Consider the following 72,089-nt stretch of genomic DNA (forward strand, 5'->3'; position numbering starts at 1 on the left):
GTCCCTTTCTGCCTTCTGTGTCCATCGTTCCTCATCCGCCTGTGTGTGTGGATCCTTCACATTGGGTGTGAAATATATTTGGTCAGTAGCTGATTTACTCATAAAAACAGGAAGAAAATGTCACGAGCCAGGAAACAAGCAGCAGCTGTAATAGACTGTGACAAGGCTGTGAACTGCAGGTGAAGACTGGCTTCAAAGCAGCTCGATAAAGAAACAGGTATTCATGACAGTAAAATCAATGTTTTATTCCCGTTTTCTATTTTTACACCAGGACGTGGCTTTCTGAGCACGTGCTGTTGTCAGAGATTTATGAAACACTTTAGAGCGAGAGGCTGTAATTGATATGACTGTCATTAAAATGCATCTGTGCTTGATATTTGTATAATAAACTATAATCCATACCTCTCACTTGGCTGTGTGTGAAATGATGTGGAGGAGGATTAGCGTGTCCCTGGAGAAATCTCCCACTGAGCTTACTTTACTTTCATGTATTTGCTTTTGTCTGCATGCTGGTGCCATCTATGGTGAGGGTGCTAATTAAGTTTTTATTTATTAATTTTTTAGCTAACTGATTTTGATAGCATGTCTCGTGCGTCATGTTGATGAAACTATGCTCTGAAGATCGTGAGCACCTATCTGTTCTCTGATTAATGTACTGACTGATGACAGCTCCTGTCTTTGAAATTGGCTCAGCTCTCGTTTCGGATGCTCTTTGGGTTTATTGCTGCTGCATTCTGTTATCTTAACAGCCATTAGTAACTGTCCCCACTGCATAATGAAGCATCCCTGCACCAGACTGCAAAGCAAGGCTGCAGACAGCTTTCAGTGCAAGGTGTGTGCTCAGGAGTGTTGCTGTACTCCACTAGAGGGCAACATGTGTACTAGAATACAACACACCCACACCAACGCACTTCTTTAGATGCAAAACGCATCTTTTCTTTACTCTTTTCTTCAACACTCCCGTCCATCTGTGGAAATATCATTTATTCTTACTGGGAAACCTTTCTGCTCTCACTGGAACGAGACATTAGGAGCCAGTAAAGAAGTGCTGGCTGAAGTGTAGGATCACAATGAGGCTGTGAATAAAGCACACGTTACATCTTCCACCTATAGGGGTCTCTCAAGCTCTTTGCAGGCCTCGCCGTCTAGCCAGTACGCATAAATGGCACCTCGTTAATCAAATCTGCATGAGTGCACGCAGGTTGCCATGGCAATAATTATCAGAGCTGCCTAATTAACTTTCTCAATTGCTTAATGATATACGACCCTCTGAACTCCCTCCTTTTTTCCCTCTCTAATCCAAGTTGTTGTATTTTTGTTCCTCTATTTTCAGTCCCCAGACTTCACCAGTGACTGCCAAAATAATCGAAATGATGGAGAAATTAAACTGAGCAGCACATCACTTCCTGTCAGCCCACGCCTGTTCCCAGTTCCAGAGCTGCTGTCGAACTTCACATGCGGCGTGAGCGCGCACTGCTGAATGCCGACGCATGTAGCCCGCATGCGTCTGACCTGTGCAGTGTGTGACTCGCATGCTCTGTCTTCTTCCGTGACCTCTTGTGACAGCTGACTGAAGGGTAGGAGCAGCATTCCTGTCGTCCCTGATCAGCCAGGCGAAACTCTTGAGATGCACCGAGACAGGGGGAATCGTACCTGGTGACACCCACCCTCCCATCCCTGTCACAGCCGGCCTCCCGCACTGTCTACCCCTCTCCTTTACAGCCTTGTTGTCAGCCTCCGACCTCCTCGTTGACTGCAGTCAGCGGCACTACAAAGTTACTCTCTCTTTATTTTTTGGGTCTTTATTTGTTTAAAGTCATATTCCTTAAATCTGTGTAATGCAGAGGTAGATATGCTTAATAATATTCTTTGAAAAGATAATTAAATATAAACGTTCAAGTGGAAGTTCATCGATTAAGAATTTGGGTCAAGTTCCACTAATGCTGGACCCTGCGCACAGCAACCGGAGACAGTCTTTCATTAGTTCGATAGCAGTACCACAGCCAGCACGCTGTTAGAAACGAAACCTTTAGAGCTTTTGTCAAGATAACCCAGATGACTTTGCTACTATCAGCCCAAACTGTCCAGTAATGGAAATTATGCAGTGTGTGTTTTCGGCCTCTCATCTGCCAGTTTGCAATAAGCTTCAACATCAGCCTCGGCTGCTTTAGTTGGAGGACCTGCTGGTTTTGTTACTGCAGCTCACGAACCCTCAGTCAGGACAGTCGTGCTGAATGAGCTCCGTCCAGACTCGTGCCTCCGCTCTGGGATCAGCGCTGGGTCAACAAGACCGCAACACCTGGAAGAGTTTGTATGATTAACTTTCCGCAGCCAGCATCAGGAAGCTTTGGTGCAAATTAAGCTTTGGTTTAAAAACCAAGGAAACGGTGTCTGCCACATGTCTGGCTGCCTCGCAGTATGATAACATTCCCCTTTGATTTGCTGCATAGCCTAATTTCACAAGGAGCCCCCACCCCCCGTTTCTCACCCAGAAGACCTGCCCATGGTTTAATTGTATCTGCTCTGTTCCTTTAAAGCCAGTGGAGAAAAGTGGCAGGGGAAAGATTATCTTTGTAACACCTCTGCACTGCATCGCTGTGTATTTTTTACCTCTTGTGAGTGGATTTCATGGTTGAGAGTGCAATTTGAAATAGGATTAACAGTAGGTGTCAGGTAGTGTTAGCTAAACCTCTTTATGTCAGGTATGGCAGAGAGAAGTCTGTCATTGCATCTGCATGAACCCTTTTACCACCGAACACTGCTGGAGGGGATTCTTTAAATATTACTGAAACTGTGTTTGTGTTCATCAAAGGATTGTGAGCCAGACGCACCACAACGCCGCGGTTTCTATCGTTAAAGAGAAGAAGAAAGACTCAACGCGTGCAGTATTAGACGACCTCGGCGTGTACTCCCAACACGTTGTTGTCCTACGATAAATAAAAACGCACTCAAAGTTCCTCTTTTTTCCTCTTTGTGTTTCAGTGACACTGGGAGGCCACATGGCTGGCTGTGGTCCAGACCCACTGTGGGGCTGCATTCCTGGGGTGGCCGTTGGCAGTAAGATGCCCCGCCCCCTGCACCCACAGTTTCCACACACAACAACAGATTCAGTAGGTTTATGTAACTGAGGTTTAGTTGTAGAGAAACAGGAGGGCTGGAGGGAAGGATTATGAACCAACATTGAGCAAAAAAAAGGAAAACAAAAAGAAGAGGTTGTTTAAAGTTGAGCTCAGAAACACAAATTTTACAGCCTCACCCAGAGATTCAAAACTAGTGCCACGGACGCTGCACAGTATCCTTCCTCCCTGTGGGTGAATAGTCCCTCATACTTGTTTTAACATTTGAGCTGCTATGAACTTTAAAATAAAAAGTAACGTGTTTAGTGTATTTCCTTTATTAGGTCTCAGTGTCACATGCAGCTAAAACTCTGTCTTCAGATGCAAAGTACATGATAGTGGGAATGATGATATCCTACAGCCCAGGTGCTTTGGCTCAGTTTGAGATTTGGGGGTTTTACAGTTGCACTGTGACTGTATTCAAGCCAGTTTTCGGGGAGCTGTTTTTACTAAAGAGAGCAACAGATAACAAATTTAAGAGAAAACTAATTTCACACATGAACTTTGAGCGGTGTTGGGAAAATCAAATTGGCATCTCTAGTTGCTATTTCAAGCAGGAAGCTCCACATCCACAATCGTGCTCCAGACTCCAGATCGATCCAACATTTAGTTTCCACAGGAGGACTCGGGTTAGCTTTAGTCGACTCCTTTGAACGTCTCTTCGTTTGCTTATTGAAGTTAGTTCTTTAGTAAGAGCTTTACATTGTTTTACTAATGTTCCACTTCTGGTGAGATATACCACGAGTTTAGGATCAAAACACTGCATAAATCCTAAAAGTAAAATAAGTAAATGTGTTGGCACAAATAAAAAATGTAGGCATTTTAAGAATCTGGAACATTCATTTTTTATTTTGTTGTTTTGTTGCAAATGTTTTTAATGTCCGATTTACCGAGTTGGATATTAGTGTTCTCACAACAACAACAACAACAACAACAACAACAAGTCTGGTAACACAGAAATGTTCCAGGCTACGATGGCTGCTGATGTGTTCGGCCGCCACACACTGTTGCTTGAACAACTTTCCCTCCAAGTGTTCTTATTATAAAATGTCCTGTTGAGGATAGAAAGGATGCAATGAGCGAGCCTCACCTGACTCCACCAACTGTCGTTCCTGTCTTTGTGATTCTGTTTAAACCAACCTGATGACTGATGTAGGTCAATGACAGTGAAGAGTAGGGGTGGGTATCGTTTAGGTTTTATCCGATACCGGTGCCAAATCGGTACTTTTGAAACAGTGCCGGTGCTTAAACCGGTGCTTAAAGAATGGAGAACACAAAATTGGTCCAAAAACCTCTCATGTTCAGCTGGTTTTTTTTGTAAAAAGATAACAATGTTAGCCTTTTCTGCAGCTATGGGGCATATATGGTATCACTGTTGGCTGGAAGCAGTGCTTAAACAATGGAAAAAACACAAACTTTGTCCAAAAACCTCTCATGTTTAACTGTTTTCCACTTTTTCTTTGGTCATTTTAGCCTTTTTGGCCATTGTGAAGGGAGTATCTGCCATCAAACAAGAAGACAGCAGCATGTAGCTATGATGATGTTTGCTAGTTCACCTTACATGCATTAATGTAATAACGTGGTTAGCCTACTCAACGTAAATTACACACGAACAACATTAAGCTACTCACGCAGAGAAGAACGGCTGCTGCATCATCATCCTCATCATTTCTGCTACACTGGCAGGGCTAGGGGCCAGGACTCTCCTCTTCGTGTTTTTGGGGGATGTTGCATAACAGGCAACCGACCCGCAGTAGATGTGCTTGGTGTGAGGTCTCGCAGCAAGCTATCAAATACAGCACATTTTTCGGCTTTTAAAAAAAACGCTATGCGTCGCCAGGTGTTTCATCGGATTCGAGGTGTTACCTCCTTTGACAGTATCACAGTATCAGCTTAAAGCACTTGTTGCTGCTGAGTTTGCATCTTTTGCTGTGAAGTACAGCCAGACTTTGACCGCTTCACCTTGGGCATTTTTAATCTGTAGCTCTGCTCTAAAAGAACGTACGTACCTGGCCCCGCCTACTATCCTCGGAAACGTAAAATGATTGGCTAGAATTCAAAGTGTGTGACGTCTCAGGAAAAAAAGCACCGAAATAAAGCACCGAAATGTGCGCTGCTTTTCGGTCTGGTTACTACCGTTTATACCGGTACCCATCCCTAGTGTGGAAGAGTTATCCTTCTGGAAGGGTTAAAAGAAGAAAGAAATGAGAAGAAGAGGGGGGGTGGCTGGAGCCTATCCGAGCTGTCTCAGGGTGAGAGGCGAGGGACACTGTGGACAGGTTGCCAGTCTGTCGCAGGGCTAACACGCTGAGACAGACGGATAGCTAACAGATGATAATGATTCAATATAATGCACTGACTTCATGCTGCCAGTGTAACATAACCAGTATCGGGCTTTTTCTTTTGTTTCCCAAAGCTTAGTTAGCTTAGCGAGCAGAGCAGCGCGGTGTGTCCGTCTGTGCGACCACGATGGCACACGGTCCATTTGTAAGCATAAGCTAGCAGGGGGACTGTTGTAACTTCATGCAGCGTTGTACCAACTGCTGGTTTAACGTGGGTTGCGGTCAAAGTCAACTTTAGATCAAGCACACAGGACTGAGACGAGGCTATGGTGGAGGTCGGGTCTTTTTACTCAGCTCCCTTTCAATCACATACAATACCACAGTACCACCTACTGGTGGGAGGTAGTAATAGCTGCTGCTTATTGCAATATACCACATCCCTCTTTTCCGAGATAAAGATACTACCACAGAACCAAGTCCGCCAGAGCTTATATCATATTTTTACAGGCTGTGGAGCCATTTTTGGGAGCATTTCAAGTTGCTATACATCAATACAACAATTATAGCCCAGATTTTAATAATATGTATTCATTAAGTGCATAGTAATTACATAAATAGCAAAAAAGTGCAATAAACTACAAAAAAATTTAAAATCATTTTTGCTTTTTTAACACATATTTCTAGTTAGAGAAATTTGAGAGGCTTATCCCTCAAAACTGTAAATACAAAAAAGTTGCACAAAATAGTTTCCTACCACAGGAAATTTATTTTGAGTGTCTTCATAGTTTTATTTTTGAAATACACCAATTTTTATATACTGCAGGAAAAACGGAAATAAATATTATACTGCAAATTTGCAAAAAAGCAGCAGGTGCATCAAAATAAACTATTTCCAGCAGAGCAATATGAGTCCTAAGCATCCCAGAAAAGACACAGAAAGTCATAAAGTCAAAGATAACTTTTAAAAACACCAGTATAGGCCCTGAGGCCCTGATGATAAAAAAAAACTACATTTCCGCGAAAATTACATCACCTCCCGTTATGGGCAGGTAATGGCGGACATGCAAAAGTTCGCGCTGACGTCTATTCCAACGTAGGAAGTGTTATGAACAGCTGATCGGATCGGCAAAGCGTGTTTCTGGAATATTATGTTTTTGTTGCTGCAAGTGCTTTTTATGCTGTTTTTGCAAAGCTATATGTGGAAGGAAACTGTGACCTAGGACAAGCTGATGGCATAAGATGTAAGTACAACTCCTCCGGTTTCATATGCAAAAAAAATTATTGCGCTAGCTTACGTGGCTGCAGAGCTACCGGGATTTAAAAATAGTTACGCAAAACAGAGCATGCCCGCTCCGACCGGCTCTAAAGGGTTAACGCCAATATTTTGTAACATAAATGCACCTTTTAAATCGTAGGAACATTAACAATATTATATTCTTGAGACATTAAGTAAAGCACACCTTAGATTGCCTATCACTTGAACAATGCAAATATATATCAGTGCAGTGTTTTGAAACAGATGAACACATGACAAATTGGATGAGACATGTCAAAATGAACATATGAAACATGACATATTTTCTCTCTTTTCCAACAAGACAGTTATCTAACTTGTACAGAACAACTCAGGTACAGGGTAGAGTGACTTTAAGTTTCCCAATCACTTAGTCTCTATACCTGGCAGGGCGTATTATTGCTCGGCCACTGCGTGTGTAGCATGTGGGTGTATTGTCCATACTTGCAGGAGGTGAGTGTTGTGGGGTGTCACTTGCTGGTGGCACAACTGGCTCTTGGGCGTGAACAGACATCTGGGTCCATGGATGTGTCCTTAAACAGGCTTGGCTGTATTTTCCTCAGATGTCTCCTGTTTCTCCTGAGCACCTCACCCTCTGGTGTTTGCACAGTGTAGGAGCGTGGTTCCTGCATGCGTGAATCACAGGTGTTGCGTTTGGGTCAGTGTGTATGTGGTGAACTCCAGGGAACTCACCTAAGCCTGTGAACACATCAGCATACATCTCCACAAGCTCTTCCTTGGTAGAAGGTGGTTTGGCTAGTTTCGTTTTAGTGGATGTTATGGCAAGGGTCTCAACTCGTTTCACCAGATGCAGCTCTTCACAAGCTTGTCCACCCAGGATCGGTTTATCTGCATGGCCTGATACAAGAAAGTCAAACACAGCCTTGTGCTTCCGTGCTTCACACTCAAGAGACACCACACCATCTGCACGTATGCGGGCTCCACCAAAAGCTATGAGTACAGTCTTTGTGGGCTGTAACCGAGGCATCCCTGGTAACTTGTTGTAAACTGATCTGGGGAGCACATTTGCGTCTGCACCTGTGTCTAGCTTGAAGGTGACTGATACGTCTCCGATTGTCACACTTTCATGCCAACTTTCAGTTTTGTGCTTGTCACTGCACACCACGCCAATGTACAGTGAATCCCCATCAGTCTCAATGTTATTAATAGTTTTTGTTTTCTTGTAGTTTCTACTTTTCTCTGCGCCTGCTCTGCACACTTTTGAGAAGTGGTTATTTTTCCCACACTTGTGGCATGTTGCCCCATAGGCTGGACACTGTCGGAGCGCGTGTTTGTTGCCGCATTTGTAACAAACCATTTGCTTGTCGTTGCTCGTTTTGTTTTTACTGTGTCCTGATTTAACATGTCCCGTTATTTTTCTTAATGCGTCCACTGATGTATCTTGGGCTGCAGTTGTTGACTGCATGGCCTGAATCTGTGACTTGGCCACTTCTGCTGATCTGCATATTTCTATCGTTTTGCGCAGTGTGAGGTCGTTGTCACGAAGTAATCTCTCTTTTAGTCTTGTGTCATTTATGCTGAACACCAATTTGTCCCTGATCATGTCGTCCTCATTGACCCCAAACTCACAACTTTTACTTTTGTGACGGAGTTCTGTGATATATCTGTCCACTGTTACACCTGTTGACATTGGGTTTGACCAGAACTTATGGCGCTCAAAAACAACGTTCTTTTGTGGACTACAGTAGTCCTTAAACGCTTTCAGAATGTCCTCCATTGCTAGCGCGTCTCCGGCTGGGGTTACAGTGAGTGTGTTGTACACTTCAAGCGCCTCCTCGCCAATAGTGTGGAGAAGAATGGCTGTTTTAACCTTTTCATCTTTCTCCAGCGCACCCGTAGCAGTCATATACAGTCTGAATCTTTGTTCCCACCTGCGCCAGGTCTCAGATAAATTGCCGGTGAGCAGTAGCGGCGATGGTGGCCTGAATTGCCCCATGCCGTTAGCAACGTCTACCGTTAGCTAATCTACGGCTAGCTTACTCACGTCGTGGTCCCCGTTCACACGGTCTCGCCAACTTCTCACACCATGTTGTAACTTCATGCAGCGTTGTACCAACTGCTGGTTTAACGTGGGTTGCGGTCAAAGTCAACTTTAGATCAAGCACACAGGACTGAGACGAGGCTATGGTGGATAGTGATGGGTCGTTCGCGAACGAAATGGCTCTTAGAGCCGACTCTTTGACGTGAACGACGCGAGCCGGCTCCTTATCGCGAGCCGTCACGTGGGTTTTGTTTTTTTTTTCTTTCTCTCAGCCTCTCTCTCGCACTTTTTTTCCGCTTCACTCCGCACGCGAGCCTTGTGCTTTACGCTGGGCAGAGGGGGGAGGGGCGGTAGTTACACTCAGTAGCACAGGAACAGAGCCAGAGAGAGAGAAAGAGAGGCAGGGACAACAACATTAGAAAGGTATAGTAATCATCCACAACTATTTTCGGTTGCAGATGATAAAGGATTCAGAAAGTTTATTCATGCAGGTCCATATGACAGAGAATATGCATGTTCTTTTAGTTTTCATATTATAATTTATATTTAATTGTGTTGTGGTTTGCAGTGTTTTGTGTTCTTTTCACTTTAAATTTGTGAAAGGAAAAAGCTGAAAATTTAAATAGTTAAAACTTGAAATGTGAATAGTTGATTTTTGTATTATATGATTTATTTATTACATTTTATGTGGAGTGAATAAATAAAAGTATATTTACGGTGGCCCCTAGAGACAAAGCACATACAAACTTCAAATCACGTACGAACTCTGAAGCATGTACAAACTCCAAAACACGTAAAAACACGTACAAACTCCAAAACACGTAAAAACTCCAAAACACGTAAAAACACGTACAAACTCCGAAGCACGTAAAAACTCAGAAGCATATAAAAACTCAGAAGCACATAAAAACTCAAAACACGTAAAAACACGTACAAACTCCGAAGCACGTAAAAACTCAGAAGCATATAAAAACTCAAAACACGTACAAAAGACAACAGAAGTGCTCCAGGATGCTGGGCACAGTGTTGAGCTTTTGTTATCTTGTGGCTACACAAGCCAGCAAGTACCAACGACCGGATTTGGTGTGTGGTAATAACAGGTAAATGAACTTTTTTTTAATTATTTGAATATATATATGAGTGCCTGTGTATAAATACACAAACAATACACACATGCTTTCAATTGTGTAATTTAAGTGATCTAGGTAGCTCTGTTTTGGAAGTTCAGTTCATGCTAGAAATGTGTTTTGGAGTTTGTACGTGTTTTGTCTCTAGGGGCCACCGCATATATTTATATATAAACATATATAAATAAAACCACTTGTTTTTACGTTAGTAATTCCTTTTGTGCATAATTTTATATTATTGTTAATAATAAATTAATTAAAGCAACAAAACAACCTGAAGAGCCGGTTCGGAGCCGAAAGAGCCGGCTCTTTTTAGTGAGTCGAACCTAAAGAGCCGGATCTCTAAAAAGAGCCGGAAATCCCATCACTAATGGTGGAGGTCGGGTCTTTTTACTCAGCTCCCTTTCAATCACATACAATACCACAGTACCACCTACTGGTGGGAGGTAGTAATAGCTGCTGCTTATTGCAATATACCACAGGGACAGTCAGTCAGAGTGTTAGCACCTTAGAAAGAGTTTGATGTTTTTGATGTTGGCATTGTTAGTGAAAAAAACACAGTCTGTGTCGTTTCTGTTGAACTGATTATTTTGTTAATAATTTGGAGAGTGATATTACTTTTCTGTACTTGACCTATTTATGAGTTATGAAACTTAACAGCAAAGACATTCCGATGTGTATTCTATATTTGTCTCTCGCCCTTGTTCTCTGTGTGTTTTGGTTTTTGCCTCGTGGCCTTGGGCGAACTCGTCCCATGTCCCACGCTTGTTTGTGCTCACCTCGAGAGGTCCCATCTGTAGCCGATCACCTGGCTGATGACGCTGCTATTTTAGGCCGTGGTGGAGATTCTGTCTTTGCTGGATCGCTGAACGTCTAAACGTCAGTGATACCCCGCCCATTGTTTCTTCGTGCTTGCGGGTTTTTTTGTTTTGTTTTTTTGTGTGCCGTTTGGATCTTTACCATCAGAATTGTTGTCTGAAGGCCAAGAAAGATGCCAAGCGGATTTATTTTACCAAGTGGATCATCATGGCCTTGCCATATTGGTCCATTTGATTGACCTTTATTATAATTATGAATTTATTTTATTTTTGTTTTTTAAGACGGGACAGACATGACTGGGGGATAGGACAGGGAGAAAGAATGAAAGAAAGAGAGGGAGAGAAAGAAAACCAAAGGGGAGAAGAGACGGTGAGAAGGGGGGGAAGAAAAAACAAACAAAACACCTGGGTCACCTGTATGGAGAGAAAAAAAAGACAGAAGAGAAAACAAACAAAAAAGGAGCAACATAATAAAAAAAACAGCACCATCACAATAAACTAGCTAGCAGTAGATATCAGTAGATACTAAATAATAAACGCTATTGTGCAGCAAGCAAGATAGACAGCGCACAATGTGCTTTGAGGCAGCAGCCAAGAAAGCTGTAGTCCACGTCTGTGAATACCCGTGTGTACACCTGTGTGCATACCTGTGTGGATCAGCATGCTTGCATTCCAAAGGTTTCTCCATGTAACGATCTGCTAGGGAGTGTGGGGAGCCACAGCCCCGTCCACCAGGGCATGAAGCAGGCATGTGCTTGCGTTTTGAGATCTCGCTGGTCGTTGTGGATTGCCTGACCTCCCTGTCTCCCTGTGCTCAGGCTCTGGACCCTGGTGAGCCTGACCCCGACCCTTCGCACCACCAATCCCTGCACGTTCCCACACTGCTGTACGTTATTGTGTCACTGTAAATAAATCAGCTGTCTTTCTGAGTCTGCGCCTGAGTGCTGCACATTAACACTGCTAAACACTGTGCAGTGAACACTTTGTGCTAGTGGAATACTCAGAAGGATTTAGACTCATGTAAAGGCTTCTGAATTTAATGTTATTACCATGTTACTGTTGTAATGCTGCTTTATTATCTTTTCTCAGAATCATCACTGGGTTTCTGGCACCAGCAGCACTGAAGGAGGAGGACAGGTGCTCCCTGTAAATGCTGCTAATGCTAACTATAAAGTCAGAATTCAATTGTGAGTCAGCTTCAGGGTCTCGGCATGTTTATCTTCTCTGTGAGGTTGGCATGAAGCCCAGGCTCAGGCTCTGCTTTATGTTCAAGTAAAACAGGTGAATCCAGAAAGGAAGCACAAACTCAGGTAGCAACCACTTCTTTCCTCGTGTTTGTCCTTATCATGAGCACAGAGGGAAACATCCCAGCTTTCCTGATTGGAGCATCAGCAGCAGCCGCCGGTGTTACTCAACAGTTGAAAGCCTCGGGGTTTCCCAAGGCAGGGAGTGGCATCCCCTCTCCACTGGTGAACACATCAATAATCCCTCAGGCTGACTGACTGGCATGAAAATAAAGCAGGAAGACCTGTGGAGAAGAGGCAATTAGTGTTCACTCTAAGGTGGATGGGTTTAAAAGGTGGGTGAATCATGAGGCCCGGTTGGCTGAAGGTTCGTGTTGCTCTCCAACGCATCCATGGGGGTATGAGCGAGTGTGAGTCTGACACAGATGAAGTGCTCTGAGTGCTGAGTTGAAACTCTCTATAAGAATCAGTTCATTTACTGTTTATCTTTATGAACTAATTTGTCATTTTAATGCACTGGTTTCCAGTACACGCATGGAACAATGCCAGCTGTCTTAAAGATAAGTATAAATGTAATTCGTGTAATTCGGCTCAGAGAGCATTTAGGCTGATGTATGAACAAACACTACAACCAGGGGGAACCTGCTGATGTTTCAAATATGCCCTGCAGCAACTCCAAAGCTTTCCTCGTCATGCCGTGTAGGAAAACAATATAAAAACAAGACGTTGTGGTTTCTGTCTTTCACAACAGGTCTAAATACCTAAATGACGATGCAGGTCATGTCAGTGGTTGTGAAAATAACCTGATATGTATCCACAGACAAAGCCCAGGTGCTCTGAGGCACCGAGGCTGTTGGCCTCCTGGTACATGTCCTTTTTTTCAAGGCAGTTTTTTTATTTGATCATTTTATGTTGTTATTTTAATTTTGGCCCATGGCATGAATTCCCCCTTAGAAGCATTTAATGCCCAACAGTTCAAAGTCACAGGAGTCGGCCCGGCACCTCACTGACTTTCTTTGCCTCCCTCAGGAGCAGCACCTGATCAGATTTCATTAGCACACGGCTGGTTTCATATGTGCTACTGTTATCAAAATAAAACATGCCAGCCGAACATAAGCAGCCATCAGTTTGTAAAAAGAGAAGCTAGTTTGGTTTAAAATGTTCAAGAGAACAAAAAGAATTACTTATTTATACGGCGCCAAATCACAACAACAGTCGCCTCAGGGCGCTTTGTAGTGTAAGGTCGACCCTACATATATATACATATAGAGTGAGTATGGTTTTACTGTCAGCTAGTGAAGGTAAAAGTGCCAGTGCACGTTTTAGGTTTGCTTAACTTTAAAACATTAAAGTCATAAGAAAATGAGCAACAAGCTTTTTACAAACTGAGCTGATTAAATGTCACGATGAAAAATCCTGAATTCTGATCTTTGTTCACTCAACCTTTCCAACTCCAAAGAGCATTTTATAAAAAGTCCCACCTGTTCATAGTCTGTCGTTACTTTGGCAACAAAAAGATGTTTCTTTTAAAACATCTGAAGAAACAAGTTTGGACATTTTTCTGCTGAAAAACACAAAACTGGTGTGTTTGAACTGGGATTTGGATACATGCTGGTGTCTGTGGTAGGTAAAGCATAAAGCTCCGTTCTGACTGGGCTCAGCGCCCACGTGGAGCACAACGTTTTAATGCACCAGATAATCTTCAGCGTCATTTTAAAGAAGCCAACATGAACTTTTATCCAAATGATGCTCGTTTCCTGAGTGTCATGCATCACTCTTTCAGTACAGCCATCCAACAAGTGAAAATCAACAGGATCTCCTGGACTTAAACACCAGCACGGCCTTCTCACGCACATGTTCACTGAGACAGCACAGCAGCACCTGACACCCTGGGAGAGAGCACACCTCATCGCTGACTGTGTTGGAGCGTTGCTTTAAATGAGAGCGATGTAGGTCGTTTGCCTTTCATTAGTTTGGGGATCAGTGGACTTTGAGATCAATAAGAATGGGCAGAGTGAGGGAAGTGACACACACAGTCAATATGCATATCATGAATATTAGATGGTGAGAAAACAGAAGGATAATGGATAAAAATGAATCCACCGTGTACAATCGGTTAATCTGACAAATAACAGCTGAAACGAAACAATGACATAAAATGTGTTTGTTGGACGAGCTGAGTGTTTATCCTCTACTTATAGTCTCTTCATGTTTCCCACAAGCTGCCACAGCGTCTTCAACAAATCCACTCCCCTGTCTGCCTTCACGCTGCGTCCGGCCGTGTGACTCATGTTTCTCGTGTTTACGCTGCGGCAGTACATCACCTAGTCGTGATGACGAGGACTTTGCCATAAGCCACAGCAGACCACACTATATCCACCCTGCTGGCACCGCTTCAGTGTTTTCATTCCATATGATAGGAGTCACACCGCATTCCTGTTACAACTTCTCTGTGGCACATAAAAATCTCCTCGGAAAACCGCAGAGCCATGTGTTTTGAATTTTCTCTTTGTTCCCATTTACAGCATCTCGCTCGCTCTCATTTTTCCTTTACTCTCTCACACACAAACGCTGATCGCTGGCTCTCTTTCTGTTGATAGGTCCATTTAGTTCTTGTGAAAGCATTCCATTTATGTGCATTTGAGGTTTATGGTTGTCACTGACAACCGGCTGACAGAGAGTGGCAGCCTCTATCAGCGTTGGGGGTTTCCAAAGGAGCTTACGAGACACAGAGCGGCCATTGATGGGGCGAGCTTTATGGACTCAGAGCCACCCAGAGACAGCAGTGTGTGAGAAACACACCGAGGAGACTTGGAAGCGTCCTCCTTTGGCCCTCACAAGCCTAAATTACAACACTGTGATCATCTGGACTTTGTCAACAAGAAGAATTTGCTCCTCTGTCCACTCTCTCATTGGATTTTCCGTCTACTTTTAGACAGATATATGAGGAGGAGGGTGGCTGTGATGAAACCGGTCCTTAGTTCTTCTTCTGCTCAGTCACTCACATGCACAGCGCTCTCCTGTGTTAAAATCCAGTGTTTCACCCACCTCGACCTTGCTTTACAGTAAAACTACACTCAGTGCTTTTCTTTATTTTCAATGAAAGATCTTCAGATTCCACCTTTCATTGAAGGAGACGAGGAGCACATCACACAGGTGATGATCCTCACACAGTGAATCAGAGCGGCTCTCACACTGTGTGTTTGAGGTTAACAGATAATAAAATAACCGCTCACAGTTACATCTTAAGATTCTTGCACTGTTGTATGTGATAAATGTAATGCAGTAGAAGATACAATGAAATTAAAATGCAAAGTGTCCCAGCATCCCACAGAGCAGTAGTCAGGGTTCTTTGTGTACAGGCACTTGCAGTGCCAAAAATAAATAGACAGACCATGTTGGTGCTAACGTTGGTCATATAGACGCATGAAGGTTTCCGTGTCTGAAACCTAAAGCCAGCTCCGGATCCAGAATGACCCTCTGCCAGGACCTCTGGGAGTGGGTGGGCTCCTCTGTCACTCATCATATTCTGGTCTCAAACCCTCCTGATCTCAAAGCTTCAAGATGACAGCAAAATATCTACTTCACCGTGATGGCGTCTGTGGTTGGTCTCAGCGCTGCCGTGGAGAAGACTGAAGACTGAATAAATAAAGTCTTTGTAGTGACTTGGAAACAAGTGCAGCCACTGTGTGCTGTTGTTTTCTGATGTTTCATGTTTCATCTGCTTCTTCCTCGCTGTGCTGATCTCCAATATCTGTTCAAATTAACTCCGCCCCCAGCCATGACTTTTTCAAATACCTGCACTTAGTGTCAGTATTGCTACTGGGCAGCATGCCACAGCCCCTCTGTGACCTGTGCAAACTGACGCCACGGCAAAGCCAAAAGTCCCAGACTGAGATACTGGGACATACTACACAACCTTTGCTGCTCTTATAATTACTGCAGGGATTTAATTACCGAACACAAACCTTGGTGTTTAATCTTTTTCTGCATTATGTTCTATTATTCTATTAACAAGCAGACTGATAACAATCTTTTAACTGTAACCAATCAACACTAATCACACAATAACAAGATGGCCACGATCGTTCTTGTAGCCACATTTAAAAAATGCAAAACAATATCAGGGTTCATCAGGAAAAGATGAACATCAGCTGCGTTTTGCAAGGTGAACGCAGTATTTTATCTTCAGTTCAGACCGTGTTTAAACCGGATCAGTTCATAACATTTACACCCAGAAATGCATCCTTTGGATGGAGGTTTCATTCAGATACTTCACTGAATGAAGCTACAAAAATAATAATGCAAAACAAATGGGAGAAAATATTAATTATACGTATGATTTCAGTTCTAGTTTGTGTTCTCGTGGTAAATTATTAGTTTTGCTTTCCTAATAAGAGGCAGTTGGACTTTCAAACATTAACCTGGCAGAAGTTTCTAGACAGGCTTGTTCTGATGGACGGACTTTGTAGTGGGATTAGAAAAAAGTCCGTCAGTTCAATTGTTTCTTTAAAAAAATGTGACTATTTTAAAACACAAGTCTATAAATGAATTTGTCTGCTGTATAGAAAGGGTTGCTTTTAGAGTATTGTCGGAAATTTCACCACACACACGCACACGCACGCGCACGCACGCACACACACACACACACACACACACACACACACACACACACACACACACTCCTCCCTCTCTGGAAACCTGTTCTAGAGGGAGTGACTTGATCCAGGCGGCGTCCAATTATATGGAAGCAGCACTTATTCCACTTTATTCCAGGCTACAGTTGAGTGGCTTGGAGCCTTCAGAGACACACAGACTTGTAGAATAAAGGCAGAGCAACAGACAGAGAGACGGTACCCATGTGACATGTGCACGGAAAGCTGAAGACAAAGGTAGAAACCACACCGAGTCAGGTTGCGCGGAGAGGAGGCAGAGGATGCTCCCAAACAAACCCACGAGAGGCTTCTTTTTTTCTCTCATCTGGAAATTTACGGCTTCACATGAATGATTCATGAGAGCCTGTTTTGATTTCTAAAGGAGTAAATAGGCTCTGTTTCACTGGCCAACCTGCCAAAACGCGCCAGCAGAGCTGGGATCAGAGCCTGGAGAAAAATCTGAAGTCAATTAATTTGGGGGGAGTTTGATAAGAATTCTGGACCTCGTCTGTCAAGGATCAACTGTTGCTGCAGCCGGAGCGCGAACAGAGACATTCTCCAAGTGTGTCTGGCTTTTTTACTGGATGTTTGACCGTCACTCGGTTGTGCATGCAGCCACACAGCCAGTGTTGTGCAATTAACATGGAAGAGAGACTGATACTGCTTTTGATGCCTTGGATACACCTTCATCTGTCCTGATGTGATGCCACATTGTTGCGCTGAGGAGAATGATAATATGCCACACAGCTGCTGATAATCCCTGTGTGTGAAACTGTACAAATACATCTTTTTACCCCCGTTTGGACAGTTTGGGCATTTTCACTCACTGTCACGTCAACACTGACACGCGTTGTGTTACTGTGACCTTGCCCGGTTTTGACATCTATTCAGCGGGAGATCATGCTGATGATGATGGAGAACAGCGGCGTGGATGTGCATCAGGTTGACATCGATTCGGAATTTGAGCCTCACGCTCGGCCGCCGTCGTGCACCTGGCCGCTGCCGTGTCCGGAAGACTTCCCCGGGGGAGAGGAGGCGAGCCGAGGTCTGGCCCTGGCGGCAGTCAAAGTGGAGCAGTACAACGTGCCGGCGTGCCGGGGCGAGAGGAAAGGCGGCGCGCCGGCCGAGATCAAGCATCCGGCCGGCGCCCCGGCTCCGGTCGTGGCCGCTCCCGCCTGCATGTCCGGGGCTGCCCTCGACGTGGCCGGCCAGCTACGCAAAGCCAAGTCCTCCCGACGGAACGCGTGGGGAAACCTGTCGTATGCAGATCTCATCACCCGTGCCATCGAGAGCACCCCGGAGAAGAGGCTCACCCTGTCCCAGATATACGACTGGATGGTTCGCTTTGTTCCTTATTTTAAGGATAAAGGCGACAGCAACAGTTCAGCCGGGTGGAAGGTAGGCCACATGAAAGAATGTTCTGACACCACACAGCAAAGGTTTGAGTGCAATACTAGCCTACACTATGTTTAGCCTCAAGCTGTCTGCAGCACACCCCCTTTCCTGCATATCTCAAAGCCACATAATTGACCCTGGTTCCAGCAATTTATGTCAGTGGCGTGTCCTCGTGTCACTCCACAGTACAGTGTGTGAGCAGGGGCAATGAGCGTGGCTGGATAAGGGTTCACTGGGTTCATTGCATTCAGGAATTCCACCGTGTGCAAACAGGAGAAGCCACACGGAGCCCAAACTCCCCTCTTCACGGTTCCTCCCGGGTAGGCGAGCCGTGACGCATTTGCGCTCGTAAGCTTGTATTTCCCCGCGGTCACATCGGGGACATAGTGAGCCTCCTGTCCGATTTCTGTCACCTATGCCGTCGGTTGCGTGACGGGGATAAACCCTTTGGAGCCACCCCGCCCCCTACTATCCATTGCGCGCACGCCGAGTTACGCACAGGCTGTGGGAAAGCATGGCACAAGGAGAGAGGCTTAAAGGGTAACAGTGGGTGTCACAGCAAACAGATGTAACTACAGATTATCATTCAAATTAATACGAGGGTAATCTCATAGACTGCTAGCTGTAATCTACTTAAGGTTATCACCTATTCTGTGTTAGGATTACTAGTCTTTTGTTTCCACGCCTCACATGTGGGTTTTTCCTTCGTAGCTACTGTTTGACACCGTTCTCGTTTACAAACCAACAGGAGACTGTCAATAAAGCATCAAAGTGGGCTTCAAGTTACATTAAACACAAAAGTAACGGAACTGCATTTTATCGTAAATAACAAGAACATTTGCATCATTAGAGACCTGATTTGCTCTGTCTCCACTTGTGTTTTATGGTCTCAGTGGGAGTTCCCTCAGTGGGATGCAAGGGTCAGTGCTGCAATTAATGAGCGTTTTAAAAAGTGAAACACACTGTTAACTGTAACAGAACAGGACGAGGCCTCAGGTTCTCCCATCTTTACTCAGGTTCACAGGCGCCGTGAAAACACACAATGTATTTATTAAACATGATGACAGTCTCCACAGAAAGAGTGGGGACTCGCAGTAGACATACAGATATAGCGAGAGCAGAAGTTTATTTTTTAAATCAAAGAGTTCATAATTAAAGCTACAGAGGATGAGACGCACAGACTTTCTTCTGTCATCATTAAGGCTCTAACTGAAAACTCTCTACGGTGTACACGCTGACTTTATGGTTACAAAATTCTGATGACATCACTATGACATCATCAGAATGATTTCTTTATAAACTTTAAAGCCCTCTCAGAGCTGCATTAATAATATACAACTGAAAAAATTATCCCCATAACAGTCAATTGACAGTCTTGTTTGTAACAGGTGGAGGAGAAATGTGGATGCTTTTTAAAGCCGCGGTTTGTTGCCATGGTGTTTTTGCTTTAGTGGGTCACCCAGAGGATACTGTATCAGGCATGCAGAAGAAGAGGAAACAGGGTCATAGTGGGATTAATCTGTGTGTGACATTTTATCCTATTCTTACAATGTTTTTGTGAGCGTCTTTCTTCTTATTTGACTAACTTTTTCCTTCAAGCTTCAACTCTATACCAGCTGAAAACTGAACATAACCGAGTTGCAGATTAATCCACGTAAAAATGTGAAAGAACAACAACAAAGAAACGTAAACCAATGATAAACAAGACTGGATATGACAGGGTTTAATTCCCTGAGTCTTGTTTTTGTTGCTGACCGGGGGATGCTCAGCGTGATCCCTGGCTGACCTCCACTGAAGCTTTGTTTGGAGGTTTTGATTGGCCGGTGTGGCAAGATAGGTGATTGGTGCAGAGACGGACTCCAAGTCCTGCGTGAAAACAACAACTTGATTCAATCACAATAAGTCTCATCAACAAAAGAGAGTAAGAGAGAGACGTGCACACTGCTTCAATGAAATTTCTAACGCAGTGTGTTTATAGGTATATAATACCTAAAAACGTACGCAGGCACTGACATTTCAGTAGAATATGTGTACACCCTCACACTGAGGGGTTGGGGCTTGTGAGTACATGACTGGCTGGATGAATGGGACGAGTGGGAAGGAAATAAGATCCAATCAAAGTCTTGCTGCTAAAAGAAGTCTTTAAGAGCTGTTGTGTAATCGCGTCTGAGAGCTGCTGCTCAGCCCTGCCACTGGGCTGTGTCTCCATATCTAGGCCAGCAGCTTCCCGTGCACCCTTCAGACAAACACTGTTGAGGTGTCACTCACTCTTAAGTGTGAAGTGCTAAGGCCACAGCAGCCAATCAGATGCTTTCACACACTGCTTGTCTCCAATGATACGTATGTGGATTTCTTTGATTGTTGTCTCACACACACACACACACACACACACACACACACACACACACACACACACACACACACAGGCAGTGTGTGTGTGGCAGCAGGGTTGCACTGCTGACTATGTATGGATTTCTCTGACTGTGGCTCAGTAATTGTGGTCAAGTGTTTCAGCCATGTTTGTTATTGGCTCTGAGGTGGGAGGCTGTGTTTGGCTGTATGAAGTGAGTTCAGTTCTGTGGGTGGTTTCGGTGCTGCTGGTGGTGACGGGGGAGGGGGGTGCGTTCTCTCTGTCTCTCACACACACACACACACACACACACACACACACACACACACACACACACACACACACACTGTTATGTTCATTTCACAAGTGGCTCTGCGTGGGAATGGATGTGCTGAGCTGTGGCCTGTCTGCAGGCTGTACTGCACACAGATTGGGCAGCAGGCAGGCAGGTAGGCAGCAACGATCTGACTCTACCTGAAGGCTTTACGAAGAAGCATGTTAGAGGTTCATTGTGGGTGTATGCCTGTGGTAATCAGACTGCGATAAAATGACATGAACACAAGACAAGCAGCAACTTAATATGTATTAATTTTTGTTTTCTGTCTCTCATGAGAGACTGGTCATGAGAGACTATAGTGTTTCTTTCCGTTGGTATATTCAGCACCAGAACGACTGTAGAGTTTCATTAGTGAACTCAGCTTAGGGGAGGCATATTTTCCCAGCAATCTACACATGAACGCAGATCAAATACGTGTTTAGAACTGATCTGAACCTGATGAGACACATTTTAAAAATCCTCACAAAGTTTCACCAAAGCCAAGCAGGTTTCACAGAATAACTAGTACTAGGACTAGCTATTTGAAATGGGATGCAGTTATATTTATGCTTTTCATGTTAGAACAAGCTCCAGGTCTTCTGAATTTGGAGTGGCTCTGCTAAACACCTGACGTGATGTAGGGGAAGCATCAGGTTTGTTTACTATACCAGCGTGGTTGAGCACAGGTTGTGTTTCCAGTGTTATGGTCGGGTAAAACAGTACGATGCCGAGGACAGTAACTAATATGTAAATATTACATATATATTACAGCACAATTTGGATTCTGTTTCAGTTTAAGCTCCTCAGTTCGTATCTTTCAGCCTTTGATGAAAATTGGAGATAATGTACTGGAATTTCAGGAGCAGGGCCACGCCTCCAAACATGCTCCTTCCGGGCCTCATCTGTATACGCTCCCCCAGTTCTGCGAGCTGTTCATTCTCGTTTACGTGCCCCTCCCTCTCTCCTTGTTTTCAATTCTTTAACTTCTTCACTTCTATTTAGTACACGGGGATCTGCCAGGCCCAGCTAGTGAATATGAAGATATAGGTATCTTAGATTTTTGTCACTGGGGACAATTGTAAAGGTGGAGTCGTATCGTTTGGCTCTTTTTATTTACATATGAACAGAATATATTTTTTAGAGAACAAATTCCAACCCATGCCGTCAACACCAAAGCAAAATCTTTTCAGTAAAATGAACACAGTGTTTGATAAAATGAGGCAAACCTGGGTTGCTTTAGACTGTACAGGTGTAACTAATAAAGTAGCTCACGATCGTGTCATCCGTCCATATGCAGCATCCTGTCTGAAAGCACGTAGACACGAGGATCATTAGGCAAGGAGGAATTTTACAGCTTATTCCAGTGACCTTCCAGTAACACAGATTAAACTGAAAAACTTTAACACGGTGACTTATGAGAGAACTCACAACAAAAGTATTGATAATGATGTTTTAACTCCTGCAGAGAAGAAAAGAAAGCAAATTACATCCATTGAATCTTTCCTCTGGGCTGCATTTTCACCTGCTGGAAATCAGTTTTAATCCAAAATGATGTCCGCATTAAAACAGTCAAACTGACTTTAGATTAGCTTATCTTCTGTGTCCCTGATTACAGAGAGCAAAACTGAATCTTTATTGCTAATCTGGATCATAAAGCACTTGCTGTATTACTGCCCGGGCTGAGGAACGTCACCGTGTTCTGCTGAGAATCCACTTGTGGGTGATAGAGAAGGACAACAAGGTGATGAGATGAGAAAGAGAAAGCAGAAAAGAGAGAAGAACAAGTATTATTTGTCTTGCCAATAAAGCCTTTTTTGAACTGGATTCCATATTGAGTGGGAGAGGAAGAGAGAGGTGGAAAGAGAAGAGATAGAGCGAGTGCGTGAGTGGTGCTGATGGCCCCTGCTGCTGAGCACATTGATAGCAGCCTTAATGCCTGTGATGCTCCAGTGCCAGCCCAGACAGAGGGGAATTGGTTGGAGATGGTGAAACAAGCTTAGAGGGTTCCCCGTGCCAGCCGGCCTGGCGCTAGCTCAACAGAAAGCCCTCTGCACCACTACACAGTTATTGTTATTATCACAAAGGCATAGCAGAAGGAGAGGCAGCTCTGGAGTTGGCAGGCCTGGGGCTGGGTTAACTGGGGGCGTGGAACGAGAAGAGGAATTTGGAAGGCGAGGGGGGTTGGTGGTTGAGTCTGAGACTGTGGTAAACTCATCTGATCAGTCTTGTGAATGGAGAGAAAACAGTTGGGAAGAGCTGGTGAGGGCCTGAATGGGAAGGAGGCTGATTTTGGTCCAAAGGGATCAGTTGCCTTGTCAGTTTCTACAAAAGGCATCTGAGTAGATATCGCTTCAATCTGGAGAAGGACTGGGATGTAAACAAGGGATGCACCAGCAGTGGAGGCGGGGTGTTCACTGCCTAAATGAGTCATAGTGGTTGGAATAGCACATAATATTCTTGCTCTCAGCCCTCACACTTCAATCAGCTGGAATAAATTGTTAAGGAACTGTCTTCAGACAGAAATTCCAGAGAGAAAACAGAGTCCAGACACAGAACAGTCAGTGAGGCAGGCGGATCTTGGGAATCGTGCCTGGTGGTGTCGTAAAATGCCGACCCAGTACACATTCCCTGTGTTGTCTACCAGACCTTCAAAATGTTCCAGTTTCTGGCTCAGATGATGAGCAGAGGCCTCGCCAGACAACAGTCCGATAACAGCAGCGTGTAAAGTCGGGGCGTTACTAACAATACCTTAGAAGATTTCCCCAAGAGATTTTACTCACTTTAGCTACTTTCATCAATGCTGCTGCATTTTTGAAATGTGGTTATATATCATCATCTGCTGCTGCAGGCAGCCATTGTTTTCAGTTCACGTGTTGTTACGATTGTTCTGACCTTTTTCACCTTCCTGCTGGTTTCCGTTGGTTTAATGATACGAGACTCAGTCATATAACTTACACATGTGCCTCATGCAAAGCTTCTCTTGCATGATAGCAGTAAGGTTTAGCTTTGTAAAGCCATTTGTTCCACTTGTTATCAAGTCTTGATGACACAGTTAATGCAGGACAGACATTTCAGGTCATCCCATAATTAAAATACATCAAATAACAATAATAATGATGATGGTGACTTGAGTCAATAAAAAAGTTTCATTAACACATCTTCATTTAAATAGATGTAAATGTACCCTGAGTGTTGCTAAGGAAAGTGAGTCCAGTGAAGATCATTCATCTTCACATTTATAATGTCTAGCACTCCAGACAGCCATTAATGTCTATGTATTATCATAAGGACAGCAGCTGTCTGGCTTGATGACCCAATACAAACATGGGTGCTTGGAAAATAAAGCACTGGTTTTTCAATAGCAGAGCAATGGCTGCCTGGGTGGCAGGAAAATCAGAGGAAAATTAAGAACAGGAAAGTGTTTAACTGTTAACTGTTACTCTTTAACTGTTACTCTTTAACTGTTACTCTTTAACTGTTGCTCTTTAAATGTTGCTCTTTAACTGTTACTCTTTAACTGTTACTCTTTAACTGTTACTCTTTAACTGTTACTCTTTAAATGTTGCTCTTTAACTGTTGCTCTTTAACTGTTACTCTTTAACTGTTACTCTTTAACTGTTACTCTTTAACTGTTACTCTTTAAATGTTGCTCTTTAAATTTACTCTTTAACTGTTACTCTTTAACTGTTACTCTTTAACTGTTACTCTTTAACTGTTACTCTTTAACTGTTACTCTTTAAATGTTGCTCTTTAAATTTACTCTTTAACTGTTACTCTTTAACTGTTGCTCTTTAAATTTACTCTTTAACTGTTACTCTTTAACTGTTACTCTTTAACTGTTACTCTTTAACTGTTGCTCTTTAAATTTGCTCTTTAACTGTTACTCTTTAACTGTTGCTCTTTAAATTTACTCTTTAACTGTTACTCTTTAACTGTTACTCTTTAACTGTTGCTCTTTAAATTTACTCTTTAACTGTTACTCTTTAACTGTTACTCTTTAACTGTTGCTCTTTAACTGTTACTCTTTAACTGTTACTCTTTAACTGTTACTCTTTAACTGTTACTCTTTAACTGTTGCTCTTTAAATTTACTCTTTAACTGTTACTCTTTAACTGTTACTCTTTAAATGTTGCTCTTTAAATTTACTCTTTAACTGTTACTCTTTAACTGTTGCTCTTTAAATGTTGCTCTTTAACTGTTACTCTTTAACTGTTGCTCTTTAACTGTTACTCTTTAACTGTTACTCTTTAACTGTTACTCTTTAACTGTTACTCTTTAACTGTTACTCTTTAACTGTTACTCTTTATGTTGCTCTTTAAATTTACTCTTTAACTGTTACTCTTTAACTGTTGCTCTTTAACTGTTACTCTTTAACTGTTACTCTTTAAATGTTGCTCTTTAACTGTTACTCTTTAACTGTTACTCTTTAACTGTTACTCTTTAACTGTTACTCTTTAACTGTTACTCTTTAAATGTTGCTCTTTAAATTTACTCTTTAACTGTTACTCTTTAACTGTTGCTCTTTAACTGTTGCTCTTTAACTGTTGCTCTTTAACTGTTACTCTTTAACTGTTGCTCTTTAAATTTACTCTTTAACTGTTACTCTTTAACTGTTACTCTTTAACTGTTACTCTTTAACTGTTACTCTTTAACTGTTGCTCTTTAACTGTTGCTCTTTAACTGTTGCTCTTTAACTGTTGCTCTTTAACTGTTACTCTTTAAATGTTACTCTTTAACTGTTACTCTTTAACTGTTACTCTTTAACTGTTACTCTTTAAATTTACTCTTTAACTGTTACTCTTTAACTGTTACTCTTTAACTGTTGCTCTTTAACTGTTGCTCTTTAAATGTTGCTCTTTAAATTTACTCTTTAACTGTTGCTCTTTAACTGTTACTCTTTAACTGTTGCTCTTTAAATGTTACTCTTTAAATGTTACTCTTTAAATGTTACTCTTTAACTGTTACTCTTTAACTGTTACTCTTTAACTGTTACTCTTTAACTGTTACTCTTTAACTGTTACTCTTTAACTGTTGCTCTTTAACTGTTGCTCTTTAAATTTACTCTTTAACTGTTGCTCTTTAAATTTACTCTTTAACTGTTGCTCTTTAACTGTTGCTCTTTAACTGTTACTCTTTAAATGTTACTCTTTAAATGTTACTCTTTAAATGTTACTCCTCCTGCATGAATCAAATGTTCAGATACAGAAGGAGATCTGGAGCTGGATCAGTTTGTGACATTTTCTTGCAAACATCGAGACAATGTGCCTGATTTACTAACACATGTGTGGGGGAAAAAAAATAGTTCCCACGTAGAATCACTGTCAGATTTATCAGATGCTGAATAATTTTGTTCTTTTGCGGTTGATGATAATTTAAGAGAGAAGGCTACACCAACTACACTAAAGCAAAAACACTGAAAATATCACACTGGAGAAACTTAAATAACAGTGTTGGAGGTCCACGGAGGAAACCAGGAGAGGGGCCACTTTCCAAACTATTTGATTGATCATTTTAAATAAAAAAATAAAAAATCACCATGGCTAAAGGAAAAAAAAAAAAATCTGAATCACAGTATGAAAAATGACAAAGAGACTACAAGAAAAGAAGAAAACAAAGGAACCCTCCTCATCCTCCAGCATCTGTGGGACAGTGGAGACAACACGCAGGACTTTTAATAAAAGATCAAATAATTCAAGATAACACAAGAAATAGTGGAATATATTTAGTATTAAATATAGTATTTGTTTTTATATTTTTACATGTTATATAATCGTTTTGATTTTTAAATTGTTTTAGGTTCTGATTCCAGGCACGTGTCTCACGATGCTTAGACAGCTGTAAACAATCAGCACAAAGCAATAATAAGTATAATTAGTAGTAGTAATATTCATATTAAAGATGTATTTCAATTTTCAGCCAGGGCTTCATTTGGTCATCAGGACTTCAAATTTTTGGAATTTCTAATTTTCATACAAATCAATTAAGGTAAGAAAATGTTGGCAAACCGCTGATGTGTGATCCATACACAGATCTGTGTATATGCACTGCGACCAATGTTCCTCCGTTTATTACAAAATGACATTTTTCTTTTTTGAAATGTGACATGAAGAGCTCTGTATTAAGACGCTAAAACACCCACAGCTGTATGAAAACGGCAGGAAATTTCCAGCCAGTCTGTGAATTATCCCATAATGACGTTAAAAACTAAAACCAGTTTTAGGTTTACCATCATAGCGAAACATAATACAGGGTGCTAGTGTGCAGTCAGTCCATCAGTTCACAGCAGCATCAAACTGATTACGATCCCACTGGAATCACCGAGAAAACGTTCTAATGTAATCATGCATCTGAAATTGAACTAAATTTTAATGTGATTAATGAGAGAGTTGCCTCATAAAGTATTCACCCCAACTTTCTGCATATTGTACTCATTATACTATGCATCAATTTTAATAAATCATTATGCACTCAGTTTATAAGAGCTTTTGATGCCTCATAATGCCTTATGAGGACCACTCCAAGTAATGTGTTGCCCTTATTTTCTTTGCAAATGGGATTAGTTTGGAGTTCCTGCACATGCCGAAATGGATTTAATAGAGGTTTGTATGGATCTGAAGATTCTGTGTGTGTACATGTGTGCATCTGCTGTTGTTGTGGTGTGGCTGGGGCTGATGGGAGTCCAGGTCCAGGGGGTACAGCTCTAGTTAATAATTCAGATGAGGCTCATTATCAAGGCAGCACAGATCTCTCTCTGATTCCACCTTAATTGCAGGCAGGATGTGCCTCTCAGACACTCTCAAAGTCACTCCCCCTCCTGTCTGCAGTACCACACACAGATGCACGCACGCCGACAGACCTCCACTGGTTCTCTTCCAGACCTCCCAGTTGCAGCAGGTCTCCTCAGTGGGATCAGACCTGGATTTCTGCATAATCACATGAACGTACATTTGGAGATGAGCAGATAAGTTGTGCTCTCGCCTTTGTTCTGTCACAGAGCATCGACTCAGAGACCGGTCGTGCGCTCCTGTTATGAGTCAGTTACATTTTTAATCAGATCTTCGTGAAGGCTTTCTCCTGTTCGAGGGCTCGGCAAACTGAGATTGATGGGAGGTAATCAGTCGGGGGACAGCGGGCTTGTGATTAATGCTTCTGGAGAGTGGAGCTCTCAGCACCACACTGGAGAACTTGGATCACAGCGTCTCCACCACAAATTTCCAGAAGCGCTGAAGAATTTCTGTTCTACCTGCATGTCAGCCCAGTCCCACAGAGCACATTTGGACTGGTTCTTATATACTGTACCTCAGAGTGCCTCGTTCACCCATACAAGCGCTTTCTATCTACATTCATACATCAATGGATGCAACCGAGAGCAACTTGGGGTCAATATCTTGCCCAATGATATTTGGCATGTAGACCAGAGCAGCTGGGGATCCAACCAGCAACCTTCCCATTAGTAGATGGCCTGCTACAGCCACAGTGAGAAGTTGGGTATTGGGTTAGGGCAGGGGTGTGTCCTGCAGCACACCAGCCCTCAAGGCCTGGAGTTGGACACCCCTGGGTTAGGGTAAGAGAATATGTATGTGTAGATCCCAGGTGGATGACAATTTCCCAACATATGTATTTGTGACTGTTTCTCATTTAACTATTGTCATAGATTTCTCCTTTCCCTAACTGCACAAAGAAAGGAGGGAAAAACCTTTTCCCACATGTAAACTGAGTATCTTGTATGGACCGGGCAGCAGAAGGCCCTTGTCTTGGCTTCTGTAACTGAACCTGGAGCATGACGGCACTGCGCCCGTTTGCTGGCGTGGAAGGAGCAAGCCAGGAGGACTTATGGGAAATCAGAAAACTACCAATTCAAAAATGGCTGAAAATTCAACAAGTTATAATAATTACATTTAGGACAGAGCTCCCAGGTCTGAAACATAGCTGCACTGAAACACAACATTTTATGTAGATGTTCTGAAAACAAGCTAAAAAACCAAAATCCGCACTCATTACCTGTTTATCGTTGGACACAGAAACTAAAGACTGGCCTTTAAATTCAAAAATGTAGTGCAACATATGCCCTTCTTAATAGGTGTACTGACAGAAATTGGCTAAAACGCAGGCTGAATTAGAGAACGTATGCTGTGTGAAAATACTGAAATTATTGCAGTGACTTTTATAAAAGCTTGCAATAGTTAGCAGAATTATGAGTTTAAACATGCCTACTATCTTCCTAAAGAACTGCACTCACTATTAGTTCGGAAGGTTTCTGGTTCGAGCCCCGGCTCGGACAGTCTCGGTCGTTGTGTCCTTGGGCAAGACACTTCACCCCGTTGCCTACTGGTGGTGGTCAGAGGGCCCGGTGGCGCCAGTGTCCGGCAGCCTCGCCTCTGTCAGTGCGCCCCAGGGTGGCTGTGGCTATAATGTAGCTGCCATTGTGTGTGTGAATGTGTGGATGACTGGTTGTGTAAAGCGCTGTTATTAATGCAACTCAAATCCAGAACATTTGCTGAGTGCGGCGTCTTTTTGTCGTTGTTGACTAAACCAGAAGAAGTCGTTTCCCACACATGTTTCATGTTTTTAAAGTAGGGACAAACTGGCAGTGCAGCTTTTCAGGCTGGAGAAACTGGTGAACTGATCAAACCAAGTCCCCCATCAAACCCATCAGAGGTGAACAACCATTGGCTGTGAGTCATTTCTGGACTTGGTTGGAAAAGAATTCCAAAATGAAAGTCGTGCCGTCATCGGAGTAGTTCTCTACTACTACATACTTCTTGAATGTTGCATGAATGCCATTTTAGACTTTTGAACAAGACGTGATAGAGCTGAAAATAGTAACAATTTTGAAATCATTAAGGATCATCAGAGCCATTTGTAACCATCCTCAGGTGTTGAAGGCTGTTTAGTTCAAAGATATATATTTAACTCTGACCTAAAGTAGGTGAGAGACCAGTAGGGCAATTCATCCAGCCATGTTTCTATCATGATTAAATAAAAGACTATAAGATAAATACTATTGTTTAAAAAAAAAAAAATCTAAACTGCTTTGTTCAGAAAACCTAAAAAAGTCTCTCCAAAATGCCACGGCCGATGGTGTAACGTGGTCTCTGCACTGTAGGAACTCGGTTTAGGAAGAAGAAACACATTTGTACTGACGGATGATGAAAAGTCTGACATTTGTGAGGCAGATTCATGCCTGCCATAGTTACAGAACAGCAGAGTAAAAAGCTCCACTCTGTCATTTTACTGTACTATCACTCACCCGTGATAATTATTGTTCTCAGTGTAGTTTAGTCACAGCGAGGTGATGTTCACCATCAATCAACTCACTTTCATTTGCAGGCAATTGAATCCATTTTCATTAAAGATGTCTGTTATTGCACTTTGATCATAGCTGATAAAAGCCTGTTGAAAATTAAAGCCATTAGTGTCTTAAGAGCAGGATCATTTGCTGTGTTTTAACCAGAATTAATTGGCCATTGTCTTTGCAAAATGTCTGTTAGAACAGTTTCTGCTCTGGGGAAGGTGTCTGTGAACAATGTCAGGCGGAGCCGAGGTGGAGAAAGAGCTAAATACCTGCTGTCAGCTCAAAGATGGGTCGAAACGAGGACTGTTTCACTGCTGAATATTCATCAGTCCAATGACATATTTGGTCAAATTGCAATAAAAGCCTTTCAATACTTGAGGCGACTGCTGTTGTTATTTAGTGCCATATAAATAAAACTGAAGTGAACTGAAAAAATCTGGGATGAGCGAGAAAAATCTTGTCATTTTGTAAAATATTCTTCAAATATCATTAAACTGCTTAAAATGAAGGCTAAGCAGATTTACATTATGCTATGTGCAAAGTGTGTGTGACGGCATGCTGGAGGTGGTCCAGGAGGCAGGCAGAGGTTAGCAGCGTAAGACAGCCTCTCGGTGGATTTCTGTGTCAGTTTGATGAAAATAGGTCAGGTTTCCGAGCTCTGCATTTAGCATTCCGGTCATGTGATGGCTGACGCTGCACGTGATGACAGCTAGCCTCAGATGAACCCCGCACCCTTTCTGGCTCTCTGTTTTCCCCTCCTGCTTCCTGTCTAATCCAGACACTCTCCCGTCTTTCTCTGTCTCTGCTGTGCCTGCTGTCGCTTCAAGCTCATGTAAAGAAATTCAGATCTGCTGGCCAAAGATTAAAAGCCTGCTCTTTCAAAGAAGCTGCACTCCACAGCAGACTCTGATACAATTTACCTGTTTAGGACGTAGTTTTGAGTATTTTTCTCTGCTTTCAACAGAAAAAACTGCTCTGCAAAGTTTCATGAACTGAGCCATGGCTGCAATAACAGGGTCTGCAGAATGTTTTGTCATCTTTATGTATGATCATCTCTCACTACTGCCATCTCATAAGTGAAGCAAATGTAAAGCTAACAGCAAAATGAAAAGACACCTATAAGTTAGATCTGATAGATGTACACGTTGAAAAAGTTACTTAAAGGCCATTAAATTAATTTCTTGTTACCAGAGAAGAGCTATACTCTAGCCTTTAGCTCAAAGCTAATACCAGCTTCTGAACATGCTTCTGTGTGTTGCTAACACTAGTTTTTCTCAGCAAGCATCACAACCATCTTTAAAGCTGAGAAAAACCACGTATGCAAACTGGCTTTTTTATTTATTCTAGCTATCCGGTCTTTAAGTGATGACATATGAATCCTGCTTCTGGGTCCAAACTGCTCTGTGCTTATTAAGGCTGTTCTGTTTTTAACATGCTTTGTATCATGCTCTATTTATTCTGAACAAGCCCCTAAAAACAGTCAGTGATCACTGTCGACCTCTCTCGGTTTTTATTACCACTGTTCATTTTAAAGCTCGGTTTTTAAACCCTTCCGATGTAACTGCAGCCAATGCAGCAGTATATGAATGACTAACCTCGTATTGTGGATGGATTATCTCAGTTGTTCTCCTGGCTGAAGTTTGGTCCTTTTACAGCATCCTGCCATGCGACTGCATTTGTCCCTAACCATCAGGAACCCTCACGTTAACTTTTATCGAGTGGAAAAAATTTAGCGTTCATCCTCCAGCTTCACTGTGTTTATGTTATGCTAACATAGCTGTGTCGCTAGCTACCACGTAGCACATCATTATATAGCAGCTAGCCCAACTTCAGTAACCCTACAAACGTCACTGCTGTTTAGTTTTCTGTCTTCATTTATGTTGGAAGTGATAGCAGAGCTGTACGTTTGAATTGTTTCAGAAATCTCTCAGTCAGAACATGCTATATAATGTTTAGGTGCAAGCTAGCGAGCTAACTTCCTGCTAACTTCTAACTGCTCTACTTTCGAGTAGAAGGTGGTCACCACAAGATGTAACGCTAAAGTTTGAGTTATGGGTCCAGCCAGCAAACAATAAAAGGACAAAATGCAAAACTGGTGATATGTAGGATAGCAGGGGATTAAACAAGGTTTTCCTTTGCACTTAACAGCAGAGGATAAATAATTACAGGTTAGATAAGATGATGAGAAATACAAACATTTAGACTTGCGCTGTCAGAGTTAGCAACAGGGTGTCACCAGGATGCTAGGTGTGGGTTAACACATCCCCGAGGCGATAGTGTGTTTGTTAGCACCCTTCTTTTTTTTCCCTTTTTGATTAAGGATGTATCATAACTGATTCTCATTTTACATTGATGAGATCACACCAGCAGCTTTCATTTCCCATCTCTTTAGGATGCTGTTAATGGATAGCTAATGAGTCTGCTGAAATATGTCTGCACTAAACATCATACGTGTTTTTTCCAGGTGTCTTTAAAGCAGTCACTTTGTGGCAGGTTGTTTTATAGCATCACAGACGACTTTGTGCCGTGTTGTTAATTGGCTGTGGTGTTGAATAAGGTTACATTAAAATGAGAGCATGATGATAATACATTTACTATACTGCTAAAAAAGCATTACTTGCTTATTACATAGAATTAAATCTGTTTCAGGGAAGTTAAGACTTCACACAACACAATGGGTTGGATTATTGAGATTATTGGGTCAAATTTTACAAAATGCTCACAATAGCTTGTAAGAAAACGTATCGTTATGGATTGATTAGCATCGTCTTAAATGCTGTCAATTTGCAGCTTCGCCCCGGAGATATTGACAGATGTGATGTCAGTTTAAGCTTTGAGTACTGGAGCTGATAGGCGGGCAGTTAGGGGATGGTGGTGTACTGATGCGGTTGCGTGACTGAGCAGTGCTCAGGTCTGTTTGTGTAATTCTTGCACGATGGATATTGAAGACGTAACACTGAGGCCTTCCCTCCCTGCGCTCTCTCGTCTCCATTTTCCTTTTCCTTCACTTTCCCCTCTCTGTCTCTGCTAATGATCTGCTCCGCCTGTCGCTGCCTAGCTGACTGATGCCTACTGACAGCCCCACTCATGTGGAAATCTGCTCGTCTTGCTCCCCTTCTCTCTCTCTCACACACACACACACACACACACACACACACACACACACACACACACACACACACACACACACACACACACACACACAAAACGAGAAATGAACTCCTGCACATCACAATGCTACATATGTGCTGTGCATGTGTGACACACGTGCATATGCACGCCAACATGAAGAAGTGCTCAGGGTGAGATCGATGGATCTACATTAACTAATCAAGCCCATTTGTTCAGTTACATGCCAGCAGATATACATGTAGAGCAGATGACAACACACAGACCATAGAGCATGTGTATGTTATCCACACACATACACAATGCTCATTGTGCAGCTGACTTGCCATCCACGCATTTTCAAATGATCTTATCCTCTTATTGGACATCACAGTGGATCATCTGCCTACACCCTATCCCAGCATCGTGTCCCGTCACACCAACCCTCTGCATGTATTCCTTCACCACATCCTCTGAGGTCTTCCTCTGTTCCTCCTGCCTGCCAGTCTCATATTCAACATGCTTTGTCCATTGTGTCCTTTGTCCCTCCTCTGGAAATGTCCAGATCATCTCGATCTTGCAGACAGAGGTTAGCAGCGTAAAACAGGTTCAGCTCAGGTTCAGCTTTCCAAAAAGCCCAACCTGAGCTTTTCTTTTGATTTCATCACAGTAGATGTCTTTCTGAAAGTGCTGTGGTTGACCTTAAAGGATATGATTCACCCATTGTTGTCTTCTTCACTGCCTTGTGCCAACACAGAGCAGAGCAGCTACCTGAACTCTACTCCCACAGAGGTCCTATGTGTTATTGTAGGGTCTACCTTACAGTATAAAGCAGTTTGAGGTGGCTGTTGTTGTGATTTGGCTCTGTATGAATAACAGATCTCATTATCATCTTGTAAACTCTTCTTCTATCACACATTACCCCAATATTCCCCAACCACTCTCCATCACCTCTCTTTGCACTTTCCATTGTTTTGCATGGTGACCCTACAGATTTTAACTCATGTACCTTCACTCTCTCTTCTCAGTCCAGTTAAATTCAGTTTTAATAATAATAATAATAATAATAATAATAATAATATTTTATAATAGTATTATTAAATAATATTATTTATTAATAATATTATTTAATAATACTTTATTATTATTGGGGGCTAAATAAATAGTTTTATTTCCCCAAATCATTTTCCTCAAGGTGCTGCAGTAATTCAATAATACTTTTCGTGTCACGTTCACCTTTCCACCCGACCTCACTGACGATCTTCCCTTCTTGGATGCTTCATGGAGATACGTCATCTGTCTACCTTTCCATCACCGTAGCCAACCAGGAGCAGCTCAGAGCTGATCCTTGATGTAATGGCACCCCTGCCTTCAACTGATCTGTCACTCCTACCGTGCACCTCACCGCTGTCAGTTCAATTCAATGAAACTTTTATATTAAATATTTTTGATTTTAATTTCTTTTTATTAATTACATTGTATTTTAAAGCTCCAAATCACAACAACAGTCACTTCAAGGGACTTTATATTGTATGGCAAAGTCCCCACAATAATACAGAGAAACCCCAACAATGAGCTGAGGCCCTGTGAACAAGCATTTGTCAACTGTGGGGAGAAAGAACTCCCTTTGAACAGGAAGGAACCGCCAGCAGAGTCAGGCTCAGCGAGGGGCGGCCATCTGCCACGACCAGTTAACTCTTGACTATCACACTTTTTCTTTTAACTTCTTCCTTTGAGTACTTCCTTGTATTTCATTATTCCACGCCCAGGTCTCCCTGTCTGCTTTCTTTCCCTCTGGACGATACACCAAAAACTTCTTGGCAGTTTCTGCAGGTGTCCTTTCCCAGTCATCTAGTAACTCTTCCCTGCCACCTACAGCCTGTTTCCCCCTTTTCCTCCTCCTGACGTCTATCTGACAGCTAGATGTACCACGCCTAGCTGCATTCCCTGTCCCCACCTTTCAGTCTCCTCTTCCAGATCAGACCTTCTGCCAAAGATGTAGTGAAACTATGTGCAACTTCCTCCACTCTTATATGTTATATGTTATAAGCCTTCCTTCCTTCTCTCTTATCGCCTCGTCACTCTCCTCTTCCATTGTCTTTGGCCAGCAGTAGCACAGTTTCCACTGGTAAAGGCGGCTGTTGTTAACCCTGACTGATTCTTTATCCTCCGCATGTTTGGCTTGGCCAGAATGTTATGTCAGACAGCCTCTGTGATGCAGTCCTTCCCATTTACCCAGTCTTGGACTGGCACTGGTAGTACAGTGGGTTCTCGCCTCCCTTTGGCTGTTTTCATGTAGTTTTGATGTTTTTTATTTTGTATTTTGATGTGACTTGAATTCTACTGAAGCCATCTGCACGACCGACTGACTGAATTATACTGAATAGAAAGCAGCACATTTCAGTGGAATTCCCACACTTTTATCTCACCTGGGGACAAAAGATTATAAAATAATATAAATAATGTGATATAAGTAGAGATGGGAATACTTCTGTTACGTTAGAAACATGGTGAAGGTTTGACATGATTAGCCTTTCAGCAGCTGCGTTAGTCGTGGTTCAAGAGTTCATGTTTAGCACGAGAGGAGCTGAAATAGTTCATGGATCAGAAAATGACTCTAGCTTCTCAGATATGGAGGAGCAACCCCAGAGCCACATACGAGCTGCTCACCCCAGTCCTGCTCTCAGCGGCAGCTTCTTGTTGACCAAAACTACAGCAAGTCCTGTACAAGCTCAGTCAGTAGGCCCAACACAAAGAGACAGACAACAACACACAGTCACAGCCTGTGCACTGATTCAGCACAAACATGCAAACCTGATACAGAAAGGCTCCGGCTGAACAGCAGCTTTAAAACCTTCTGTTCAGACAGCGATATGAAGAAGCTGGTTAATACTCACAGTAAATGTGTAACTTTTCATTTTGTCAATTTTAATAATCGATTATAATTAATTTATCAATTAAATAAAAATCAGCTTTTTCCGACTTAATACTTAAAAAACAGGAGAGGTGAAGACGTCACAGTGAGTGCTGATGGTGAAGTTTTCAGGATGTCGTATTATGGGAGCATTTATTTCAGTCATGCACTGTCATGTGTGGATAATCAAAAGTAACACACTATGTTTAATGTGTGAATCATCGTTCTGGTTATCCTAGCACATAAACACTACTGCTAATAATAAAATGTAGAACGGTTCTGTCAGGCTGACAAAAAGCAGCTGAAATGGATTTATTGGATTTATTTGACACACGTGAACACATGTTCATGTACAAAAACATGTAACACACAGCTCCTCGTTGTGTTTGAAGCCTGATCTGTTTATAGTCTGTTGTAGTTATAGTTGTTTACATTGACCAACAGTTGAACCAGTCTTTATGCTACCTAATGTTAAATATGGAGAGCTCAGCTGTTATCAGTCTGACAGACAAAGGGATTCAAATCTAAGGTGAATGACACTGAATTTACTGATAATGTAAAGTAATCTTAGCACTAATTTAACCTTCAGATTTTTTTTAAATGTCTGCTTTTACTCAAGAATCCTCTTCAAACTGTCCCACGTGAGTCTTACATTCTCAAACCAGCCTCAGGTTTGAAACCTTCGTTATGACTTAAAAGCCTGTTGCCTGGTGGATCCCAGCATTACATATATTATTATTCACATATTAACTAACCTGCGACGAGGCAAAAACACTTCAGTGGTGCTCACAAATAAATTGTTGCCACTTCACAGATTTTGCAACACCTCCAAACTGAAGCTTGGTGAAGTAGCCTAGTTTCTCAGTAAGATAATAACTGAATATCTTTGTGTTCTTTCATCAGTGTGTGCTCCAGCACTGACTCCGTATTCTCCTGCTGCTCTTACTCCTAATTTCTAATTGGCTCTTACTAATAATAAACAGTCATGCATATGGAAATCTGTTCAGAATAGCTCATTTGAATCAATTCAGTATAATTCACTCCCACAGACTCCCACTGTGGCATCGATCAGCTCTGCAGCCAGTCCAGTGTATACATCACTGACTGGTTCATATTTGATTTTTAATAATCTAAGCATGCTTGGCTCTCTACAGCAGCGCCCTGCCGAGCGAGTTTCAGTAAGGTGAGGAATGAGGTCAGTGAGCAAACCTGCGATGCCGTGTAACACCCGTGGGCTCCCCCTGGACCCGGCATGCACACGGCCCACAGTCCCCCAGCTGATGGCTCAGCCTTGCCATCGTGCTCAGCCAGGGCGGGGGGTGGGGTTACACAAGGCTCCGCTAGGCCTGCCAGCTCTGGCACAGATTAGAGAGGGAGACTCGGCCGGGTATTTCACCGCTTTACTGAATATCTGTGCGAGAAAGGAACATGAGGCAGTTTCTCAGGTAGAGCAGAGACTTCAGTGACCTTTCACCATGTTGTGTTTTAGCAGAATCAGCCTCCTTCTTTTATAACACATTTTAAAGTGTATAATTCTGTAGCTAATGGCATTTAATAATACTAAAAACTTATAAATCAGCAATAAGCCCTGAATACAGTTTTTAGTCTGGGAAAGATTTCTTTTCACTTTTAATAAGCCGATATATGAATCCACCAAAGTGACAGCGACGGACTTTACTTCAGTGAAAGATAAATCAAGTAGAATCCACGTCGACACCACCCACAGTTTTACAAGGTGCTCCCCCCAAATATTGTAGGGGTGTAGAGCGGGGTCAGGTTGGAGCACATCCACCAAAGCTTCAAGCGCAGCAGAAGGATTTATTGTTATAATCATGATGTGCATTCTTGACGTATAGAAAATACAATACAAAAGATTTAAAATGTCATGTCACCTTTGACCTCTGACCTCTCCCTTCAGGTCAAACAGGTGGGGCTGTGTTGAGCATAGCTGATTAATTTTATATGACTTTTGTTTTGTACATCACAGGAACAGGTTACGTAACTTTAAATAAATGTACCAGTTTGAACACGTGTACGGGGTCACAGTATTATTCTGTTGGAAAACAGCATAAACTTAGTAAACACTTAATTTCACTTAACATCAAAACGAATGTTACTCCTGCACTATAACATGTAAATAAACACTCAGAATTATGCTGTTAAAACCTGTTTAACCAAAGCCTGCACGCTGGTTTTACTGCTCTACAAAAGAGTTTTAAAGTAAGAAAAATTTACCCAACATGAATATGTACAAAACACAGAACTGTTACAGTAACTAATGCCCAGAGAAGGCTTTTTAGTTTCTACTGATTTATAACAGATTAATAATCTAAGGAGCTTGGAAAGACCGACTGAGAACCTTCACAGACATAACAGATGAATAACTTTTGGCTAAAATCATTTCTTTGTGTTACACCCAAAATGTTGCATTTTTATTAAACAGATCACACACAAACACACAAACACACAAACACTACGGTTGGAAAAAAATCCAGTTCAACTCTTGAACCTATTTTCTTTTGTCCTTCAGACGCACATCCAACTGCAGCCATGAATAAAAGGAAGCCTGGCTACAAACATCCCAGTCTGGTTTTGTTTGAATTAGCAGGATGGTTTGAAACTTTGTTAGCTGTGGTGGGAGCGCTGAGAACAGCGAAGCCAAATATCAGAGAAAACACTTGGATGTGCAGCAGGAAAAACTTCAAGCCTCTAATGAAGTTTCTCGTCTGCACTTTGAAAGACTGAAAGCTCCGCTTTACTCCACCCCTCAGTTACCAACTTGACCCCCCTCCTCCCTTCACTCACACACACACACACATGTGCACATACTCAAAGACACACAAAAAACACACATTGCAGCATCCCCATTAGCAATTCATGAGCGGCGTCTCATTAGACTTTAAGTTTTACCATAGGCCTCTGAAGTATATGGCTGGAGCAGTTATTAATATTTCATAGTCTCCCATGGAGGAACTAAAAACAAAGTCGACCCGCTTCCGCTACAAAGTGACTCGCGCGCCTCGTTTCTTCCTTTCTTTCCACTTCTCTTTCACCCCCTCTTTCCCCTGTTTGTTAGACCGTCTCTCTCTTCCCCTCTGCTTGCCGTTCGCTCCTCCGCCGTCGCTTTCTACCTTGCTCGCTTCCGATCCTTCTCTGCCACACAGACCTTAACTCAAACTGACTTAATTGGGCTGTCTTTGTTCTGGGAAATGTGGGCATACCTTCCCCTTCTCCCCAGCAGAGAGAGAAAAGAGAAGTCGAAAGTGAAGAGGAGGTGGAGAACGACAGACGAAGGGAGGGGAAACGATGTAGGATAAACCTGGGTCGCTCTACAAATAACCCATGTGCCCTGCTCGGGGTGAGGGGGACTCGGGGGTCGGGAGGTGGGGTGGGTAGGGGTGTGACAGAGGTGTGTGTGTGTGTGTGTGTGTGTGTGTGTGTGTGTGTGTGTGTGTGTGTGTGTGTGTGTGTGTGTGTAGACAAAGATGGGGAGGGGAGTCTCAAGGGTTCACGGGTTGTCTGTCAGACTGGCAGACAGGAGTTCTGCCCCCGAAACTAACCCATGCATGAATAAGTCAATAAAACTGTGTGTGTGCGTGTGTGTGTGTGTGTGTGGGGGGGGGTATTGGTGAGAGTCAGTAAAGACAGGGAAGAGAAGAGAATCAGATGAGGGTGATGAGGCTTCTGGTTTCCCAGCATCTGTGACAAAGAGACAGACGCCGCACTGCCAATGAGAAACAGGCTGAGAGAGGCTCGCACACTCAGAGAGGAGCATGTCGCTGGGACAGTTGCAGCTTGTCTGTATGTTGTGTGGAAGTTTGTGGGAATATGTTGCACATGTGTAAGGATTCTGCAGCGCTCTCAAACTGAGATCAGAAATCAACCACTTACATGTTTTAATGCTTCTTTTTCCAAGACAAAATAAATCAAATGAGTTGATTTTGCTCATAAAAATCAGTCAAAAGTACATTTATTTGTATTTATTTGCATTTGTATTTCCAAATGCGATTGTTGAACAAACCTCTTGCTAAGGTTTGCTCACAGTTAGTGTTCAGTCTCTGCAGGTACAGCTATTTCTTTAGAAGCTGACTTTGTCCCCTTACTTTTTGTCAGATTACACATATATAGCTATAATTTGTTACATCTAAAAATGTAAACATGTCTCTTGGGCATTTTTGTTGTTGCAGGTAGTTTCATGCAGTCCATCCTGGTAGGTTTGGTGTAATCTTGATCACAAACAAACACAGAAACGTCTCTTCCCTGATCTAAACCAAACGAACATGCAGGACTGGTAGCAGCACTCCAGCGTGCAGAGCGTGTAAGGCTTTGGGTGTTAATACATGGTGGCTCCTGCAGTTCTCGTTCCCCTGGCACGCATGTATTCCTCAAAGTGACAAAGCAGTCCTGCGCAATGAAAAGAATGATTTAATAAGAAAAAGAACAGAGATGTGCTGGCGGGAGAGGGAGGAGGGGGAAACAGAGGATGGAAACAATTCACTGTCCTTGAAAACCAATAAGGCTAATTTGAATTTGAGACTGAGGACTTCTTCTCTCGTCTTTGACCTCGTACGACCTCCTCGTCGCCCTTTTCCTGCACTCCCCAATCAGTTTAATCTCTCTCTGCTCATCCCTCACACATGCTCTCCCTCTCCCTTTCTCCATCCGTCGTTCGTTACAGCACACTCTCACTAAAGCAGATTTTTCCATGATGGATGGGCTCTGTGGAAAAGCTCTGTCAGATCTTCACGCCGGGAGGCGGGCAGTTCACCTGGGGACACGTGTGACATTAAGAGGTGGAAGCTGAAGGAGGGGCTGCAAAGTGTCAGTTTGTCGTCGTTCTCAATGCTTAGAGCGAGGTGTGTTTTAGCCACGCAGCGACCTGTTAGCCATGGGAACACTGCTGCATCCACATGCCCCCCCAGGCTCTCCCTCCTTCTCTTTTCCCTCTGCATTAATGCAACGGTCTCTTTGGTTCTCCAACATGTGTGCAGCCTCACAGGCATCTTTGCAAGCTCTCTCACATCGTCAACATAACCCCCTCCAGCCTTTCTCTTCACTCCATTCTGCCCTCACTTTTTCTTCCCCGTCTCTCTTTCTCTCTCTGTCTACGGTGGTCAAGTCTCCTGGGTAGAAGACAGTTGGCAGGATGCGAGCTTGCTACCATGGAAACAGGAACCCTCCCTCTCCCTCAGGTCTCCTTAGCAACTAGTAGCTTGGCATTGTAGTAATGAGCCGTCCCAGCATGCCATGCTTGCGGAGCGCGAGATGCGTGTGCGTTTGTGTGTGTGCGTGTTGGTGTGGCTTTGTGTTTGCAAGGGTGAGATTCACGCAGTCAGAGTGCTGTGATGTCAACTGATAAAGCAGAATGACAACTTTTGTAAAGTCTGACGATACGTTCATCGTCTTTCCCCGCGTCTCTTCAGTTTCCTGCCACGAAGGAGAAATGGATAACCTGGTTATTCTTTCAGTCAACATGTCCCACATATTTTAGTGTGATTTTTCCCCCTTTAAGATTGAAATATTTCCACAGAGTGTGTCTGACAGGAGACGTGCTCACTGGAGAGTGTGACAGTGTGAACTGGGAAATGGTTATCTGGGAAAAAATGATCAAGTCTTATCTGGTGGGTTTGAATCTGAATTTAAAGGACTAATTGAATCAAATTCTACTGTCAGGTACTTATTATATATAGTTATGTTATTATTATTTATTATTATTAGATAGAATTATGGAGTTATTATAATTCATGCAAATTTACTCACTCAGTAATCAGCATGTGCACGTCTACATGAGCATATTGGCTGTTTGCTGATGTGAAACGAAATCTAATAATACTGAACACATGCGCGACTAAAATCTTTTCATTGTTTCATTCTTCTGTTCTCACTAACTGTTCGCTTAGCTTTAAGCTACTGGAAGGTTTAAAAAACAACCAACAAACTGCATCTTTAGGTCAGCAGACAGGCATCATAGAAGCAACTAACCGCTAACTTATGGCGAAGGGGCGGGATTAAATATATGTAGCTGAATCAGAACGGGTGAAGCCAGATTGAAATGTTCTTTGCTAATTGAACCTTGTGTGTTGTTTACGTGATTGAAATAAATGAACAACCAAACAACAAGCACGTTGTGCGTCACAGGACGCTGTATAAATGTAACTATGGGCCATAATGAGTGCATGAGTTTCCCTGTGGCTGGGCTGGAGGAGAGCGTCAGAAGAACTCCACTGCTGTGTCCTGTCATTGATCCATCCTGTATCAAAGCATGCACATCGGCCTGTTTACTGGTGATGCCGTGCAGCACTGCTGGGACTGAGATGAGTGTGTGATTTCAGGTGATTTGGTCCCGTAGATGAAAACTTTTAGAGCAGGTTTGGTGTCATCGCTCTTACAAAGCTGTTATTTACTGTCTAATGCTCATTTATTTGTTGATCAGGTACACGTAACAGTTTTTCTTTGCTATTTTCTCTCTCTCCTTGCCTGCTGATGTGGACAGGCCTCTGATCCACAGAAAGCCCAGACTGCACATAAAGGATGGTTATAGATATAACGCCCGGGGCTTACGGGGTGAAGTTCATCTTAATGCCTCTGTGAGGGTTTAGTGCACCTACAGGACAGTCAGCAGAGTTTCTTGCACCATCTCGTACCGGAGTACTACATTTATTTGTTAGACTTGTTGTTTTATATAAAGAGAGATCTTTATACGGCACAACTGCTTCTGGATGCACTAACACTGTTAGCAGGACTCGTACGTCATTGTCAGGTGTAATATAATAAAGCTAACATCAGCGCACATCTGACTGAATAGGAAGAAGTGCCACAAAATGGCAACTGGCCGTTATTGTGGTGATGTTGGTGAAGCAGTTAATGTTGTGTGATGCTTTATTCAAGCAGCAGTTTGGGAGCAAAGCTTGTTGGGCTCTGAATATTCAACGACACCTTCGTTTGTTCAAAGAAATAATGAATATTCGGTATAAAGTATGCAATACTCATGGTCACGATTAAGTGGCTTCTCAGCGGCACTTTGGATTGAATCAGACTAACCTGTGAGTGAACTATACGTCTCCAAAGCTCATCACCGCTTCCATACGAGTTTGTTATTCAAGGCTACAATATTGTGTTTTTCACACTCTGGATGAAAGGCGGTGAAAGCGTGTGGCGGGGTCCTCCATCTTTGTTTCTTCAAGTCGATCTTTTTTTCCCGTTAGCCTGAATCGGCTCTTCACTGTGGATCAGCACACGTGCTCAGTGCTGGGCGGAGGTGCTCTCCTGAGACCTGACTGCAGGTGTGATCAGTCCTGTTTATCAGCTCCTCCTTTGGCTCTCGTAGGTGTCACGATGTTACACCTGGTGCGTGAAACTCTCAGGGGGGAGGAGTCAGCTGTGGAGGTGATGTGGTTTTGTTACTATCATGTGGGGCATTTTCATTGTTTGTATCATTTTTTCCTCATTTTTGTCACAAGCAAAACTCCATGAAATCTGTAATGATAATGTAACTGTAGGATAATGAAACCAGAAAAGGATTCAATCATAAGTGTTTGAAGCTTTGCAAGTGATTCCCCCAAAATACAAACATTTAAAAAGTGATCAGTATAAAAATGTATACGCTGCAGAGGTGAGATACACTGTAAATAAATTGTAATATAAAAGTATTTTACAGTTTTGTTCTGTTCTTCTAGAACATCATTAAATTCACATCAATAGACTGATTTCACATTTCAAACGTAAATTTACGTAAAATCACTGTAAATGTAATAATTCTTGTTTTTTACATGTATCTGTGTGCACATATGCATATTTACATTGTTAAAATAATTCAGAAATGTGTCATGATTTCACAAATATCTGTCCGTTATTTGAAAGATTGAACTGTTAAATTCAAATGTAATGCTATGGACAAATATATAAAATGATTCGTATAAACTTTTTTTTACATCACATAATAATTACTATCATTGTTGTTTAGGGCCATCGTGGCTCAAGAGTTGGCAGTTCGCCTTGTAATCAGAAGGTTGCCGGTTCGAGCCCCGGCTCGGACAGTCTCGGTCGTTGTGTCCTTGGGCGAGACACTTCACCTACTAGTGATGGCCAGAGGGGAATTATAAAGCGCTATATGAATGCAATCCATTATTAGTTAAATTAACTGTATGTTTCTGTACATTTAAGTATTATTATTCATAGTGCTGCATTCATTGACCTTGATTATAGGTAATTTCATTGTTTAATCACATTAAAATGTTCCTAATTTAATGTTTAAAGGCACTTGAAAAAGGCAAAAGCCCATGTAAAAGTAGGGCAACAAACTGTATTGTCATTACTGAAAATAACCGTATTTTCATGAGAAAGTTATTTTCTGGTATTATTTTGGCGCCCCAGCTGCTGGAATATTACTGTTTTTTTAGGATCTTTTCTTTTACGGTGTGGCTTTCCTTATATGATATCTAAACTATCAAAATAAGAGCATTTTAGAGCAGAAAGATGACTCCTACCGTGCTTTATTTAAATGTAAGTAGCAGAACACGCTGGTTTTGCTCTCTGTGATGTAAGGACAACAGGAAGGAAGCGCCATTATGGCTGCATCAGTCTTTACAGAGCTGGCTCTGGCCCATGAACTGGGCATCTCTGGCACGCAGGGAGGATTTTCTGATCCCCTGCCCCGCTTTCAGATGCTCGTTAATCTGCCCGCTCTATTTTTATCTGCCCTCTCCTCTCGCCCCCGGGCTCTCCGCCTTCACTTGGCTCCTTATGTCCTTCTGCAGAGGGAGAGCCTCAGCAGGCCGGCAGCTCCAATTAGAGGCCTCTTCGCTGGGAATTGGGCTTGCTGTCCGCCCCCAGTCCCTCAGGCTCTTTTCTTGTCTACCTTTTCTCAGGTTAGTCCCTTCTCTCCCAGTGTACCCCACCCCCTACCAGACCCCTCTAGAGCTTGTGGAGCTCCACAGGGAGTGAGGGGGAGTGAAAGGCCTTCTGTCGCCCGAGGACTGGCTCTAGTCCCTCGGCTGCACTTTCAGAAGAAGCTAACTGGTGCACCTTTCAGAAGGCTGTCTCAGCACAACTGCAGGAGACACTAACTCTGATCCAATTGTCACAGCCACAACAGGAACATCTGAAACTGCTGCTAGCAGTGTAAACACTGTAATGCATCCTGAGCACAGAGATTGTTGTTTGATGGGCTGCTCACATCATGACCCAAAGAACATGCCAGATGAGACAGACGTGTATAAATGAAGCCAAAGCTTGCTTTGTTTCCAGCTCCTGCATTAAAACCTTTCTTAACTGTTGTTTGCACCAAAAGTGTCGTCTACGTTCAACGAGGTGGTTGTTTCACACACACTTCAATGATCTCCTATGCGATGCCATGTTTCTCACGCACTAATCTGCATTCTAGCTCCCTGCTCTGTGCTGCTTGTACACAACCACGCATTGTCTTAAACGTTAAAGTTACACTGGTTTCTCTGACCTAATATTTTCCTGCAGTCAAGAAAAGAGAGAGACGAATGGCATCTTTTTTCCCAGCTTAGCTCCCACCCAAACTCAGCTTGCTCACACCTTCTCCAACCCCATTAATCCCTCAGCCTCCCACTTCTTTATTTCCCTTCAAAGAGACAAGCACAGCCCGTGACATCAGTCACAGGAAGTGAATCTTTAGCGTTGACTAATTTCCATCGATTGCCTCCAGACAGGCTTAGCACACAAGACCCATTCCTACACAGAGCCTGGCTGCTCTCATTTAAGTCTCCCCGCCTGCAGAAAACGCTTCACAATGAACGCAGTCTGTGCTTTTATCTTTTTCCCCACTCCTGCTTATTATCAAATAAATGCGCGGCATAGAGAGATACCCATTGACAGGACCGTGCATAATGACTCCTGGCTGTGTGAAATGGATTAATAAATAATGGTTGAGCAAACGGCTTTGCCTAGTCCTGCTACTTTTCAACACGGCGCGTAGAACAATCCACTGCTGGACCACATCTAATGGGACACTGCATGAAATGCAAAATGCAACAGTCTGCTTGAATGCACTGTGGAATGCATTATAAATTAGAGGTGGGCTTCTTAAAATGTGTGGACTATCAAATCCACTGCATGACGTTCTGTTGAATCCTCTTCAAGATGCGTTCTGTCCTGCGAGGACGGCGAGGTAAAAGCAAAAACGTCCAGAAGCTGGACTCGTCCGTGTTCCCTCGTCTCGCCGCAGCTGAAGGTAAATCAGTTTCCTCTTTGCTGTCACGCGCATACCCACGGTTCACATCCTGCACACGGTCGAGCCTGCAAACAGCAAAGGCCTCCTTGTTTTTCCCCTGTCACCGACACATTGCTTCATTAACACTCTTGGCTTTGGGAATATTGACACTTTTCAAAGTGGCAGAGAGTAAAAGTGCTCGCACTGCCTACGCTGCACCAACGGGGCTTAAAAGAGACCAACCCGAGGCTGCCACTGTACCCGTGCGCCAGAGTAATAAGTCTGTCTGAGACACGGGGTGAAAAGGTCTCAATCTCCTTAACGCTAGATTAAGGAGCAGCTTGATCAAGGCGTCTTAAGTGCTTCATTATGGAATCAGGATCAATAGCCACTAAGAAGAATTGAGCTAGGAGCTTCGGTAGGTAGAGCTGATTGAATAGAGGCTAATGACTTCTCAGAAGCCTTTTATAGCAGAGGAATGGCTCATACTGTATGTGCTGCCTGTGGTACTTGTGTTAAATCACACACGGCTCACGTTTCAGTAGCAGGCAAATAACCAGCACAGACTTTTATTAGCAGGGAGACGCTAACGCGGGCTCTGGAGAAAAACATGTTTTCTACCAGGACAAATAGCACGGGGTCAATCCGGATGTGTTTGGAAGACCCGCGAAAACCTGTGCTTGTTTTTCTCGACTCCCAATAACCGTCTGACCAATTATGTCTATCAATGGTGCGCCCACCCTCAGTCGCCATGATCCGACCAATCCCCACCCTGTCTCTGTGGTTTCAGGGTGAAACCCAGCTGAGGAGTGCCCAGAATTAACCAGGATTAGCCCTGGATTGTTAGGGATTACTCAGGCTGGAGAGGGATTAAGTATGATTGCCAGTTTAGAGTGGGGTGGGGGCGCCTTGTGCAAGTCTGTGCCCACGCAAGGCGAGGCGAACGAGTTGTGAAACACCGTACGTATGGTGGTGTTTACATGTGTGGCATCTAATGTTGTTGTTGATTCGGCCGAGCTCAATTTATAGCACCTTTACAAAACGCAGCAGCGCTTCACAGAGAGGACGACCGAACAAAAGGACGACACACGAGAGGAAAACGAGAAGAGGAAAAATAAAAAAATTACAGTAGATTGAAGATAATAATAACAATTGTAGCCAGATAATGAAATAACAGGCCCTGGGGAGCAGACATGTAAAAGGTTTCCCTCGCTCCAACTTATGAGCAAGACCGAGTGAGAAAAGAGACACAAATCGCCTGCGTGTCTTACAGATGGATTGCATCACTTTGCTTCTCATTTTGCTCTCTTCTGTTCTTCTGGTGTCTTTTCCTGACTTTGTCGGACCATATTAACACTTTTTTTATATGAAGTTTGATTTAAAACAATGAGAACAACATCAAAAATATATATATAAAATATAAAGGTGCAAAAGCAAAGTGGAGAGTCCACATCACCAGCTTTTCTACTTTACAAATCAGAACTGTAAATTAGGGACAGCTTTGTCTCTGACGCCTGTTCATCATCAAAAACAATGCAGTTTAATGAAGGAGTCAGCATCCATTTGAATGACAGTAATGCTGAGAGGCCTCGTTTAATGTGCCACACTAGCAAACCACAAATGCTGGTGGGTTGGCTTTTAATAACAGATCTAAAGCACGGACAGAGTTAAAGTGCAAAGAGATGTTTAAATATGTGGAAACCGTGTTTGTTTTTTGTGTGCTGCTACTTTCTGTTCCACAGAGCTAACACACAAGGCTTTTCTCTATACGCACGTATAGCTTCATTGATAGAAATATTAGAAAGGCAACAAGAGGGAAAAGAGCAGAATGGGTTGAGTCATTTGCGTTGCTACGCAACACAAACTGGATAATTTGCAATACATGTAATTAGTGTTAGCTAGCTCACCCAGAATGAAAAAGGACAAGGGGGTTGAAAATAATAATAATCAAGAAAATTAGCCATTGCTCTGTTATTGCTTTTCTGAAAGGGAGTTTGTCGGCATGCAGCTGAAGAGGACACATGCTTTCTGAGCTTTCAAAATGCTATTTGCAGGAAAAAATGTAGGTGCATAGCAGACAAAACAGCAGCAGCATGACATGACCTACTGCAGTCTGAGAGCATCATCTGATCTATTGCACTAGACTTAAACAGACTGCAGGGATGACATCGTCTGCATGCTCACTGTGGAAGCCAAGCAGCAGTTCCAGTTTGATTTGTTCAGAATGGGATGCTCTGCTCAGCCTGTTTAAACAGATGTATAATGTCCTCTGTAGGTCAGCTTTTGATTTTGATGCTACTGTTGCATCATGGGAAACGCACTGTTAAAGCTTGGTTTGCACTGTGAAGCAAAGGTAGGCCATATCAGTTTCTTCTGCTTCAGTTGTGTCTGTTGTCGTTCCATCTTAAATACAACAGTCACAGAAATCGTAGGCGGGACTTTTCAAAACATTAATGGACAAAACAAGTCTGATCCAAAGTCACTGACTAACGTGTCTCTGATCTGTAGCACATGTTCCCCTCATGTTTTCATGCTGTATGTGAAGTTTGAACTAAGATTTTTTCCGATTCTATTTGAGCTCTTTTAATCTCACAGAGAGAAATATGAAGTACTTGTTTGGAACTGTAGCCCGATGTGTTTTTAACGGGGAAACAACAGGACATCTGTGTACGCACAGATTTGTGTGTCTATGGACCATTAGCTAACAACTGGACTGACTATTCCCTGACTCAGTGAAAGAAGTGCCAGGATCAGACTCACTCAGTATTTAGGCAGAACATACAGCTGTGCTACAGTGCAGTGCATTCCCTGTAGAGGAGCAGGGTGGATATGAGGACAGATTCAGTTATTGTTCTCTCTGCAGCAGTCCATCTCCGTCAGCATTAGCAGAAAGGCAGAGACATAGAGCAAAGGGAGCGGGCTCCTCCGCATCAGATCAGTCTTATTGGCAGCTTAATATAAACACAGCTATGGCCTACATAAGCCTAGGAATCTATTTTTACTTGTTTTTTATTCTAGCCAAAGGGTACACTTGAGGATTTCACTCCAGCTATAGAGATGTGATTACCATTATAACCTGCAGACTGTCCAAAGTCCCAGTGTAGTGTGGTCAAAGACATTTCTGACACTAAACACATTGGACAGCTAGTCCCAAAGAGACAGAAGCCTTTGGTGTCAAGTAGTTTCAGTACTTCTTTTTGCTAAAGGAGAGGATTTAAAGTCTCTTGGACCCAAAATGCTTGTTGAGTTTGTCTCTATTATCGTAGGGTCTACCTTACAATATAAAGGGCTTTGAGGAGATTTGGTGCTGTATAGATAAAGTGAAATTAAATTGACACCATGCTAAAAACATATCTCAAATTGTTCTAATTTGTGGGATGAGACCACCCGTTTATGATGAGAGTTTCTGTTAAACTTTATAAAGATTAAAGGGAAATTCACCTTTACCTGCAAAATGCTGCTGAGAAAAGTCCTTCAGTTATTTAGCTCACACTGATTTAAACATAAATACCAATATTTGAGGTTTCATTTGATGAATTACACAAAAAAGTCTCCTCAAGTCTAAACTTGAAAATGCAGGCAGCGTGGTGCAGTGCAAGAAGCTGAAGTAAGTTTACATAATTGTTAATTTCAGGATTTAACTCTTTGTGCTGTTATTGTTTCAGAAGGACTGACAGTCAGGAATCATAATATGTAAGCAGCCACATGAACGTACACATTATAAAAGCAGGGACGGGAACAGCAGCCTGCTGTTGTGGCATAATTGTTGCTCTTGTAGGTGTTCAGAAGCCCCTCCCCCACCGCACGCGCGCGCGCGCGCACACACACACACACACACACACACACACACACACACACACACACACACACACACACACACACACACACACACACTAATCACAGCTTGGTACAGGTAGTGAGGCTTTGGGACTACTGGTGATTGAGCCTCCCTGGTGGATTGGAGCAGGAATCTGACAGACTCAGATAAAAGGCTGTTTGGAGTTGCCTGCAGCATCAAACAGCATCAGCCTCCTCCCCCCACTTCTCCTCCTTACCATCACCTCCCCTCTCTTCACTACGCCTCTTTTGGTTTACTCTGTTGCCATGGCTACGCTCAGCCGGAGCCGTCATGTTGCGGAGGAACCTGTCAGGGTGCCGCTCTCAGATCACCTGATGCGGGTCGCCTCCACTGGTGGCCTCTTTCACATGGTGTCATCGTTCAATTTGGCTTTGATTAAGTCTGCTCTCCATAGCGAGCTGCGGCGCAGGAGTGCAGTCGCTCTATTTCTTTGGTAAATGTTGAGCTTGTGCAATTTTGTTGACCTGGTGTTTTGGAGAGAACACTTTGAAACAGCAGGAAAAAACCATAAATACAGCTCTCGTAGGAAATTTCCACATCTGTGAAGAGAGTCTAGTCAAGGCAGCGTGATGTGAGTGGAGGATAGGTAAACATTACCTGTTAGGAGTCACGCCGTGGGGATGGGTGGGCTCTTCTGCATGAATGAAAACAGTAGTAGGTGGGATACAAGACTGATCCCAAACTCACATAAACCTGAATTCTTCCTGTGAGAAACCCATTACCTGCCACTCTGGATGCTGTGCTTTTCATAATGTGCTGTCCAATTTGCAGCCAGTTAACTGTGTGTGTGTGTGTGTGTGTGTGTGTGTGTGTGTGTGTGTGTGTGTGTGTGTGTGAGGGGCTATACATATGCTGAATCTACAGGCAGCACTGAAATGTTTAGCCTTAGGTTTGTTTCTGGTTGATATTTGCTTTTACATGCGAATATATGCATGTATGAATAAATGAGTGAGTGAATGATAGAGGAGAGGTGGTAGCCGAAGTTTTGCGAGATGATGGGAGGATAGATAGAGAGAGAATAAGAGAGAGAGAGAAAATGAGCATTGTCAGGATCTAGAGAGGCTGGGACACAGATAGGGAGATGAATGGGGCTGAGAGCAGGAAAATTGGACAGGGGACGGGGAGTGAATGAAGATAGAGAATGGCTCGAGATATCAGGAGACAGAGATTGTGAGCTATGTGCAGGTAATAAACAAGGCAGAAATAGATAGATATCTCCTGAGAGGAAAAAGAAAAGTGTGTGATTGCGGGCATTGGGGTAGATGTTTGGAGGAATTGTTGCTCCCAAAAGACCAAAAAACCAAAGGGAAGAAAGAGAGGGCAGAATGGCGAGGAAAACTGGAAAGAGTGTGAATAATGACACAAGCCGGAAAGATTTGGATGAACATGCTGTACTTAGTCTTACTTGGCCAGCTGAGATGATGTGTATCCCTGCTAAGCTCTCCTTTAGGCAGGCTTAGATCTCATCAACTCACTCCAGGTTGGCACCAGTTTCAAATGCTGCTGCAGAGCTCTGGATTAACTATACAGCCGTCACTCAGACACTTAAACAGGGTCTGGAGAGGCTTATTGCATACTCCCCCCCCCACCACCCCACAGCGCTCCTCACCCACCCACAGTCACTGCATCCGTCTCCATTTCAAGCGACTTGCAGAAGGACTTCATTATAAAGCTGTCTGCCGTGGTCACCTACAGTCGTGCTAATTGTGCCATGATTTTTAAAAGAGGTCAGATGAGCAGGTCCCTCCCGTCCTCCCACTTACTTCCACTGTAACTTATTCCAGGCCTCTGTAGTGTTTCTTTTTTTATTCTGGTGCTCTTCCACAGCTTCTCGTGCCAAATCCCCCGCCTCCCCCCTCTTCTTCTCTGGCTGGATCTTAGGCTTTCATATTTGGAGGCCCTGCAATCGATACGGGCTGTCTGTGATTGGGTTGCCTTGTGTGATTCATTTCTGTAACCTTGGTGATGGTTTGATGTAGAGGCTGCACCCATGTCCATATTATGACTCACTGAGCGCGTGTGGAGAGGAGAGGCAGGTCAAGGGAGATATTGATTGGCCCTTCACTTTCCCTGCCCTCTCTGCTCACCCCTCCATCTGCTTTTTCTTTATCCATCTTTTTTCTCACTTGCAGTGCTGCCTCGACAGTTTAACCATAATTCGAAATGACTTTGTTTTCTCAAGAAATGATTATTTAACCCTAAATGTTCCCTTGGGTGTTAACATTTATCAATTTTCTTCTCTCTCTCTCTTCCTTTCTCCTATTTTTCTTTCTTGTTGCAGAATTCTATCAGGCACAATCTGTCGCTGCACAGTCGCTTCATCCGGGTGCAAAATGAAGGGACGGGGAAGAGTTCCTGGTGGATGCTCAACCCAGAAGGCGGGAAGATGGGAAAGGGACCGAGGCGACGTGCATCTATAGACAATGGCACCCGCTACCTGAAGACGAAGGGTCGCATCAGCCGGAAGAGAGCAGGGGCCATGGGGCTACAACGAGGACAAGGTCAGGGAGCTGGACCAGCGATGCAAGGCTCCCCAGAGCACGGCAGTCCAGCGGCGAAAGGAGGTGTGGGCATAGGTGGAGAGGAGTATGATACTTGGACAGACCTCCATTCCCGCACGTCATCTTCTGGCTCCACGTTGAGCGGCTGCCTATCTCCAATCCTAGCTGAGGCCGAGGCTGATGAACCAGAGGAGGGTGGGCTTTCCAATTCAGCTTCCCCAAGAATATACCCAAGCCCCACTAGCACGCGTTCCCCAGCCTTGGGCACTGGAGGCCACTGTCCCACGGTGGAGTTGCCTCAGCTGACTGACCTGACTGGGGCTATCAGTCTAGATGAGAGTGGCTACCCCCAGCCACCACAAATTAAATGCAATGGTTATCCCTATGTGCCTGGACCCAAGGCAGAGGGCTCCTACTGTGCGCCAATGTACGGACAGCCTTCTATGGGCATGCTGCGCCACCACACTCCCATGGAGACCATCCAGGAGAACAAGCCAGTCAGCTTTCAGCGCCCAGTGAGGGGCTATTCAGAGAACAATGCCCTGCAGAGTTTGCTCACTGGAGGTCCTCGATATTGCAACAAAGACACAGTCCTGAGCCAAGGACGGGAACCACACACATTAATGACACAGGGAACCAATGGCATTCACAGCCAGCACAACCACAATCAGAATCGCAGCCACAATCAGAACCACAGCCAAGAGCATGCTCGCAATGCAAGTCTACACAATGACCATGACCAGAACACAACTCACCATCAGAACCACAATCAGGGTCACAAACACCAAGCCTGCCTCGACTACGCACACAGTCACAAGCCCCACCCGGCTCACGACTACGGTTCGAGTCATGATCACAATCACAGTAAAGTAAATCCTAGTCATGATCACAACCCTCACTCCACGCAGAGTCACCTGCACAACCACAATCCCCACAACCCTCATAACCCTATGCATAGCGGGCCTCACCATCAGGCTCTTTCCCCGAGAGTGAGCACTGACATCCTGCAGCCCTACAGTCTCAAGACCTCTAACCACTATGGACCCCGTCCCCACCTCCCAACATCCCCTTCTCTGCCCCCGAACCCTGCCGGCCTCATGGGTGTTCCCCAGGACCCCTGCCGCCTGGCATCCGCACCTCACCCTCGTCATCAGCCTTACCCTGGAGCTCACCATCAGGGTATCACTGACTCCTGGCATGGGTTCTACCCCAACAATCACCAGTCAGGGAATGCTGGTTTCCAACCTCAAAACTCCCAGAGTAGAATGGCTGCTGACCTGGAGATGGAGAATGTCCCTAATAGTCTAGACTGTGATGTGGACTCTATCCTGCTCAGTGATTTTATGAATACAGAAAACATGGACTTCAACTTTGACGGTTCTCTGTCCCAGGGAGTGGGGATGGGGATGGGGATGGGCATGAGTCTAGGGGCTTTTGCATGCCCCCCACCTTCACACAGCAACCAGAGCTGGGTGCCAGGGTGAACTTACGCCCATACATACAGACTCGTGACCAGAAAGCTCATTCCCTGGGCTGGGCTGCTGTTTGGCTGTAGCCTTGGACTGACTGACTGTGATTCTGTATCATCATTTTGTTTTCTGGGGACTCCCCACACTCCGATGTTGTGCTCTTTCTCTTACTTAAAAGCCTTCTGTCGCCATATCGAACCTGCCCCCAGTTAGCACAGTGCTAAAGCAACCCCCCCCCCCCCCCCCGCCTTTCATTTTTTATATTTTTATTCTCTAATCCCAAGCTCATTCTGCCTGTCCCTAAGCTTCCAAGCACTTTATATCCATCTTTTCATACAACAGCAGTAACACAGAGCCCAGGCAAAGTCATGTTGTGTGTTGGCTTAACTTTAATGTATGCAATCCACTTTACAGTATTAAAGGAGGCGTTGTTCTTGACTTGAGAACATGATCAAACAGCTGCATAAATGTCTTCAGTGTGGAGGTGCTCTCAAATCGGGGGTTAAAAGTCAAGGGAAGGCTTTGAAGTTTAAAGAAAAAAGGTTTTTAGAAGAAGAGGGAATTTGCAGGTATAGAAGAGGGGAACTCCAGGGTGATTGCGACTCGTCTTCTCCAGGTGGACAACGGTGTTTCGTTTCAGGCTCGGCACAGGAGGACAGGCGTCCATTAGGCAACGCTCAGCACTGAAATGCAACGTCCCTTCTTTAATCTCCAAAGTAATGCCAGAGTGATGCATCGCTATTGCAAATCTAATGCGCCACTCTATAGTTTTTCAACCTCCCCCTTTCTCTTCAACTCTGGACACATTGGCTTAATGTGTTTTGGCAAAAGTGATGATTAAACTCACTCTGCACTAAATGGGCGAGGGATTGAAATGGGTGATTTTTGAGGGCGGGGGTGGGGTGGCATTGAGGGGGGATGATAGGAGAGAAGAAATGCAAATATTCCCTCTGTGTCTCTTCTTCTCCATTTAGTGGATTTATGTAGCTTTCCCCATAATGAAATAAGCAACGATCGCGGCCTGCTGTGCATCCTTAGGGGCTCTCTGATTGGCCTGTGCCTCATCGGCTCGGCGTGGCACCTTCACCGACTGACCCGAGAATACCTTAGTGAGCAAGTGTGGTCAGGCCAGCATGTTGATGGAGCTGCTGTCCTCAGACCCCAGGTAACCTTGTGTAATTCACTAACACCCAGGTTCAAGCCCACTATGTGCTTTTACTCCTGTGAATTGCTCACTGATGAACACCGTCAGCAGATTACTATTTGGTGCTATCTCTTCTTCCCAGGCTCCCTCCTATCGCGCCGCCCCATCCCGAGGTTACTCGGAGGGTAAACAAGAGTAATTAACCGCCAAACAAGATGGATGATTTATGCAAGTGTGTGTATTCGCTCATTGGCACAAAGTCATAATTCTCTGCACCTCCCACAAAGCACAAGCAGGGCGTATTTTGAGAGGTGGTACCCAGCGACGAGGTAGAGCGGCTGGCAAACGGTATGCTCGCTATGTCCTTCAAGAATCCTCTTTACAAGACTCCCATCCCGGCCATAGCTTTACTTTGCTGTTGTCTTTTCTTGTGCTTGTTCTGTGAACGTGCAGTTGTCTGTCCTGTTTCGGTACAGCGTGGATAGGAGCTTTTGTGTGCATTTTATTTTCTTTGTTCGCAGTGGGGAAAACAGGAAAAGGGTGGCAATTGCCAGCCCTCGTGCTGGCAACTGTCCCCTTCAAGATAGAGAGAATAGGGACAAGAGAGGAAAGGAAGGTAGATGGATATCAAGAGATGCTAAGAGGGAGGAAAAGAGCTGAATGAGGAGGTAGGATCTCTAAGACCGTAAGAGATTTTCTAGCTTGGAATTGGCTGTTTCAATCAGGCCAAATGTCAAGTGCTACTCAGCTAGCTGCAGCGAGCTTTGACCAGAAAGCCACTTCTCCCTGGTGATCAAGGACAATGACGGGTATTTCCATGCACATTTCTTTTGATTTTTTCATTCCTTTTCAGGAGTTAAGATAGCCCATTGTTGTAATTCAACTGTAATTTGTTCTCTGGCCTGTGTGCAATTGTGTCAAGCTTGTCGTGGGTGTGCGAGCGTGTATCACAGTGATGTACAAGAACTGATTAAGGGAATATTATTGAGAAATAACTTGCCCTGGTGTTGTCTATGCCTGGCTGAGTGCACCAGATAATATATACAGTTTATATTTATTGGTTAGGGAGCTGGGTCTACGGAGGACCAGACCCCTCACTTCTCTGTTTCCTTGATGACGAAGAAGTGGAAAGCTATTTCAGTTTGACGACATTTTGTTATGTACATAATCTATATTGACAAAATTGTACTATAATTTTTTTGCAAATATCAATTTCTTTTCTAAAATGATGTATCTGCTCTTCTGGTGACTGTAAAATAAAAAATACAACCCTTTTTGTTTTGTGTCTCTGTGATTCGATTGGACTAGTTTTACATGAATAGAATAGAATAGAATACTTTTATTTGTCAATTTCTTCAAATGTACTTGCCATACAAAGGAATTGAAATTACGTTTCACACTGTCCCATGCGTAGACATTGACAACAATAAGGTGCAGATGCACAACAAAAACAGCCCTAACAATAAAGTAATAAATAGTAATATAATAATATAAATAGTGCTAAAAGAAATACTAAAAATATATATATATAGTTGCAGGTGTGTGTACATGTTTAGTTCTAGTTTGTGTTCATGCTTTTCCAAGATTAAAAAAATAAAATATAAAGTCATATAAGATCAAGAGTAATTCACTGGCTGGAGATTTTTGATGATGCCAACAGAACTCATATAGGAAAATCAAATTTCAGTGACTAACTGTGAATATTAACAATGTTAATACTAATAATGCAATATTAATATTATCAAGTCAACAAATAATTATGCAAAGAAAGCAGAAATTATAATGCTATAAATACTTCAGTATGTTTGAGGTATTTCTAGGTGATTATTTTATTTTCAATAAAACAAGCTGACAAAAGTAAAGAACCTCTTTTTACTCTGATTGATCCAAATAGTTAAAAATGTTATAGTGAAAGTGTATAAATGAAGGTGAATGTATAAATGGTAACTGTGTTGACTCCCACTTTGGATTCCTTTGAAGTTACAAAAATTAGCATTTTGGGTTTTTTGGAGCCAGAAATGACCTTAGAGTGACGAAAGAAAGTTTAAATTTATTAGCTGGCGTGGTCAGCAAGTTCCCTTTAAAAACGGTGAAATGCACAGACAACAATGTGACAGACCTGAAGCACAAATTCTTCATTTCATTTCAATTCAATTTTATTTATTTAGTGCCATACACAACAGTTTTCTCAAGGCACAAATATAATATGAAAACATGTTACTACAAAAGATGTTCACGTGATATTAAAACATGACAAATTAACGCCAATAAAACAAAAAAGCGCAACTAAAAAGTGCGTTGCATTGTGCCGTGCATTATTAATGATGCACGCTGTTTGAAAATTAATGACAAAAACTTCAGTAAAAGTGACACTTATCTGAAGACGGGTGACCTCCACGAGCTTATCTGAGAAACATTGAGCGTTTCCCAGGCCAGCTGATGATCAGGTCTACGGGCTTCCTCCCAGAAGGACATGGCTGGAACGCCCACGAGGTGACTGCCTCCAGTGTTACTGGAAGACAGAATAACTGTCTAGTTGTACACCATGTTTCTACGCTTTCTAGGTCAGAGCACAAAAACCTTGGTTTTACCACATAATACAGCCTTAACATTAGTCAGGTAATCTGTTAAAATAGTCCAAAAGGCAATGCACACACTCACAACATCCAGATGTTTTTCTTTCCAAGCTCCTGATGACCTGGATGATTGAGAACCTTTGCAGACAATCCTTGGACTCATTGTCAGACCATACTGAATACCTCTGGGAATTGCTTGAATGAAAGTTCAGTAAAATTGACTAATCCACCACATCATTTTTTCAGTTTGATTTTTGGGGTATCTAAGAATTCAGCTCTCTGTAGGATAATAACCGTTGATTCTAGTGTTGAAGCCAACAAGTGGCAAAAACTGCAGTTCTGCTTTTTGCCACTTGGCAGACTCCAAAAATCCTCATACTGTAGACTCTTATCTTAAAATCTCTAAATTTAAAGGACTGAAAAATATAGTTACAGGCTGATATACAGTAAAATGTGGTTTTTGCTTACGTTGGTATTTTCCTTTCCAAGGTTTCCAAAGTTTCAAGTTTTCAGGTGAACCCATTGTGAGACATCTTGATGCTCAATCATCCAGGTAAGTAAATGTCAAAAAGCTGGTTTTGTTCATCTGGATGTTTTCAGTGGGAGACTTCTTCAGTCTCAGCTGACTGCAGGTTTCCAACCTTCCAACAGTTCGTTTACACAATGACTGAAGCTAGCACCACTGAATGAACACCCAGCCCCACCCTATCATGTGACTTACTGAGAACAGGTGGCCCAGGATGTGAGTAGACGTTAAGGAAGGGATCTGAAAACTGGATTATAGATGACAGACAGTTGGTGTCGTAAGCCACCGCCTCTGTTCAAAGATGGTCGATAGGGTGGGGCAAAGTCTCCAAACGGGTTCACCTGAAGCCTTGGCTGATTGTGACCCACACTGTGATTAGGCAGAGGATCAATAGGGGGTCCAGGACCTCTTAGGGACACTCCAATTGGGCTTAAAATCTGGGGCTCTTCACCAATCGCTCCTAAAACTGAAGAAGCTTCTCAGATGAAAAGTCTTCAAGAAGCTTAAAGTCCAGACACTTTTCTTTCCAAGCTCAGGTCCAAGGATTTCATCCTAATACCCAATTGGCAGTCATTTGGCTGTTGCCTAGACTGTAGAGGTCTATTTGTCTCTCCATGGATGTGTCTCTGTAGACATCACTGACCCACCAACAGACAGGGCATGTTGAAAAATGTTACGGGCAGCATAATGTTCTCCGCAGCTTCTCCACACTCTTTTACATCTGTGACATGTGGTCAAGGTGAGCCCACTCTCATATGTGAAAAGCCAGGTGGGGGGTTCCAGTGGTAGACCTGACAATTCAGGTGTACTACAGCAAATGCTAATGGGGCTCCATGGTACTAGGCAGTGAGCACAGGGTCCACTAGAGGGCGTCTGACCCTCAGGACACCCTCATGGTGTTTATTTCTGATTGGTCAGAGACATTAACACCAGTGCCTGCTGGAGGTCACTTTGCAGGTCTCTGGTAGTGCTCCGTCTGTTCATCCTTTCACAAAGGAGCAGATACCAGTCCTGTCCAGCTCTCCCACAGTAAATCACTGTCTCCTGAAATCTCCACCATGACGTAGATACTGTGCTTGGCACCAAAAAACAGGTGGCTCTAAACTTTTTTTTCATGAGCTCAGTACCTTGGGTGGGTAGGGTAGGTATGGGTGGCTGTAGCTCAGGCACTAGAGCAGGTCATCTACTGATCGGAAGGGGGCTTCCCCTAGTCTGCATGCAGAATATCCTTGGCCAAGATACTAACCAAGTTGCTCTCAGATGCATCCATTGGAGTATGAATGTGTGTGAATGTTAGAAAGTTAGAAAGCACTAAGAAAAATGTGCTTGAGTGAATGGGTGAATGCACAAGTTGGGTAAAGCGCTTTGAGTGCTCAAGATTGAGCAGAGCGCTACATAAGAACCAGTCCATTTACCTTCAACAGTTTCTAATGGAGAGAAGGAGAAGATGGAATGCTGAGGCAAGAATGGAGCAAGTACAAAAACCTCCTGAGAAAAGAGTGGGAGGTTACATTTAACTGTAGTTACAGACAGACTGGAAGAAGCCCAGGAACAAGAAACAAAAGCCACGTTATTCAGAGAGATTTGAGGGCATCTGACTGTTTGGGTTTTCTCTGTGATCTTTAACTTGGCCAGATGGTGGATACAAACCCAGGATCTTCTCGCTATGAGGCGGTGGTGCTAACCACCACACCAGCATGCTATAGAGCTAGTTTATAATATTTGTTTTTGTCCTTTTTGCCCTCAGTTTTAGCTGTGGTAAGAGTTGCACTATAAATACAAGCCATTGTTTCCAGATTTGGAAACAGGCAAAGGGTGACAATTGCTCTCACTTGTCTCATTAGACATGAGTGTTCAGATTATTGGCGAATTTTTAAATGAGCCGAGAGTTCACTGCTTCGTCAAAGTTATAAACTGAAAATGACTGAACCTAATACACTGGGGGGAAAATCTCTTTATCCTTGAAGAATTTACAATTTGCACAAAGTCAGTGTATGAACTATGATAATAGCAGTAAGATAATAATTTTAATATTCACTTGTTTCTTACTTCATCTCACTCAGTGTTGATGTTTTGTTTCCACAGATTAGCCATTAGCTTTGTGAATGCAAGGACTCATATATAATAGGGGTGGGGGAAAAAATCGATACTGTGTAGTATCGTGATATTTTGTTTGCTAATAATGTATCGATACAGGGACAGCACAAATCGATATTTTGTTACAAAAAAAGTTTTTGTGGACTCTGACTTCAGAGCATGTTGATCCTTTTTCTGAGCAAGAATCCTGACATTCCTTCACTGTCCAAATGTGTTTAACTTGTTTTTTGGCAGCAATAAACATGACAGTTTACTTATTTTAATTTAAGACATGTTTTATTTTAATTAAGTTTAAAACTTTTTTATTTAATGTAAAATTATATTTTGTCTTAATTTACTTTCAAATTCTTCAGTTGCTGAAGGGGCTGCATAGTTTTCATATTGCATAGTTCAGAATAGTTATAATTGTACCAGATGGTTGCATTCAGTTAAGTTGGACTAGACTGTAATACAAACCGTTCAGTTTGTCAACAATAAAACTGAAATGAGAGAAAGACTGAGTGTGAGACTTTGATATTAGATAAAATGAATATTGATAAAGTTTACCTTTATGGACAGAATCTGAATACTGCAAAATATTTAAAAAAATTGCAATAATGTCGTATCGTGCGTTAAGTATCGTGATAATATCGTATCGTGGGATGTATGGTGATTCCCACCTCTAATATATAACTGAAAGGACAATAAAAATAATTTATTAAGTTGCAGATGCAATCATATAGTGAAAGAACAATGGAGGAAATATTTACATTTATTACTTAGAGTGGGACACTTTAAAACCTCTGACATCGGTTTTGTGACTAAAAGGGAATTTGTGCACGACTCCCTCTATGCATGTGTATGCACATGTGTCTGTGTGTGTGTGTGTGTGTGTGTGTGTGTGTGTGTGCATAGTCTAGGGCCTGTGCGATAAGGCTCGTTAGCAACCTGATGCCGTGCCACAGCTGTGTCTGTCCCAGCGGAAGCTTTCCCACCGAGGGACCGACTGCATCTGCATCTCCATACTGTGCAGCACACACAGACGTACACATGACTATATCCAGGTTTGAGCCTGCAGAGAAAAATGCAAAGCAAGACATAGTTAGTGGCAACTCACCTGACTAGACGGCTGTTCTTTATACACCTGGGAAGATGGTGGCACCCGGCACCGAGACACAGACGGACAGATAGGTACACACACACACACACACAGACACAGACACACACACACACACACACACACACACACACACACACACACACACACACACACACACACACACACACACACACACACACACACACACACACAGTCAGATGCCAATAACTGCTCTCCATCATTTCCAGCTCATGCCATTCTGTAAAATATGCCTCTCTCGCTGCTAGTTAGCTCATCTGGTAGAGGAAGGTTAGTGTGAGGCAGGATGCATAATAAGGACACGCTCCTGCTGCACTCCATGCAAATGTGAAACCTGACGTGTCAGAGCCTTGATGGATCTGTTCTGACAGACACGGTGACAGTGTGGTGACAGCAACTTAAAAACCTACCCTCCTCCCTCTCCCTCTCTCCATCCTCATATATATTTACAACCACAGCATCCTAATGCACTTTCCACCCTAATCTCCCAGTTTCCTTTGCAGCTAGTTTAGAAATGTCCTCATATTTCACAGAATATGGAATTTTGTGATCTGACAAAGGTTGTAGGCTGATATGGGAGCTCTGTACTAGCGTTTGATATCAACATAAAGTGTATGGTGCTGGAAAATATGCAAAGACTGTCACTAAAAACTGCAGACTAAAATTCTTCATTCACCCTGAGGAAGTACTTTGAAAATGATCACACAGTCCAGTGATGTAGTTTGTAGTTTGATGTAGTCAACTGCAAGTAAATTATGATAGAAAATAATGTTCTATTGTAATTACACTACAACGTATGCATTGAGTATATGTAAAAAAAACAACAACAACAAAAGAACAAGACGGTTTTGTTTCATGAGAAAATATTTCCAAATAGATGAAAATATAAATACCACCAACATCAAAAAGCAAACACACATTTTTCTCAGATTATTATGACTACCTCTAGATCTGCAAAGCTTTAAAAAGATCCACCAATCAAATGTTACCATCTTGAAATTGACAAAAGTTGTGCCTGAAACCTGTATTCTCCAACAGCATGGTTGCAAGTATTTTCATGCTACAGATATGTCAATGGGCCTCCAGAGGACTTCAAGAGTTCAGGTATTTGTCGAGCTTTTTCAGTATTGTGATCAGTGTTGAGGTAGTTACTCAATACCCGTGTATTAAACATTACTCGTAACTTAAAAGTGATGCAGTATGGCTGGTGCAACTTTCAGTGATCGTCTAATCATACTGTCAGAAGGAACGTGGCTACTGAGGCCCGAAAACTAACTAAAAATGTAAATAAAAGTAAAACGTGCAACCAACCATAACCTGTGTCTGTTGTGCTGGGACCTGTAGTAATATTGGCTAATGTTACTGTGATGCCCAAACTTCCAGTGCGACACGCTGGACCTGCAGCCAATGTAGCTGTTGTGTTGGAGCACATGGTGGCAGAGCTGGTATGTGAGGTAGGCAACCATCAGGAGCAGGCGACCACCTACCAGCAATCACTTGAGAAGCTAGAGACACAGGCTGAGTGCCAGATGCAAGTTTTGGAGAACCTGGTTGCTCAGTCTGGGTCCTCTCCTGCACCAGCTCTCTCTCTGGCCCTCAGTTACACTGCGTGGGATCGGGGAAGGGGATGAGTCTAAGTGTTGTACAGGAAAAGAGCTCACCAAGTTGCTGGTGCTAAAAAGCCATCAGGAATTACATTTCCAGGCAGCTCATTGTAACATGACGGCTGGTCAAAGCAAATAAAAGCAAATAATGGCTCAATTCTGTTGGCCCAGAATGGTCCATTCCAAGATAGCCTTTGGATCCATCGCCATTACTGAAGGTCCTGTTTGAATGTGATGGCATAGACCTTACCGAGCAATTTCACCAGAGTGCATGTGGACATCACTTTCAATTAGTTTGAGTGGATTATGCAATGCAATATCTAAAACTGTGCCACTGAGCAGCATTTCTGCAAAGAGTGTGGCAAAGATGCTGTTTTTGGATCAATTCCTGACTTGGCGTCCCAAAAAAAGATAGTAACCAGGGGACTTTGTTTATGTTTTGCACTTTAAAAGGACCAGTGTCAATCACACAGACTAAAAGGTTAGTGATGCAACTGAATAAATCTCTAAAGTTTTTAATTTGCAAGTTCATTCACGAGGATGAATGCAACTGGGATTAGTGGTTAGACCCTTTGTTATTTGCTGTGCAGAGGAGCCCCAGACATCCACAGGATTTTGAAACTCACCCTGGTTCGGTAACTCGAACATAAGAGACAGTTAGTTAAGAAGTAATTGGCTGGTATGCTGGAGATGGTCTAATACACTTCCAAGACTAAAATGGAGGTGAGGCAGTTCATGGGGCTGGCTTGTTATTCCCACAGGTTTGTCCCCAACGTTCCCGTCCCAAACTAACTGCAGCTGAGCAATCTCTTAACCGACCTCCTGAAAGGGAGCTCCAGATCTGGTCCAGTGGATGGAGCAGTGCCAGGCGGTGTTTGCCTGACTTCTCCCTCATTTTTGTCCTCTGCCTGAATCACCCGCTGGAATCTGGCTCTCCAGCCATTTAGGTTCAAGGTGATCCATAGGGTGGGGGCACAGATGGTCATTGCCGAGTTCTTCTCCCAACCACAACCTGTATCATGCTGGAACCTGCAGTAACCTTAGCTAGTGTTACAGAACACAAAGCCAAGAACAAGGATGAAAACCAGTCCAAAGAGACCTTAAAGTGATGTCCGGAGTAATTAAACTTATGCTGTCATTATTCTCTCCCATCTCCCTTTTTTCCTTCCCACTGTTGCTCGGTTAGATTGTCTAATTGCTGGGGTTTTACAGTTTCAGGGGTTAACCTTACAATAAAAAGCACCTTGAGACAACTCCTGGTATGACTTGGCACTGTATAAATAAAACTCAATTGAATTTAATTGAATAGTCAAACTGTGATTCGTGTCTCTGTTCAATGTGTGCCGTGGGAGCAGACACCTGCAAGACAATGGCAAGTCTGATACTTTTGTGCCAGTGAGAGATACTGCTGTCCCAAATAAGGAGACTACTCTCTAAAACCAGGGGTGGCCATTTATTTTCCCCAAGGGGCCACACGACAAACTGGCACTACTGAGGTGAACTAAATTCTCCTTAAAATGATTTTTATTATTTCTCTTTATAAGCCATTACTGGTACGAGCAGACATTGAGTTAGGCGATGAGAATGTACGGTAAAAATGCCAGGATTCAATCACGATTTCATTGACTTCCCTGAAAATACAAACTCTGAATCATCTAGTATTGCTATTCTGCTTGTAGTACTTGATCTACTGCTTTTCCAGTTTGTTTTTTCTTATTCAGTAAAAGGAATCCAGCTTGTTTTGGTCTTAAACAAGTGAATTAAAGTCAGGTTCAGTGTCACAGTTTCTCCCACTGAAAAATTTATGTCCAGATTAACAGAATCTACTTTTTGGGGTCTGAGGTGGAAATTTGAAAAGTCACAAATTGAAAAGTTATATCAACAGCAAAAGCTCTGTTTTCCATTCTCCATGTATGAGCTCTGGCATGTCCGCGTCCTTTTCACAAACCTTTAACCTTTTGAATTTCCCTTCGACCTCATGCAGGCTGGTCAGCGATGGTCACATGGGGCTGTACAAAAAAACAAAACAAACAAAACCCTTTTATCACAGTATCTTATCATCAAATTTGGCTTCATATACAGGAGATAAAATTTAACACTGGTGGTCAGCAGAGGACAACGAGTACAATAACCTGACATGATCCATTCTCACTGGCCTCCTGACCTCATGCAGCTCCCAGAGAGCCATGGGGAAGGGCTGATGGCTCTTCCTGCTGGTGAGTGTGTTGAAATGTGCTCACTGCTGTGGTTTATTACAGCAGAGCTTCCCCTGGGATTCAGCTGATGGCCAACATCAAAGCTGCGCCTGGCATATTAGAACAGCGAGAATGTGGGTGGAGGTCATCTCCAATGAATTCTGCCTCATATATGGGACAAACGCCTACAGCACGTTGCAAAAATGCTCATTATCAATTCATGGAGCCACTGAACACTCCCGTCTCTCTTCAAATTCTCTTTTTTCCATCTCTTTAAAGAGAACTGAGGGTTTTTTTTCTTCTTTTTTGAGCATGAATTTCAACAATTCAAACTTCCGCTCAATGACAAGCTACGAGTCCCACGCTGGAAAAAGGTCCCATGTGTTTGAAGCATCTAGGCTGCTCCATCTTTTTGATCAGCAGCTCGGCTGTGCATTCTGCAGATCAGAAAGTGGATCAGAGGCTCCCCGGGGACTGCCATTTACGCCTGCCACCAGCGGAGGATAGAGAATGTAATTAAGAGTTTGTTAAGATGCCCAAATTCCTTCTCATTTCCACCCACCTCCCTCTATCCACCTCCCATCCTCCTTCCCCTGCTCCCAGTAGCTCTGATCTCGCCACAGATTAAACCTCTCATTCCCTGAGAAGACGGAGCCGTGGAAAGGAGCTGCATCTCCAGCCACACGGGCTGATTATCTTTAAGAGTAATTAGTGAGTGTGACAATTCCAGAGACGGAGCCCTGTATCGACTTAATGGAGATGGATTATTGTGAATGTGGTGTAAACAGGCCCTCTGGAAGGCATAGGAAAGAAGAGTGCATGTGTGTTAATTGTCAGTGTCACTTATTCTTTATGTGTCTTTATGTGGTTGTTAGTAATTACTGTTCATGTATGTTTATGTATAAGTGTCAGTCAGTCGACAGGCGACTTTAAAGCACCGCAAGGCAATAATTATCCCCTCAATAATCTGCGGCTCAAGCTCACTGTGAGATTTGATTCTGAATGCTAATTGATGTTGAAGTTGATTGTTACGTGTGTGGGGGAGGCAGACAACTTGAAAGCTCATTTTTCATTCACAGAAATGTGTCTGGGTCGGTCAGTATAAGAATATAATTCATATTTTATTAAGTTTGCTGAGGATATTACAGGAAAATAAAAGACACATTTAGGTAAAGTGAGTTTTACACACATGTTGTTAACAAGCAATGCCCTTTGTTAGTGCTCCTTCTCCTCTTCCTGTCATCTCATATATTAAAGGTAAAACAGTTTCACAGTCTGAGGAGGAGTAATAGAAAAACCTAACAGAAGAGATGTTGCTGTGTGAGCCAGCAGAGGAAAGAGACTGGGTCCAGTCTTGCTATTGGGGTTCCTTGTAGCTGACATGAAGTTGGTAGTAAGTGATGAGAATGCAGTATATTGTACTGGTTTCCTCCTGTGGTTGTAACCTGCAGATTTCATAGTGAGATGATTGTTTTTAGTGAAAGACTGTAACAGCTTCTCACTCCTGTTATTTCCTGCCTGCCTCACTCCTTCTATTCAGCAGATGCTCTTGAACGTTGTCCTGTACTCTATCACCCCCCCCCCCCCCCCCCCCCCGCAGTAACCTCTGATCTGTGGATTAGCTCCACCCTGTTAATTTCTATTTAAATGGTGCCACATTTGTAAAGGAAATGCATTTGTGGTTTGAGCAGCAGAGCTGAGTATGTTGGGTGCGAGTATTAAAATTTCCACTTAATAAAAAATATCTAACAAACAAAGACCAGTATGTGGTGTGTGTTATCTGGCTTCATGGACAGATAGAGCTGGGTGTCATCTGCATAGCAGTGTAAATGTATGCTATGTCTTCTAATGATGCTGCCTAAGGGAAGCATGTATAATGTAAACAGAATTGGTCCTAGCACTGAACCCTGTGGAACTCCATAATTAACCTCAGTGTGTGAAGAGGACTCTCCATTTACATGCACAAACTGGAGTCTATTAGATAGATATGATACAAACCACTGCAGCGCAGTACCTGTAATACCTACAGCATGTTCTAATCGCTCTAATAGGATATTATGGTCGACAGTATCGAACGCTGCACTGAGGTCTAGCAGGACAAGCACAGAGATGAGTCCACTGTCAGAGGCCATAAGAAGATCATTTGTAACCTTCACTAAAGCTGTTTCTGTGCTGTGATGGTCAATTCAGATCAATGGAAGAAAAAGAATCTAAATAAATATCAATAGTATTAAAAGTAGCTGTACATACTATTATGTCTGTGAGGTTCTGAATCATTTGTTTCTCTAATGGTTAAAGTTAAGTCATTCCTAGTTAAGGTTAAAGGAATGGTTGGCCTGACTGCAGTGCTGAAGCGAGTGGCTCCAGCTGAGTGTCGCCTGTAAGCGTAACAACAGAAATTAACTAAGGTTTCTACGATGGGAAAAACAGACACAAAAATAAGTAAATAAGCTCAGGTTTTTCTTAAACTTGAATGTATTATGTTATACAGACACACATATTTTCATGGCTTGTAATGCTCAGTGCAGTTCTGTCTGTAGCCACACTCCACTGCTGGCTGTTTTCATGTTGAGTCCATGTTGAGATGGTTAAACAAGAAAACAGATCGATGAAAACTACATCAGATGATGGAAAAGCTTTGAGTGAAAGTGTTGGTGTTGGTGGAGTGAAGATCAAACTGGGCAAACATGAGTGATGTCATAACTGCTCACAAAATACCACAAAAGTGCAGATTTTTAAAGTGATTCACTGAGATTGATATTGTAAGCACATCTCCAGCTGTGAGCCAAACCAGAGAAAAATACCGCTGTGTGATATTAAGACTGTAATCAGAATACATATTAGTTACAGGGACCGGATATTTTTCACATTTTTAAGATTTGCTGTGCTGTGATGGTCACCCAGACATCATAGTTTGAAATAATAACTAGCAAATGAAGTCATAATCACAAGTAACACACATGTAGTTCTATTATGAGTGTGTGCTCTGGCTGGTTTATCCAATTGGCATTGCCCGTTTTTGAGAAGAAGTCTCTACTTGACTCTAAAAGGAGTCCATTCTTTATTCTTTATTACATATTACTTTTAATATTCGAGTTTCTAAAAGGATTACCAGAAATAAAAACAGGCAGCATTGGTACAGATGAGCTGATATGAGAGTGAAGCAATAAACTCTTACTAACATTAGCATTTATAGCCAATTTACCTGAAAAATGTATTAGTCACATATTAAACTACTAACCACACACATATACAGACGTCCCTACATGTTCCTGCCTAGGATAAAGGAAACGCTGTGCCGAGTACAGCCTGGAAGTCCTGAGATCAAAATGGAATTGGATGCTAAGACTGAGATGTTAGATGCTAATCTGAAGGTGGGGTCTAACTAGCACCTGGTCAATGTCCACGTTTTATTACACTGGCCATGGTCAGAGCTGCTGGCCCCTCTCCACCACAGGTACTGCTTTCCTTGCTAGTGTATCATTGGAGTTACTTCTTCACGCTCCATCTTTGCCACATCACACATGTTGGCCACGGTAGTTAGCAAGAGGAAACCCCTCTGTTATGATGCCAAGTCATTAAAGTTTGTTTACTTGCTAATGCTAGCTGTGTTTCATATGAAGTGCATATCATGCAGTGCTTGCAGAGCAGCTTGCCCCGCACGCTGCTCTGCAAGCACTGCTCGCCTTGATTGCCCTAATGGAATGCAACTGATGTACTACTTTCAGTGCGATTGATATTTATTTAGTTTTTATCTCTGACTGATCTTTCTGGGTTTATTTCAGTAATCACTTCCTCCAAACCATCAGCATAAATAGTAGAGCCCTTTCCTAGTCCTACTGTTAATGCTTCCATTTTATTAAAGGTAGGTTTGAGGCTACGTCCACACTAATGTTCCCTCTAAGCTGTTTGCGTCTGCAATTGCGCACTGCTGGCACGGTCTCTGCGCACAGAAAATATGTGTTGCACACACAAAAAAAAATCTAACCTGAATTGAAATTAAAATTAATACTTTAACAATTCTGTTCTGCAGTGTGAGTCAGTGACTGGCTGCTCCCGTATGGGATCAGAACGATGCCACCTTATCCCAAAGTCCAGCCAATGATGCGATTCACATTCGTATATACGCAGCTAATCAACGTGGCTGACAGGCTATGACAGCGTCCTTATGTGCCGGTGTTTTAGCAAAGCGGCTGATGTGGAGTGAAGCCACGTTAATGACAACGTGTACAACCATTGGAGATGTGAGCAGGACAGACGGAACAACTGACGGAAAAAGTGTGGACTTTATACCAGTTTTTAAATTGTGTTGATCGACCACGTAAAACCAGAGTTATGATAAAAATATCTGCAATGTTTGGTTTTCTTCCTGAATACTGTCGTTGTTTATATTTACTGCAGGAAGAAACGGTAAAAACTGCGTTTTATAAGGAAAACGCTCGAAAGCCTGTGAGCAAAAACACCAAAACTCCCAGCCTTTCCTATTGGTGGAAAAATGTACCATGTGGACCAATCAAAGAATGATATGGCAACATGGCCTTTAGTTGTTTAGGACGGGGGAAGTTTTAGGAGTGACGGCGTGTTTGAGATGTGAGAGATTTGAGACGTTTAGCACAAATCTTGTGTAGTTAGTGTGTAGTTAGTGTGTAGTCAGTGTGTAGTTAGTGTGTAGTCAGTGTGTAGTTAGTGTGTAGTTAGTGTGTAGTTAGTGTGTAGTTAGTGTGTAGTTAGTGTGTAGTTAGTGTGTAGTTAGTGTGTAGTCAGTGTGTAGTTAGTGTGTAGTTAGTGTGTAGTTAGTGTGTAGTTAGTGTGTAGTCAGTGTGTAGTTAGTGTGTAGTCAGTGTGTAGTTAGTGTATAGTTAGTGTGTAGTTAGTGTTTAGTTAGTGTGTAGTTAGTGTATAGTTAGTGTGTAGTTAGTGTATAGTTAGTGTGTAGTTAGTGTGTAGTTAGTGTATAGTTAGTGTGTAGTTAGTGTTTAGTTAGTGTGTAGTTAGTGTATAGTTAGTGTGTAGTTAGTGTATAGTTAGTGTGTAGTTAGTGTGTAGTTAGTGTATAGTTAGTGTGTAGTTAGTGTGTAGTCAGTGTGTAGTTAGTGTATAGTTAGTGTGTAGTTAGTGTTTAGTTAGTGTAGTTAGTGATAGTTAGTTGTAGTTAGTGTATAGTTAGTGTTAGTGTAGTGTGTTAGTTAGTGTATATTAGTGTTAGTAGTGTTTAGTTAGTGTGTAGTTAGTGTGTAGTTAGTGTATAGTTAGTGTGTAGTTAGTGTTAGTTAGTGTAGTTAGTGTGTAGTTAGTGTATAGTTAGTGTGTAGTTAGTGTATAGTTAGTGTGTAGTTAGTGTATAGTTAGTGTGTAGTTAGTGTGTAGTTAGTGTATAGTTAGTGTGTAGTTAGTGTTTAGTTAGTGTGTAGTTAGTGTATAGTTAGTGTGTAGTTAGTGTTTAGTTAGTGTGTAGTTAGTGTGTAGTTAGTGTGTAGTTAGTGTATAGTTAGTGTGTAGTTAGTGTATAGTTAGTGTATAGTTAGTGTGTAGTTAGTGTATAGGGTTAGGGTTAGGGTTAGGGGGTTAGTGTATAGTTAGTGTGTAGTTAGTGTATAGTTAGTGTGTAGTTAGTGTATAGTTAGTGTGTAGTTAGTGTGTAGTTAGTGTGTAGTTAGTGTGTAGTTAGTGTGTAGTTAGTGTGTAGTTAGTGTGTAGTTAGTGTGTAGTTAGTGTGTAGTTAGTGTATAGTTAGTGTATAGTTAGTGTGTAGTTAGTGTATAGTTAGTGTGTAGTTAGTGTGTAGTTAGTGTGTAGTTAGTGTATAGTTAGTGTGTAGTGTAGTCAGTTGTGTTGTGTGTCAGAACAATGAGGCGCCTGCTGAGTGTTACAGGTGTTACAGCAGTGACACATCTGCTGCTGTCAGGCCTGCAGGTATCAGGCTGTTGTTCTCCTTCATCTCATAGTGGACAGAAATTATTTTTGGAGCGGCACAAATAATTTGTGTGGCATCAGATTTGATGCAGAACAGCTGATTGTTCTGTAAATAGTTTGAAATGTTTGTTTAAAAAACACCTTGGCTGCATTTTTAGGTAAACAGCTGCAAAACACTTTGTTGTTTGCATAACTCAGTTACTTTTTTGTGAAGAAGTAACTATATAATTAATTACCCAACATTGGTCATTATTTACTGTATTTTGCAGACAGAGTTACAGACTCTCTCCCAGACCACAGACTCAGAATACAGTCAGAGCTTTATTTAATAAAAAAAAAGAAAGTTGTGTTTTCAAAATTGGAGTTGAAGTTATTTTTCCTTCCAATAGTGTTAACATGCTGCACAGGACAGGAACAAGATTTTTATAATTTTCATTGTAAGTGGGCTAAAGCAGTTAATTAAAAGTAGTCTAACATAAATGCTGTAATTTGATTACTTTAATAAACATGTAACTTGGATGGATTGGATGCTGGCATGATCACAGTGCACACGTCTGCTGTTGCTCACAGTGGTCCAAGGGGACGCTCAGGGAGTTTGTGTTCGCTCAGACACATGAAACATTAATAATAATAATAATAATAATGGATTGCATTTATACAGCGCTTTTTGGGGCCCTCAAAGCGCTTAGAGGGAACACTGGTCCACACTAACGCGTTTTCGTCTGAAAACATAGTTTTCTCTCCCGTCCACACTGAGACAGCGTTTTCCCCAAGGAAAAACGCAGCATTTTGAAAACGCTCTCGAAAACGCATACATTTCAAAAACCAAGCTGTCCCGTTGCAGTGTGGACGATGACGCATGTTGGTCATGTGATGCAGTCATGTGACCAATTAAACAAAGATAGCGGAGGGCATTATACAGCTGTTGTTTTGTTTGACAGCCCTGTTAAAGATTAATCAGTCAGTCTGCACGGGCTCCAGAGAGCTTTTCTTCA

The 72,089-nt window shown here is 42.8% G+C and overlaps 1 protein-coding gene across 2 annotated transcripts; it reads left to right on the forward strand.

Moving 5' to 3' along the window:
* The first annotated feature begins 16,571 nt into the window (after positions 1-16,571).
* Positions 16,572-56,340, forward strand: foxo6b (forkhead box O6 b). Of its 2 annotated transcripts, XR_003270984.1 has the most exons (3): positions 16,572-17,936; positions 52,234-55,087; positions 55,209-56,340. XR_003270984.1 is itself a non-coding variant. In XM_026156283.1 (2 exons), the coding sequence occupies exons 1-2, from the start codon at positions 17,439-17,441 to the stop codon at positions 53,935-53,937; spliced, it is 2,202 nt and encodes a 733-aa protein (XP_026012068.1). In that variant the 5' UTR covers positions 16,572-17,438; the 3' UTR covers positions 53,938-56,340. The 2 variants fall into 2 exon arrangements, 1 of the variants encoding a protein (XP_026012068.1); XM_026156283.1 differs by having other exon boundaries at positions 52,234-56,340.
* The last annotated feature ends 15,749 nt before the right edge of the window (positions 56,341-72,089 follow it).

Source organism: Astatotilapia calliptera, chromosome 22 (assembly GCF_900246225.1).
Source record: "Astatotilapia calliptera chromosome 22, fAstCal1.2, whole genome shotgun sequence".
NCBI classification, from domain to species: Eukaryota; Metazoa; Chordata; class Actinopteri; order Cichliformes; family Cichlidae; genus Astatotilapia; species Astatotilapia calliptera.

Excerpts from the sequence above, each read along its gene's own strand:
- foxo6b (XM_026156283.1), top strand. The coding sequence starts at position 17,439 with ATGCTGATGATGATGGAGAACAGCGGCGTGGATGTGCATCAGGTTGAC. Across the intron at positions 17,937-52,233 it reads ACAGTTCAGCCGGGTGGAAG|AATTCTATCAGGCACAATCT; the intron begins GTAGGCCACATG and ends TTCTTGTTGCAG.